Source organism: Plecotus auritus (genome assembly GCF_963455305.1).
Source record: "Plecotus auritus genome assembly, chromosome: 4".
NCBI lineage: Eukaryota > Metazoa > Chordata > Mammalia > Chiroptera > Vespertilionidae > Plecotus > Plecotus auritus.
Genome location: NC_137775.1, coordinates 148,907,872 through 148,979,960, shown reverse-complemented (window position 1 = coordinate 148,979,960; position 72,089 = coordinate 148,907,872).

The following is a 72,089-nucleotide window of genomic DNA, read 5'->3' as shown; positions in this document are numbered from 1 at the left end:
GGGCTCCTCCCAAGGCCCAGAGGCCCATCAAACTGTAGCGATGGCCAGCTCAATAACCTATCCTTGTGTTGGCTCTTCCTCCTTTCTCACTTTTGATTCCTCACGTCTACTCTTTGGGGTCTTTTCCCAAACAAAATACGTATACACAAGCCTTTATAGCCCCAGCTCTGCTTCCAGGGAACCGAGACTAAGATAATGAGATTCAATGACTTGTCAAATATCCAGAGCTTACATAGAAGACAAATTCAGTGACAGGTCTTCTGACTCTAAATTTCATGTGCTTTCCCCTCTGTCCTCCTTCCACGGAGAGAACTAATAGTCTGAGTGCTGAGAGACTTAGATATAGAAACAATTAACTACAAAAGAGAGGTGTCAATCAAAGGTAGAAGCAAATGAAGCAGAGAAAAGTGACTGAATCAATGTGGGCTGGTGAGGAAATGCTACACAGAGTGGGTAACCAGGAGGCCTCTCCTAACCACACTCTCCACAGTCAGTCCATTCTGGTATTTTCTCTTTTAACACAGTCATGTTCTTCTTAGAACTGATCACATTATGTAAATAAATACTTATTTCAGTTTGTTTAAGAGACAGATGTCTATTTGGTTCACCACAATATTCTCAGCACCCAGCACAATACCCGGGACATTATTGGTGATCAGCAAGTTGGCAAATCAAAAAATCAATCACAATTGGAAAACAAATCAATAAATTTGTTCCTGAATGAACAAATGGATGCATAAATAAATGGTATCACAGGCAACATGAACAGCTCCAAACAAAGGCATGGAAGAGTATGAGAATACAGCCTGTTCAGAGAATGTCTATGGTTGGTTATATAGGATGTATTTGTTTGGAAGAGTGGGGAGGCCAGGAGTAGCTGGGGAAAATATTTTTTTATGGTAATATTGAGGCTGTATAAGTATTCTAGCTACCTTCTTTGAATTGGAAGATAATATTGCCTCTGCCTGATAACTGGTTATGTAACTTGGGTTCTAAGTGTCTGCTATTGCCTGCAGTAGGTAAGTGTGCTTTCTTTGTTAGGCATTTGGGACAGGTGTCGGCAGGGCCTGACCTTGTTTGCAGGGGTGTGCTCTCATATCCCAGGAATGCCTAGGATTATCTGCTGCTATTGTCACCTGTTGCCCTTTGTGCAATTGTGTCCTGGTAATTCTCACCCACTGGCTGTCCTTCCAGTTCTGGCTAGCTCAGAGCATCTGTTTAGCAGTCTTGCTGCCTTCATTCTCTGCCTTGCTTTTCTCTCCTGAGCTCTTACGGCATTTAACACCAGCTTTCAGATCCCTAATCTATATCTATCTATATATAAAAGGCTAATATGCTAAGTGTCCGACCATTTGACTGGTAGCTATGACGCACACTGACCACCAGGGGGCAGACGCTCAATGCACAGGCATGGAAACATGGAACAGACTGATGAATCTCAGAGGGAAGGTGGGAGGGCGGGAAGAGATTAACCAAAGATCTTATATGCATACTAGAGGCCTGGTGCATGGATTTGTGCACCAGTGGGGTTCCTCAGCCTGGCCCCATTTGGGGATCGGGCTGAAACCAACTCTCTGACACCCCCTGAGGGGTCCTGGATTGTGAGAGCGAGCAGGCCAGGCCAAGGGACCCCACCAGTGCACGAGTCCATGCACCGGGCCTCTGGTAATAATATAAGGCAGTATAGGATACCTTTCTATTCATTTATTCAAACATGTACTAATGGCACACTGTGGGACAGACACTGTCAGGCTGGTTCCCGATTCTGTGCATGCCGCATTGTTCAGATGCCTGTTCACTGCCTGACGATTCAGAGATTCATCACAGTGTCCTCTCGGCCCTGGTTTGCTGTGGCGGATTCACCAAGCTTCAGTTCTGTTCCTGTGCATTGTGTGCCTAAGGAACTTGCTACAAAAAGATCAGATGATGGAAGAACTATTTCCTGTGGTCCTGCCTTTAGCACAACTGAAGAAAAAAATGAAGATATTCTAACTATTCAGCAACCCTCCAACAGTTTCTCTTCTCATTTGTAAAATCCCAGTTAGAAGTGAAAAGCCACCTGTGTCTTCCTCACTCCGTGAGAACTAAATTTACACGTTTGGTGCACTGATATTTTAGGAACCAATAAAATTCACCTTCACCACTGTTTATTTTTAGTTCCCTTGCATTTATATTTAGAAGAGAAGCTCTGAAAGACCTCCAGGAGCACCATTCCTGCAATTTTGCCGGAGCATGAGGCGGCCACGAGGAAGGAAAATGAGTCATGCGTGTAACTTTCCATTTATTTTCTGGAACCAGTGACACTGCACAGACACATGTACCAAAACAGATGAGGAGAGAGTGGGAGTCAGGGCTTACCTTCTGTTGCTCAGACCCGGCCATTCACCAAGCTTCCCAGCTGGCACAGGTCAGCTGCTTTACTTGGAGGGTTCCTGAAAGAAAAGGCAAGTCAAAATTGTGAGAATCAGGAGAGGTGCTCCCTACACACTGAAGTAACATCACTCCTAACCTGCAACTTGCCACATTTTTCTTTCTTTCCTTTTCAGTTTCTACAAAACATATCCCAGTGTGTTTTTTAAAGTTCTAAATAAGTATTATACTCATGTAGTATACAATTCAAAAGGAAGACTGTAACATATATATCATAGACAAAGGGTTACTATCTCTAATATTAAAAATACCTCTAGACACCCTTTAGACAACGGTCCAAAAACTTGATAGAAAAATGAGCAGAAGACATGAACAAACAATGATAGGGACATGTCGACAGGACACACTGGCCAAATTCAAGGAGCTCTTCCTAAATGTCAGTAAATTATAACACACACAATAAAATAAATATCCATGAGTCTGTACATAAATAATTACAAAAATAAGTAATTAAAGTGGAAGGGAAAGCTCTTTCTCACAACAGACATCCAGTTTATAAGTATAGGAGGAAAAAATGTGTAGAAGGAATGATGAAAATAGAACTTACTAATTGGTAAACACCATTAATTATTGTAGACAAGAATCACCAATAGATGCTGAAGTTATTAGGGTAAATATGTTGAGAAAAAGTAGGGGGTAACAATAACTTTTTAAAAAATTATCTTTATTTGTTGAGAGTATTATAGATGTCCCCCCTTTTTTCCCCTTCTTGCCCCCCGCCACCTGGCTCCCACCACACCCCAGGCCTTTACCTCACTATTGTCTGTGTCCATGAGCAATGCATATATGCATATAAGTTCTTTGGTTATAACTTTTTAAAGGAGAAACCTGACTTAACTATGTGTCAAAGTCAAGGTCACCAGTAACAAGACATACTGACATCACATGCCTCCTGATATGATGAGCTGACAAGAACACAACACTGATTCTGTGCTATTCTTGCCAAAAATGCATTACCTGAATTTCAACAGGAGGAAACATGAGACAAACTGAAATTAGTACCTTTTACACAGTAACTTGACAGTATTGGGCAAGGTCATGAAAGACAAATAAAATTAGGAACTGCCCTGGCTGGTTTGGCTCAGTTGATAGAACGTCGGCCTGCAGACTGAAGGGTCCCAGGTTCGATTCCTGTCAAGGGCATGTACCTTGGTTGTGGGCACATTCCCAGTAGGGGGCGTGCAGGAGGCAGCTGATTGATGCTTCTCTTTCATCGATGTTTCTAACTCTCTCTCCATCTCCCTTCCTCTCTGTAAAAAATCAATAAAAATATATTAAAAAAAATAAAATTAGGAACTATTTTTAAATTGGAGACAACATGAAAACTTGAATCTGGAACAGAAAAAGGACATCAGTAGCATAATTGATGAAATCTGAAGGTCTGTAAATAGTTAATAGTATATTAAGATTAATTTTCTATATGGTGGTTCTATAAGGTGTTAACATTCAAAAAGTATAACACAAGAATTCCTTGATATTTTTTGCAATGCTTTTCTAAGTCCGAACATTTTTCAAAATGAAAAATGAAAAAGTAAAAGTGAATAAAAATTTTAAAAAGGTATACAATGTTTCCATTAACCTATTCTCTATGAATCAATTTCTTCCCAGCAGCTACTATTAACAGCTGCTCATACCTTATCCTTCCAGAAATTTTGTATACAAATAAGTACATGTTTATTCATCATATGTATTTATACATATTTATATATTAGAAATCCTCCCCTACATGTTATTCTTTCAATGACTGCATAATATTACATAGGTAATATATATATTACTTTAATTACTGATGGTCATTGATGATATTTCTAATATTTGAACATTAGAAACAATACTGCAATAAATGTTTCACTTCCTATATAATAGTACTTATAGTATAAACTTCTAGAAGTGAAATTTCTGGTTCAAAGCATATTAGATTTTAATTTTTATTGATATGGCCGAATTGGCTTCATGGATATTTTGACAATTGTGTCTGGAAGATCTATCCATTTACCTACTGTGACTATATTGCCATGAATTTCATTTTTTATGTCCACCAAGATTTTCTTCATATAGTTAGGTGCTTCTATGTTGTGTGCATATATGTTGACAAGGATTATATCCTCTTGTTGGATTGATCCCTTTAGTATTAAGTAATGTCTCTTGTTATGGTCTTTGTTTTAAAGCCTATTTTTTCTAATCTAAGTATTATTATCCCAGATTTTTAAACAATTTTTATTTCCATTTGCATTGAATATCTTTTCCCATCCCTTCACTTTCAGTTTGTGTGTACCTTTTTTTTCTGAAGTGGGTCTCTTGTAGACAGCATGCATATATATGGGTCATGTTTTCTTATCCACTCAGCTACCCTATATCTTTTGATTGGAGCATGTAATGCATTTACATTTAAAGTTATTGGTAGGTACTTATTTATTGCCATTTTACTCTTTATATCTATGTTCCTCTTTCTCTCTATTTCTGTTTTTCTTTGTTTTTCTTAAAGAACACCCTTTAACATTTCTTGCAATACTAGTTTGGTGGTAATAAACTTTTTAATATATATATTTTTTGGTCTGGGATGCTCTTTATTTCACCATTAATTCTATCTAATAAAAGAGTAATATGCAAATTGACCATCACTCCAACACACAAGATGGCTGCCCCCATGTGATCAAAGATGGCTGCCCCCATGTGGACACAAGATGGCTGCCACAAGATGGCCAGCAGGGGAGGGCAGTTGGGAGGAACCAGGTCTGCAAGGGAGGGCAGTTGTGGGTGATCAGACCAGCATGGAAGGGCAGTTGGGAGGGACCAGGCCTGTAAGGGAGGGCAGTTGGGAGCGATCAAGCCTGCAGGGGAGGGCAGTTAGGGGTGACTAGGCCAGCAGAGGAGGGAAGTTGGGGGCAACCAGGCCTGCAGGGAAGGGCAGTTGGGGGGGACCCAGGCCTGCAGGGGAGAGCAGTTGGGGGGAACCAGGCCTGCAGGGGAGGGCAGTTAGGGGTGACCAGGCCTGCAGGGGAGGGCAGTAAGGGGCAAACAGGCTGGCAAGGGAGCAGTTAGGCATCAATCAGGCTGGCAGGGGAGTGGTTGGGGGTGATCAGGCTGGCAGGCAGAAGCGGTTAGGGGCAATCAGGAAGGCAGGCAGGCAAGCAGTTGGGAGCCAGCAGTCCTGGATTGTGAGAGGGATGTCCAACTGCCTGTTTAGGCCCGATCCTACTGGGATAGGGCCTAAACGGGCAGTTGGACATCCCTTGAGGGGTCCCAGATTGGAGAGGGTGCAGGCTGGGCTGAGGGACAACCCCTCCTCCTGCCCCCGTGCATGAATTTCGTGCACCAGGCCTCTAGTTTTAAATAATAGCCTTGCTGGGTAAAGTGGAATTGGTTATAGGTTCTTGCTTTTTATCACTTTGAATATTTCATGCCAATCCCTTCTAGCCTGAAATGTTTCTGTTATGAAATCAGCTGACAGCCTTATGGAAGCTCCCTTGCAGGTTTCTGTCTTCCTCTTGCTGCTTTTAAGATTCTTCCTTTGTCTTTAACCTTTGCCATTTTAATTATGATGTGTCTTGGTGTGGGCCTCTTTGGATTCATCTTGTCTGGGAAGTTTTCAGCCATTATCACTTCAAATAGGTTCTTGATCTCTTCTCATTTTGGTACCCCAATGATGAGAATGTTGTTATGCTTGATGTTGTCCCAGAGGTCCCTTAGACTTTCCTCATTTTTTAAAAATTCTTTTTTCTGTTTGCTGCTCTGTTTGGGTATTTTCTGTTATCTTGTTCTCTATATTGCTGATTCAATCCTCTGCGTCTCCTAACCTGCTGTTGATTCCTTTAGTGTATTTTTTTATTTCACATATTATCTTCTTGATTTCTGACTGGTTCTTTTTAATTGTTTCTATGTCCTTTCTCATGCTTGCTATGTCTTTAAGTTCTCATTGAGATCCATTCTTCCCCTAAGGTCCTTGAGCATCCTTACAACTACTATTTTGAGCTTGGCATGTGGTATCTTGGTTGCTTCCATTTCATTTAAAATTTTTTTCTGAGGATTTCTGTTGTTCTTTTATTTGGGGCATTTTTTTTTGTCTCCCCATTCTATCTACCTTTTTATGTTTGTCACAGTGTGTTAGGTAGATTTCTATGACTCCAAAACTTATTATGGTGGTTTTATGATAAAAGTCTCCTCTGGGGCTCAGTGGTGCAATCTTCTAGATCACCTGATCTAGGTGCTCCAGGAATGTCTCTTATATGGGTTGTGTACACTCTCCTATTGTAGTTGAGTTTTGAATGCTATTGGCACACGTGTGGGTGAGTTTATCCCTCAGGCTGACTGTAAGTATAGACCTCAATCACAGTGTATGAGCTCCTGTATGGGGGCTGTCCCCCAAGGTGAAGTTGTTTCCAGCAGAGTCTGGTGCCTGCCAGGATCTCCTTTTGGGTATGCCACTTGTGTGGTTAGTTGTGTTGAGCTCTGGTGTGTTCTGAAGCTCATCTCTAATTGTGTTTGTTCTGGGTCCACTTGGGTGGGGTGTCAGTGCAGTTTGATGTTAGATGCTGCCTGTAGCCAGTCTTGAGCTACCTGTCTGGAGCTACCACACAATTAGCTGTTGGTAGCTGCCTCTTGGGCCTGGATGTGTGGGAGGGGCCAAGTTGTATACAAGGGTCAGGTTCCTCCTGCTCTGAGCCAGGGGCAGATTATTAGTTCTAAGGCACCCTGAGGTCTGCCTCCTTCTGTCAGTCACAATGCCACCCCCTGAGGTTGCCTGGTCTTGTGTGACAGATTTCTGTTGAAAAACTGGAGAGTAGGGCTAGGCTGGCTTCAACCACAAGGTGTGAGCTCGACAGAACAGGGAGGGGGCTAGTAAATCTCCTGCTTGGGGGCAGCATGGTCAGGCACTCAATAGGGGGAAATAGACCCTACTCCAGAGCCATACCACTCAGGTTTTGCCAGTGTCTTCGGTCCTAGCTCCCCTAGAAGGAGCACACTGTAGGTTCAGGTTGAGTGAAGCCAGCTGGCCCCTCTGCAGGAGCAAGCACAGCAGGGCGAGATCTCTGGGACTTGGGAGGACAAATCAAAAGAGTCTCCTGGTGGGGTTGGTACCAGCTGAGCATGCAGAGGAGAAATGAATGTTTTTTCTCCCACCCCCCACCTCAACAGCACAACTCAGTGCCCATCTGATTCCTGGACAAGAGCCTCCCAGGTCTCAGCTCTGGGTAGCATTCTGATCCCCCTGTGGGCAGGGCACTGGGAGTGGAAAGACAGGCCAGATGATCCAATTGTGGGACAAGGCATTGAGGGTATGTGAGGTGAGAAAGAATGGCCTCCATTCCAAAGCTACACAGCTCAATTACTGTCTGAGTCTCTGCCAAGAGCTTCTGTAGAAAAAGAGTGCCCCAAAGGGCCTTGTTGGGTGCAACCAGCAGACCTTTCTGCAGGATTCAAGCTCAGCAGGGTGGTGTTTCCAGTAATTGTACTCCCCAGGCTGGTGCTATAGCAATAGGAATACTTGATCCAGGGAAGATGGCATCTGGGTCTCTAGCAGACTCCTTTCACTCCCAGGCAGACTGAATGCCCTTTGATTTTCACCTCCAGATGTTATATGTCTCCTCTTTCCAGCTCTGATGCTCTGGGTTAGGGATCCTAGTGTGAGGTTGAGACCACACACTCTTGGTGGGGGCACTTTTGCAGCCAAGATATCACTCTAGCTTCTCAGCTGCCACACTTGAGAACCAGGGCCAGCCTTTTCCATGTTTCCACCCTTCTCTATGTGGCTTCTTCTGTAAATCCTGTTATAACATTTCTTTTCAGCTAGCCTTCAGTTGGCTATTCAGGTTGATTGCTGTATAATTTAGCTGTAAATCTGGTTGGCTGCCAGTAGGAGGTGAGTGTAACCTTTACCTACTCTGCAGCCATCTTGGAACCCCTTAATTTACTTTTAAATATAGTATCATAGGCACTGTGTAACATATAGGTGGGGTGCATTAATTTTAATTCAAATTCAGTGGATAATTAATTATCATTTGAAGAGTCCTAATCAGAACTAAACACTTCAAAGGGATTAATTAGCACTTGTGGTCAGCTCTCCAAAGGAGATAGTTACTTCAATACTCCCCTTGTGATTAGGCATTAGGCCAGTGGTTCTCAACCTTTCTAATGCCGCGACCCTTTAATACAGTTCCTCATGTTGTGGTGACCCCAACCATAAAATTATTTTCGTTGCTACTTCATAACTGTAATTTTGCTACTGTTATGAATTGTAATGTAAATATCTGTGTTTTCCGATGGTCTTAGGTGACACTGCTAGCGGGTCTCAACCTGTATTAAAGCGTATTAAAGCGTCGCAGCATTAGAAAGGTTGAGAACCATTGCACTAGGCGGAGGGGTGGCTAACAAAAAAGGGAATTAAAAAACCTGTTCCACTGGTGAAACTTTAGTGCTTATGGATTGACTAGACATCCTTGCACTTGTGTGAATAGGAGTAAAAAGCTAATGAGGGCAGAAGCCCAGCTCTCTTCAGAGGGCATCCCAGGCTTAGGTTTCTAAAAAAAACACACACACACACAAAACACCCCAACACATAGCCCTCCTCCTATGAAGGGAAAAATCCAGTTCTTTCCTCCTGTGTGTCTCCTTTATTACTCACACCACACATTTCACTTCTGATTCCACTAGTCACCAAGTATGTGGAGGTTTTCCCCCACATCAAGCAATTCTCCACAACACCATGGAGTGCCCTACAACTTAACTCAATTGTGACACTGTCTACCTGGAGACAGTGTCATATCCCATGGGTTAAGGGCTCAGTCCCACAGACTGCCCCCATCACATTTCAAGTGCAAATCGCAAGTAGTAAGTCCAGATACCCACAGCTTCTATCCGACTTGGGTACAAATCAGTGATTCCCATGACATCCTTTCGCTTTGGGTTTGATCAATTTGATAGGATGACTCACAGAACTCAAGGAAACATTTACTTAGGTTCCCCAGTTTATTAAAGGATATGAAAAAGTATGCAGACAACAGCCAGGTGAAGACATACATAACATGAGATCAGGGAAGTCTGAGAGGGTCCTGAGTGTAGGAGCTTCTATTCCTGTGAAGTTAGGGTATGTCACCCTCCTGGTTTGGATGTGTTTGCCAACGTGGAAGCTCTCTGAACCCTGTACTATTTGGATTTTATGGAGGCTTCGTCACATAGGCAAAATTAATTATTAACTCAGTTTCCAACCTCTCTTCCCCTCTCTGGAGATGGGGGGTGGGGACCTGAAAATTCCAAGCTTCTGCTAATCATGACTTTGTCTTCCTGGTGACCAGCTCCCATCAAGGATCCCACCCAGAGTCATCTCAGTAGAACAAAAGATGTTCCTAGTGCTCTTATGACTTAGAAAAATAGAAGGGTTTCAGAAGCTCTGCGCCAGAAATAGGGGACAGAGATCAATAAATATTTTCTATTACCTTACAGTTTCCTTTTCAGTTTGTAGGCCATCACTTAGAAAATTGTCCTCTTATCCAACTAGATGTCTAGTGGATTCTCCTGACACTAAAATGCTGTTCACAATCTGTGTGGTTTTTTTAACCTTTACCCAAGGATACTTTTTAGAAATTGATTTGAGAGAGAGAGAGAGAGAGAGAGAGAGAGAGAGAGAGAGAGAGAGAAAGAAACATCAATATGACAGAAATATTAATTGGTTGCCTCTTGTATGTGCCCTGACTGGCCGGGGATAGAACCCACAACCCAGGCATGTGCCCTGACCAGGAATTGAACCCGCAACCTTTTGGTGTACAGGATGATGCTCCAACCAATGGATCCACCTGGCCAGTTAAACAAACTATTTTGAATAAATCTTTCCTGAAAAGCACTTGTCAAGTGCCCAAAGATCAGAGAGCTGGAAGTGAGTTTACTGGAAAAGATGTCACTATTGTTGCTTTGCCTGCTGGGACAGGCTTATCTGAGAGGCCAAATTCCACCTGCTTTCATGGTAGTCCAGCTCTAGGCAGTGACATTGAGGAAAAGACACAGAGTTTTCATTCACTTCTAATCATTCTATTCAATGTCTTAACCTAAGTCCAATTGCCTTAGATCAGTGAGCAACACTATTCCTTCCTTTCAAAACCTCTGCACTCCCAATACCGTTCCCTCCAATCTTTGCTCACACGATTGGTCCCCTGGCCAGTCTTTCCTGGGGCGGAGCTTTCTGGTTTTCTCAGGCCCCAGGCAATCCATCTCCACGTTATACTATCTTTCCCTCTCTGGGCATCTCACACCCTCTGAATGTCACAACTACCAGTTTAGCTGCTTATCTTTTTAAGATTATTCCACACGTGTTAATCTGCTCTCCCCAACTAGAAGACAAGCCCTTGGATCAGGATCCCCCTGTCCCTCCCTTCCATCCTTTCACATTTTAAATACTTATGGCCTGGCTGTACCCATGGCACCAGAATACACATAGTCCTGGTAAACAAGGCAGACAACTCTTACCAGTTTAGTGGGGGAGACAGACTAGAAAGTGGACAATTACAATAGACCATGATAAGGGCTAGCAGTTCATCCATTCATTTATTCACCTACTTAGCTACTGGGGGAGATTCATTTATTCATTCACTTAGCTACTGGGGGAGATACAGCCTGTCCTTATAAAGTCATAGTCCAGGAAAGAGGAAGTCCATGATAGGAGAGCTAAAGGCGGGTCAACATTGAGAAGGTGAGAGGGAGGTTGAGTACTAAAGGATGGGTAGTTGGAACTGAGGTTGATAATCACCATTTGGTTGGTGCTGAGCTATGCTTGAAGCTGCTGGGAATCCTTAGCTCTCCCTTCCCTCCACATATCTCCAATCCAGGCTTTCTCCCTGGAGAAAATAAAACCAAGAAATAAACTACACAGATTGCATATGTGCCGTGTTGCACAGTGAGGGCACCCTCCTCTCCAGGCTAGTGTCTCCCAGGAAGCAGCTTCTGGTGGTGGAAGTCTCCAGAGAACACGCTAGTTTGGGGAGCAGGATATTTGTATTTTCCATTGAACAGTTGGATGTTATTTTCCCCTGAAACCTGCTGAGAATCCCAAATTACATGGATAGTCAACCCATAGCAATCCCTTTCTCCTTGAGGTAAGTAATAGACTATTTGAAGAAACAGATTTCTCAATGGGAATAAACACAGCAAAATGTAACAAGACCAGTAGAGTCACCTTCAATTCTTTATCTCTGTTTCCAAATGGCTCCAAGCTCCTCTCCTTTCGCTAAGGTGGATGAGGGGGGCCTGAACAAAGCCTGCATGAGGCCACAGTTCTGGAGCTCTGCTCGGCCTTCTACCAAGCTCCTACTCTGTGTCACATAGCTTAGGTTTGTTCCCAGGCCCCCAGTAAGAATTCTGCTGTGTGAGGATGAGTTGGCAGAATTTTGCCGAAGCCTGGGGTGGGAGGTATGGGCTCTGTCACCTCTGCATCATGACTGGGGAGCTGCAGACTCATTTCTCCGCTTGGCTGGCTCTCAAGGTCCCAACAGCAGATGTCACTCAAGATGAGGGTGGGGCAAATTCCAAATCCCCAGAATGTGTTCTGTATCCCCAGCATGACCATGCAGACCTACTCATAAAATTATAGTCAGGAGAATGTGGAACCTCTCAACACCAAATAAACAAATAATACTAATTTACATTTCCTAAAGAATAAAATGCATTTTTAGAGGTGGTGAGATCTATTTAGAGGGGAAAGCCAGCCTGAGGATAGAGTGGAGTGGCCTAGTTTCACAAATGGTTTCTTCCTCTGTAGTGATCTTATATATCTTAACACAAAGGCTTTGTTCTTCCTTCAGTTTTAGAAATTTGCCTTTTGTTTTGCTTTACATTAAATACATTTGAAACAAGCCACTGATAATCCCAAAATCTCATTGGAGACAGTAATTTTAAACTTCTCTTATCAAGGTGAACTACCATGTACATATTTTGATTCCATCTCCTTTCACTTTTTTTAAAATTTCTCCTGGTGGTAATACTAACAAGCAAGGAAATTATTATTATTATTATTTTAAAAAAGGATACTTTGTAAAGCATTGAAAAACACACACACATTTCTCATTATGAGCCTCACAGCTTCTCTCTGTGGTGAGAAAGGCAGGTAGGTTTTACCGTCATTTTTCAGATGAGGAAACAGGCTTGGAGATTTCGTATGACTTAGCCAAAGTTGCACAAGTGGAAAGTGGCAGAGTCAGATCTGAAATATTTTTTTTTTGTACTCCACGTTTAAGATTTTTAAAAAAATATATATTTTATTGATTTTTTACAGAAAGGAATAGAGAGTTAGAAACATCAATGAGAGAGAAACATTGATCAGCTGCCTCCTGCACACCCCTCACTGGGGATGTGCCCGAAACCAAGGTACATGCCCTTGACTGGAACCGAACCCGGGACACTCCAGTCCGCAGGCCGACGCTCTATCCACTGAGCCAAACTGGTCAGGGCTCCATGTTTAAGATTTGTTTTGTTAAAATGAGCAACAAAAAGGAAAAACTAATGACCTGGATAATTCATAGTAGGATAACAGTCCACTAAATGGGCTAATGGTTTGTTAAATTTTTAGTTACTAATGTTCCCTTCTATTAAAATTGTGATGGGCATACAGCTAACCAAATTTCCCACTGACGATCATACTCGTATAGGATTACTGTACTAAGATGATTAGATGTTATTACAGAAATTTCTGAAAATACTACATGACAGTGTTAAAAGGGCCCAGAGAAGGATATGTTTTGATTTTTTAATGACTACTCAGCTTAACTCAGCATATTTGTCCAGGTTTTGCCCTCAGGCATTTCAAAATATTCTGCAATTAGCTCAAGTGACAATGAATAATAACTGTTAAAAACTCTCAGTGATTAAAGCCCTCAGGAAAAGCTTATCTAATTAAGATGAAAGATGCAGGCATGTATCCACTGAATCTTGGAGAAGACTAGGTAGGGCAGAGGGAGGGGAAGCAGGAGGGTTTGGAAAATGCAGGGAGGGGCATCATTGCTGTGGGACGGATTCAGTCTTCATATCTCCTTGTTGAGCAGAAAACAAGAAACTAGCTTCCATGGCTCTCCCCACTCCTGGGTTCTGGTGTCCTCTCTGGCTGCCTAGTAGCCTTTCTTCTCTCCCAGATTCCCCAGGGAGGCAGTGTTAGAGTAGGTAGCTAGATACTAATAAAGGAAGGGAGCAAAGGGAATTAGACATTTTTAAGCATAATCAACTAGGAACATAAGCCTGTTTAACCAGGAAGCTACAGCTTCCCAAACTCCAGGGGACAGCAGCATTGTCCCACCAAGGGGATTAATACCCCTCTCTTCCCCCATGTGGGGAGCAGCCTGCCCATGGGTACCTGGGGAGCAGGGGAAGGTAAGCACATTGGTAATTGCTTAGGGGGTTGGCTCATTGGAAGCCTGTGAAAGCTTGGAAAGTTGATTGGTTAGTTTGGAAAGAACTCCTGGTCCTTCCCAATCCTGAGATAATATAATCCCAGCTAACAAAGCCCCCCAGGCCCTCTCTCTCTCTCTCTCTCTCTCTCTCTCTCTCTCTCTCTCTCTCTCTCCCCCGCCCTCTCTCTCACCCAGCAACGCATGCTTGCCAGTTTATTCATGTTTGTGTGTTCTCTTGGTACCAACCATGTGGGTCTAATAGCCACCTGGGCCCGCTGCAGACTGTGTGGCCTCCAAAGGACTAAGCTTTACTATGACAGAAACTCTGGACACTGGTCTTTGTTTTGGCCTTGATGAAGACAAGATTGAACTTCTTCCGTGGTGGGATGGACAGAGATGGGCCATTGGAAATCCAGGGTCAACTTTCCATTTCCACCTGAATAAATCTTACCATACCACAATCCATGGATTGCTTTCCTGGTGATCCCGTGGAAAAAAAAACACAATTTCCACTGACAGCAGAAGGAATCCTATCTAATAAAAGAGTAATATGCAAATTGACCGTACCTCCACTACACCCACAAGCTACACCCACCAGCCAATCAGGAGGGAGTATGCAAATTAACCCAACCAAGATGGCTGCAGCCACAGAGCGAGCAGGAGGCTTGGGTTTCCCTGGCAATGGAGGAAGCCAAGCTTCCTGCACACCCTAGCCAGCCCTGGATTCCACTCAAGGCTACAAAGTTTCAATTATAGTAGATAAATAAATCCCAACAAAAATGGCGGCAGCCACAGAGCTGGAGAGAGCAGGAGGCTTGAGTTGCCCCCGGCAATGGAGGAAGCCAAGCTTCCTCAGCCCTGGCCTGCCTTGGCCTCCTCTCAAGGCTACAAAGTTTCAATTATAGAAGATAAATTAATCCCAACAAAAATGGCTGCGGCCACAGAGCGAGCAGGAGGCTTGGCTCCGCTCAAGGCTACAAAGTTTCAATTATAGAAGATAAATAAATCCCAGATACCAGGGCCTCTGCTTGGGTCACCAGGGGGGTGTGGCCAGCCTGCAAACCACCACAGGCCCCTCACCCAGGCCACCCCATGCCCCAAAGGAACCCCCACCCTGATCCAGGACACCCTTCAGGGCAAGCCAGCTGGCCTCCACCCATGCATCAGGCCTCTATCCTATCTAATAAAAGAGTAATATGCAAATTGACCATCACTCCAACACACAAGATGGCTGCCCCCATGTGGACAAAAGATGGCTGCCACAAGATGGCCAGCAGGGGAGGGGAGTTGGGAGGGACCAGGCCTGCAAGGGAGGGCAGTTGGGGGCGATCAAGCCTGCAGGGGAGGGCAGTTAGGGGCAATCAGGCTGGCAGGGGAGCAGTTAGGCATCAATCAGGCTGGCAGGGGAGTGGTTAGGGGGTGATCAGGAAGGCAGGCAGAAGTGGTTAGGGGCAATCAGGAAGGCAGGCAGGCAAACAGTTGGGAACCAGCAGTCCTGGATTGTGAGAGGGATGTCCGACTGCCCGTTTAGGCCTGATCCTAAACGGGCAGTCGGACATCCCTTGAGGGGTCCCAGATTGGAGAGGGTGCAGGCTGGACTGAGGGACACACCTTCCCCCCATGCACGAATTTCGTGCACTGGGCCTCTAGTCAGTAATATTTGTCCAACTGATGACTTTACACACCCAAAACCATTGTTTCCCATCCATCCCTCTGGAGCCTGTGGGTGACTGGCCTGTGAACCAGATAAGACACTGCAGCTCTTCCCTAGAAACTTATTTGGAAAAAAACTTCCTACTCACCACTCATTCCATTTCCTGCACAAAGGGATTACATTTAGTGGGAAAAACAGATGTAAAACACTATCATTTGTTTATCAGTGGGTAAGTTCAATTGGAGGAGGCTCCGCACAGGCAGGAACACCATAAGTCCATCTGAGAACATCAAGCAAGGCACACAGGACTGGTATTCACCAGACACAGGCAAGGAAGAGCATTATGGTAGAGGGAACAGTGTATGCAAACTCAGAGATGTGGGGAAAAGGCATGTTTGGCAGACAACAAAAATGTCTGTGTTGGAGAGAGAGAGAGAGAAAGAGAACGAGAGACAGAGAGAGACAGATAGCAGAGTGGTTGAGAACCAGGTCAAGTTGGAAAGACCTAATGTGCTTTGCCTTGGAGTCTGCATTTGACTCCACACCAGTGAGGTGGGCTGTTAAGCAGGAGAGGGACATGGTCAGCCGGGAGATTTAGAAAGGAGACCCTGGTTCTGTGGGTTAGAAGGGGAAGAGAATGGAGGCCAGGAGGCCAGGTAGGACCAGTTGTAGGACTCTCAGATATTACAGAGGACAGCAGGCCCAGCCAAGGTGGGCAGTGACTCCACAATGACAGTACTTATGGGCACTAAAAAGGAAGATACCACTGTAAATAATCCAACTGATTAATAAAAGAACTGAAAATTCCTGAATGACAGGAGTCATATCTGGGGCTTCCATGAGAGGCCTTTCCCATATAGAACTCAAGCAAGCTATGCATTCAGGAAGACTGTAATGAAATGGGCAGAGAGGTTTAGGTTATTTTATAAGTTTATTTATTTATTTTATTTCAAAGGAATAGTGAAAACACTTAGAAAGGCTTTAAAACCACTGTGTTTATTTTTTAAAAATCAAGTTTAACTTCTGATCAGACAGGTCTCTCACACAGAATTTATTGGTGGGGCAGGAAATTCTTTATTTCACTTTGGCTGAAGAAATTTCTCTATTGCTTCTGCACTAATTTGTTTCTCCTGCAATTAACCTGCCACCGTGTGGCCTAAGGAGAAATTTCAATTTTCATAGATTGGAGAGGGAGGATTGATGAAGTAGGAATCAATATTCTTTTGGCTAATATAGCATTGACACACTATTGACTGCCAAGAATACATCAATGCAAGATGCCTTCCTCTAACTTTATAATGCCCCTCTTACTATATAATGCTTCCTCTAACTATATAATGCTCCAAAGGGCATTCTGTAGTCTCCCAAGAACACATGGGATAATAAGGAAGTGCTTTTTACACCTGTATGCTCTTGACTCCATAAAATGAAAACTAGAGTTTGGCCTTTGTATTCTAATGGAAAGAGAAATTGCCCTAAAAGCTATAGAGCCTCATAAGAATAATTTCAACTTAAAAAATTTTCTTAAAACGAATAAATTGAATTTACAAACATAGACCAAACCTGGATTCTGAGCTCACACCCATTAAATGGAAATAACAAGTGTGAACACAAACTGATGAGTGGCATCTCTTCTTCGGGAGCATCATGAGAGTATGTAATAATTGATCTTCCTGAGGAACAGAAAAGGGCTGCTTCTGTGAGAGATGGGTGGTCCTTGATTCTACACAAAACAAATGAAAAATGACCCCACCTGGAAATATGCCCATTAGTCAGGAGTGCAGTGCAGTGCAGTGCAGTAGGGGGGTAAAAGGGGCCAGCCCAGAGTCTGATGGCCCTGCTGTGTAGACTTTTAACCTTTTAGTTGCTGGAAAATAGTGAGGCCAAGAAAAGAGTCCCAGAGAAGGGATTTGGGGGTGGGTGGGAGTGGAGAGAACTGAAGAGCCAGACTCTGCAGACTGGCTGAATTTCATCCTTGCTTTTACGTCAACCCATTCTCAACCTCAGAAATGCTGTCTTTATTTTTTTAATTGAAATGTAATTGACATGTAATGTTATATTACTTTCAGGTATACAACATAACGATTGGATATTTGTATATATTGCAAAATGATGAAAGATATATTTTAATAGTTATGTTCTTCTAATACAATATTTACAAAATAAAATGGTTATCACAGATGTGGCCAAAATTTCTTTTTGCCCTATTGTGAAGCAGGGGTATGCAAAGCCAATTAAAAAACATAAATAATTTTTTAAAATTTATTTATTGTCTAAAGTTTTACATGTCTCCTTTTTCCCCACTTGACCCTCCCCTGCCCCAAGCCATTCCCACCCTGGGCAAGCCCCCACCACCTCAGTGTCTATGTCCATTGGTTATGCTACATAAATAAAATTTTTAAAGAATGTTTAAACCACCTAGTGCTAGTGATTTCTCTAAATTTCCATTTCTGTATCTTTATTTTAATCTGACAATACAAATGTCATTAATTTTAAAAACTATTTCAGTCAATCCTCTTGTTTTCTAGATCTAAGCACATTGTTCACAAATGGTGATAATTAGTGTCTTCCTTCCTAATAGTTGTACTTTGAATTTGTTATATATCTTAAGGAATTGGCACACTGCATAAACGGCTTTGTGAATTTGATAATAGTTCGTTATCAATGAGTCTTAATTACTCTTTAATACATGAAATAATGCAGTTTTGGGACAATGTGTGCTTCTGATTTTTAAATTTTTTATTTTTTCACTGATTTAGAATACTGACTGCACCCTCAGTTCAGATGATGCTGATGCTGATGAAGACGACGATGATTTACTTTACTTGTGATATATTAAAGAATGTGAGAGCTGGAAGAAAATTGAAAGGTAATTGAGTCCACTTAACTACTGTTTGAGTTACTCCTTTGGTTTTATTCTGTTCTGTCATGCAAATTGATGGAGAGGAAAAGGCTACTGTGTATAGAATCATGGAGAATATTATGCAAATGATATGGAAACAAAAGTGATGATGCTTGGACCCTCCCAGAGAGAGAAGCCGAGGCAGGCAGCGGGCATGGCTGGAGTTGGGTCTCAGAGTATGACACAGAGGTAATTGTTAGTAACAGGGTGAGAACAGTGTACACCCAGGAGAGAGAGCTAAGGGTCACACAGTTTAGACTTGGGGAAGACATGAAGTAAGTACCAGGTGTACTGGTTAATAATGAGGATTTTGTAATCAAAGAAAACATGATAATTTCAAGAGAAACATCAAAAATTCTTTATTCAAAGTAATGTCCATCGCTAGCTACACATTCCCCCATCTTTCAGGTAATTTGTGGATGCCATCCCAATAGAACTTTTCTTGTTTTGAGGCAAACCATTCTGAGACCCAATTTTCCACTTCTTCGTATGTTTTGAAATGCTGCTCAGAAAGTGCGTGTGCCATTGATCAGAACAAGTGGTAATCTGAAGGAGCAAGGTCTGGTGAATACAGGGGGTGGGTTAATACTTTCCAGCCAAGATCTTTTAACGTGTCTTTAACTGGTTTTGAAGTGTGTAATGGTGCGTCATCATGAAGCAAAATTGCTGTGTCTTCTGGAACATTCTGGTTGTTTCATGATCAAAGCATGGTTCAAATTGATTATTTGTTGTCGGTCGTGATCAGTATTAATGGTTTCACCTAGTTTTAGAAGCTCATAATACAACACACCTTCCTGATCCCACCAAATGCAGAGCATTGTCTTCTTTCTGAAGTGACTTGGCCTTGCAGTCGATGTTGATGGTTGACCTGGGTCAACCCATGATTTTGTGCATTTGGGATTTTCAAAATAAATCCACTTTTCACTGCCAGTCACAATTCGATGCAAAAAAGATTTACTTTCATGCCGTTGAAGCAACATTTTCCTGATGACTTTTCGATTTTCCATTTGTCTTTCGTTCAGTTGATGTGGCACCCATTTTCCTTCCTTTAAAATCTTTCCCATTCCTTGTAAATGATCAGAAATTGTTTGCTGAACAACATTTAATCTTTCTGCAAGTTGTTTTTGAGTTTGACATGCATCATCATCCTATAATGCTTGTAATTGTTGGTCTTCAAACTTTTCAGTTGACCTGGACGTTCTTTGTCTTTCATATTGAAATCATCACTTTTAACGCGTTTAAACCAGTGTTCACAAGTATCTTGAGATGGAGCATGTTCACCATAAGCTTCCCAAAGTATTCAGCAGCACTTTTCTTCAAAATAAAGTAATGAATTATAAATTCCTGCAAATGCTCTTTTTTTTTGGCATGAAATTCGACATTTTTAAGTGTAAAAGTATCTATGATGTTAACACCTTTAGCAAATTTGACATATGAAGTTTTGAAGCTTGTTGTCAATACAACAAAATAGCATACATATCAAATCGCATATATATCAACATATGTATAACTCTATCTATTAACCCAGGGGTGGGCAAACTTTTTGACTCGAGGGCCACAATGGGTTCTTAAACTGGACCGGAGGGCCGGAACAAAAGCATGGATGGAGTGTTTGTGTGAACTAATATAAATTCAAAGTAAGCATCATTACATAAAAGGGTACGGTCTTTTTTTTATTTCAATAGTTTTATTCATTTCAAACATTTTAACAAGAAGAATGTAAACACTAATTATTATAATTTGAAACTTCAAAAAATGGAGGAATCATAGCACAATAACATACCTTATATTGAAGATGGCAAAGGCAAAATAAAATTGCCTAACAAAGGGAAGGTACAAAAGCCTTTCAAATTAAACTTAAATATAATAAAATAATTTAAAACTAAAACAAATAGAAAAGAACAAAATGTGTAAACAGTAAATTAAACATTTTCTTTAGTGCAACTTCCAAATTATGCCCGGGACGTAGATGTAGATGGCAATGGAGACTGGGTTGAAAGGTTTTTGGTCTTTAAAACATCAACTTCAGTGGGAACAGTGTTGTTGGTCTTCTTTTTAGCTAATGCTCTGATACTGTGCTCTCCAGGGGCGTGTCTCCCTACATCACCACGATAACGTGTCTACGCATTCCCAGAGTGATGTCGGGGAACGCGTCCGCGGGCATTACAAGGAGCCTCTGGAAGATTGAGAGGTTGTTCCTTCTACTGAATGGGCGGATATAAATCCGCCCACTCAGAAGAAGGAGCTGCGGCCGTGTTTCCCGATGTTGCCATGTTAACACTGCTGCTGGTGAAGGAGCGGAGGGGAGAGCAATGCTCTTTGGACTCCGCGGGCTGGATAGAACAGCCGAACAGGCCGGATCCGGCCCGCGGGCCGTAGTTTGCCCACGGCTGTATTAACCGGTAGACCTAGTACATGGATCAATCACTTCTCTTCGAGTTTGTAGCCTGTTGGAAGGAATGCAGAGGAAAGAGTGGAAGTTGCACAGATTCTACTCTCAACAGAGTGCAATGAAATAGAAAACTGGGTGGTGACCTGGAGAGTGGTGTAGATCAGTAGTTCTCACCCTAGTTGCACATGAGAGTTACCTGGAGAGCTTTGAAAAATCCTAATGCCCAGGTCCTCCACCCCACTTTGGGAGTGAGACCCAGATATCATATTTCTTAAAGCTCTTCAGGTGATTCCGGTGTGTAGCCAAGGTTGAGAAGCACCAGTATATAAAACATTCTTATGAGATTTCTACCTCCCAGCAGGTAAAAAGGCTATGTGATCTTAGAAGATTAGAGGCCACATAGCTGTTGGCCTGCCTTTCCCAGACCCCTGAAAAGAGGTACTCTAATCTGTAACCTCAGCTGTAAGAAGCACTTGATTTTATTCTGACCAGGGCTTGGATTGTATTAGCTCGGTTGTCATCAGTTGGTGGGAGAGCTGGATTTAATTTTGCAACCCTGATCTAATTCATTCCCAGGCACCTCATTCTCAGAGAGTGTCCTCCTCTCCCAGTTCCTCCTGACTGATGTTTCTGGGTTTCATTCCTGTGCCTACTAGAACTAGAACCATGCTCAACACACCAGCCAACTTTACTGGGATTCCCTTCTCCCTAGAGTTAGATTGTGACCCTTTGTCAACAGCTGCTAGTTGAAGGCTGATGGATCTTACCATTGGCTCACCAAGTTGGACATCTCTGGTGTCAATTCTAGCATGGAAAGAGCTGAGGTTCTAGAATCCTCTGGGACATGGGATCTGTATTGCCAGCTCCTCCGTGGAGGCTATCCCATGTCTGGGTAATTTTCTGGAGACTGAACATCCCAGTTCTCAGTTGCCTCCCTTGTCCACTGGCCCACTGCTGCTTTACTATTGTGCCAAATGGTTAGAACTCAACATCATGCCACCCAGATGGTGGAAGGGTAAAGCCCGAGCACTCCTCAGGCAGTTCCAATGTTTTGGTGACTGTGAAGTCTGTGGAAGGTGCTTAAAGAACACACACAGTATTCCTCCATGAACTCATCACCCAAAGTCACCATAAAGGCTTCTGAAGGAAAGAAAGGGATGAGGCAAATGAGATATGAGTAATGGGTAACAGAATTGGAAAGGTAAGGGGCACCCTGCTTAGAAAGTTGTCTAAAGCAAAAGTGTGCAATCAAGGCACTGATGGACCTTCCCATATCCATAACAGACAAAACTCACTGATTTCAACATTCTCTCCCCATCTCCTCCCTCCTTTCCACTCTTTCTAAAAATCAATGGAAAAAATATCCTCACTCCTTGGATGAGAATTAAAAACAACAACAACAACAACAACAATCAGGATACCAGAGTGGGAGCCAGTGCTATGGTGAAGCAAACTAGTTTTTAAAGGTCTTGTAATATTAGAATTTAATACTTTCTCTATGTAATCATGGCCAATTTACACAATTCTTTTTTTTTCTAATTTCCTTTTTACACCTAATGCCATTTCCTCTCAGCACAGTTTCTCCCATAATCCCATCACCCTCTTTTTTCTCTCTAAATCCGTGTGCTGTGGAACTGAAAAAGGAATATGGCTGCCTTGAAATCCCTCCTGACCCTCAGGCAGCCTGCCAATGTGAGGCAGTGCACAGAAAGGAACCCAGGAGCAGTCATGAGATCCAGAAGTGCCTCTCCATGCTGAGTGGCCATTCATTCCTATTGGCATCTAATTTGTGATCCTTTTCCCACCCTTGCCAGTGTTCCCTGAGCATGTCCTTTTTCTCCAAGTCAAACAAAAACACAAGAAAAGAACATGCAGTCCAATGGAAGGGAAAGAAAAAACACAGAAGCTGAAAGATTGCTTTCAATGTGGTTTGGGGTGGGGGTGAGGGTGGAGGGCTAGATGAAATTTAAGGCTGTTACCATTCCTTTAGACTCTACCAACTACAGACTGGCAGCCATTCATGATTAAAGCTGTTTTCATACCTCCAACTGTTGGCAAAATGTATCCACTTGGATGTCCCACTGTCAACTATGAATGTTATCATCATTATCCTAGTCCCTCCAAACTGAAACCTCAGAATCATCATTGATGCTCCTTTCTTTTTAATTTCTAGCATCTAACGGCATCAGATTCTCCTCTGAGAATGTATACTCCTTTCTCTACCTGTGACTGCCACCTGTCCTTGTCCTCATGGCTTCTTCCTTGAATTATTGCAGCCACTTGGTCTCACCTGCCTTCCAGCTTCAACCCTTTCACTACCAGACCAGTATTTCCAAACTCAAATTCCATCTTTCTACTACCCTCCTCAATAATCTCCAATGGATTCCCATGCTGACATTCAAATCCTAAAACTCTCTGGCTGCGCTGAAAATCCTCCTCAATACAGTAGTCTCCTCTTATATTTTGGGGATACATTCTAAGACTCCCCAATGGGTGCCTTAAACTGTGGTTAATACCAAAATCTGCACATACTATGATTTTTGTCTACCTATATACTTGTGATAAACTCTAATTTATAACTCAGGCACAGGAAGAGATGAACAATAATAAGTAATAACAAAAGAGAACAATTATAACAATATACTTTAATAAAAGTTATGTAGATGACACTGGGGCTTTTATTAGGTAAAATAAGGGTTACTTGAACACAAGCACATGGATATCTCCACAGTCAGTCAGATAATGGAGATGGCTACTAAGTGATTAACGGGCAGGGAACATATATAGTTGGATACAGCGGACAAGGGGATGATTCACATCCCTGTGGAGCAGGACAGTGCAAGATTTCATCACGCTACTCAGAATGGTGTGCAATTTAAAATGTATGAGTTACATATTTCTATAATTTTCCATTTCAGACCAAGGTTTACCAGAGGTAACTGAAACCATGGAAAGTGAAATAGCATATAAGGAGGGTACTATGTAATTGGTCACCACATTTCTTATCTACATCATTTCTAATTATCTCCTAATGGCTGCATGTGTGCTTCAAAAAACATGTTTTCATACACACAGTAAGCCCCGTGCTTTTGTACAAGTAGCCTTCCACTTGCCTTTTAGCATTAATGTGTTCCAAGCAAGACCTCCCACCCAACCTCACCACTACCTTCGAGGCTAATTTTATTCTGCCTTTTAGCATTGTGTTTGTCTCTTTGAAAATCTCAGGTCTCCCTGTTCATCTCCATCTCTGGGACTCTACTCACATTCCCTTTTCTCACCCCACCTCCCACTGTTCCTTACTTCCTGAAAGAATTTCCATATGACTTTTGGGACTTACTGCCCGTCAGCAGCACACCTTCTTATATGCTCAACTTCTCCTCTGAATAGAGAAGATGAATCTCCTTCTTCCTCTTTCTCTCACTGAAAGTTGACTCTCTCCTGAAGATACAGCTTAGATAAAGCTGCTCCTACAGCATTCTCAAATAGGGGCTGCTTTCTCTTCCACATCTCTCAGGTCAAGGGGTCTAGGGGAGGGACAGGATGGGAGGAGGTTGGTGTTTTTCCTTGTTGCTATTTGTTACTTCTAGATCATTCTCCTTCCTCTCTAAAATCATCCAGCTTTTACATTATGCCATTATATTATAATAGAGGTCCAGCGCATGAAATCCTGTGCGAGTAGGATCAGGGCCATGTCCGATGCTCCACAATGCCCCGTGACGCCCCATGACCCTCGCTGCCCCACGACGCTCTGCGATGCTCGCTGCCACCACCCCTCTGCGCTGCCCTGCGACACTCGCTGCCCTGCAACGCTCCATGATGCTCCATGATGCTTGCCGCAGCAGCCCCACGATGCTCGCCACTGCTTGCCACTGGACGCTCACCGCCGCTCAGTGCCCGCTGCTGCTCAACAGTCCCCAGTGCCACCCTGCTGCCACCTCCCCCCACAACCCCCCCCCCCGCCACTCCCCGCCACCCCCTGCCACCCATTCACCATGCTGCAATAGGAGCCTGCAGAGCCGGGGGTGGGGGTGGGGGCGTGGCGGGGGAGGGACCGAGAGGTGGTCAATGCACCTCATGGCGACTGGTTGAGCAGTCGTTCTGGTTGTTAAACTTATGGTACTGGCCTTTTATTATATAGGATTGCCTACTGCTCTTTTTGTGACAGTCACCTATCAATTCACTGGTTATATTCCATTATTCCATGAAGATTTCAACTCCTGACTTATTGTCACCTTCTCCAATATACTCCTGTTATGATTACTGATGATGTCAATATAATTGATCCTCCAAATAATTGACTCCTCAGTTCCTTGACATCATCGCCTCCAAAAGTTATATTATAGATTTTAGATCTACCAATAACTATAATCTTCCATATTATACATTTTCAATCATCACTAACTATCTTTAGCTTACTTCCTCTAGTGCCTGGCTTCCAAGAATCTTCAACCACATCAAAACGTGTGACGTATTGTTTTCTCCACCTTTTCACTAACCTTGCTCCCCTCTTATCCTCATTTACCTATTTTCCAAGAGTAAGTTCTATGATCAATAATTATATTTACTTGCTTGCATTCAGCCTGAGTTCCCTTGCCTCTCTTTAATTTTGTTGTACTCCCTTGTTTTAAAGAATAACGTTTAAAAATTTAAAAACTGGACTCTTGCAAATATTAAATGAATAGAGATCAAATATTTTATTCAACTAATTAATGAGGGAATTAGTAATAAGTTATGATTAGTTCAAAAAGCATTTAAGAAGTTAAGTATAAGATTGCTAATGATATACAAACCTGGGTAACATTCAATAAGGGTCATTAACTATGAGTTCCATGAGGCAGAGATTATTTGCATCTCTAATAGACAAGAAAACTACGACTTAATATGCAACTTCACATATTACCTTGGACCTTTAATTCATAGTTAACAGTGAGTTTAACTAAGTTCATTCCACTAGATAATCCATGGGTGGCCTCGTTACCATGTGACAAAGAAGGGCATTGAACTCACAGTTCTGCCTTACTCTCAAGTGTCAGAAAATTTTTCTGAGAAGTGGTAAAATCCAAAATGTGGTTAAACTCAACTATTCTGTACTCATACTACACACTTAACGATGTCTGGAAAAAATAAAACCAATGATCTGGCTTGAAACTCATGAAGAACATGTTCTATTACACAATGATCATGCTCTGTTTACATGGCCCATGCTCTCCCACTCTCCTAGATAATTATGTCACATTTTCTCTCCCCCTCCCCACCTCCCTGGCGATTTTCAACTGGTGTGCTGCAAGAATTTTTAAAACATGCAATACCTACCTGAGTGTTAGTCAGGGGCACTGACCTTTTTTCCCTTAGATTGTCAAATTAAAAAATGTCAGCAGCCAACACAACTATAGCTATCTGGTGTGAATGAATCAAAATTATACATTTTTTGGACAGATCAGCAAAAAAAAAAACCACACAAAAAACAACAACATATATTTTTGGTCTGGGGAAGAATTCTAGTAATTAGTTTATGTGTGCCATGAGATGAAAAAGTTGAGAATTGCTACTCTAAGCCAATGATTTTGCAACTATTTCACTGACAAAATAGAAGCAATAAAAAATAAAAATCCTAAACTGTCTTCACCACGTTTATCTTCTTTGTGCATCTGTAACCATATATTTTACATTCTCTTGTATTACTGGCTGTAGTGTCCCTACTCCAGAAAAGGTCAAGGACTCAAATTTAGGAGTCTGGCCTTAATTGGGTAAGAGACCTACACTTAACCTTTTACCTTAAACAACACGAACATGAGACAAAATATATGAAAGAGCAGAATTCAGGTATCTGACAACACGCAGCACAGGATAGTGAACTTTAGGAGAAGGGAAACAAATGAGATGAGGCCTGCTATTGCACCAGCTTACTGTCCAGAGGAGTTTCAGACTACAGTGCCAGGCGGAGAAGCCAACTAAAACCTAGCAGTCTTACTGAGTTGAGGAGACATATACTGGAGTTTGGGCATATCAACATATCTATAAAAATAATAGGAGGCAGAAGTCGTCTTGAGTCTTGGACTAAGTACTAGTCTAGATATTTGTATGGGAAAACCATCCAAAGCTGGAAAAACCCCACAGGAATAGAGTAGGTAGAAAAATCGATAGGGGTCACACAGAACTGATTATAATTTGTTTGCAACAAACTAGAGTAGAAAGATCTCCTAATATGTAGGACATCTGGCGATATCCCCAGGAGTGGGGTTGAATTAGCACTGAAGTAAAGCCTTGAAAAGATCAAACTAACTCCAAGTAATTCACAATGCCCCAGACAAAGCCCCAAGATATTAAAAGTGATACATTAAATCTTGCACCCAGTAATATAAAAGTCACAATGTCTGGCCTCCAATTTTAAAAAATAGGAATACAAAGAAGCAGGAAAACATGACCTATATAGCCAAGAGGAAAAAAAGCTGTCAATAGAAACAGACTCCGAAATGACACATAGAATAGAATTAGCTAACAACAAAATTAAAACAGCTATCATAAATATACTCCATATGCTGAAGAACAAAAGTAAAACAAAGATATTTCAAAAGATCCAGTTTGAAATTCTAGAAACAAAAAATATTTGAAATGAAAAATACACTGGAAAGCAGTAATAGCATATTACACACTGTAATAAGAAAATTTGAATATGTAACATTAGAAACTCCCCAAATTAAATACAGAAAGAAAAAAAAGGCAGCATCAGTGGCCTGTGGGGCAATGCTGAGCAGTCTAATATACACATGTAATTGGAGTCCCAGAGGAGAGGAGGTAGAAACAGAAAAATATTTGAAAAATTAATAGCCCAAAATTTTCCAAACTTGATACAAGCTAATAACCCACAGTTCCAAGAAGCTTAATAAATCCCAAACATGAGGAAAAATCACACAAGGCACATTACAATTAAATTGCAAAAACCCAATGAGAAAGAGAAAAAATTTTAAATCAACCAAAGGGGGGAAAAAAAGACACATTACCCATAAAGGAACAAAGATAAGAACTACAGCAGACTTGCCTCAGATTTGTAAGCCAGATGGTATCTGTAAGGTACCAATGGACAAAAGCTGTCAACCTAAAATTCTGCATTGGCCAAATTAAGGCAAACCCCAAGAGCAATGACATGCACACAAAGGCTCAGAGCAGTTTTATTTGGAATAGCTGAAACCTGACAACAACCTGTATGTCCATTAGCAGGAAATGGCTGAACAAATTGTGGCATATGAACTATCAATACATGTGACAACATGAGTGAAACTCAAATAATTATGCTAAGTGAAAGGCTCTAAATACAAATGAATCTACACTGCATGGTTCTATTTACATAAACTTCTAAAAAAATTCAAACAAATCTGTACTCACAGCAAGTCAGTCAGAGGCAGAGGCTCAAAGTTGAAAGGAATTAAAAAAGGAAATGAGGAAACTTTTGGGGGTGATGGATATGTTCATTATTTTGATAGTAGTGATGGTAGATACATATGCCAAAGCTTATCAAATTGTACAATTAATTTTTTTGTATTTTTTTTCCAATTACATTTGACATTCAATATTATATTAGTTTCAAGTGTACAGCATAGTGGTCAGACATTTCTATAACTTACAAAGTGATCCCCCGATAAATCTAGTACTCATCTGGCATCATACGTACTTATTATAGTACTAGTAGCCCTGTGCACAAATCCATGTGGCAGTAGGTCACTGCTGCCCTCCTGTAGCTCTCCGCCCACTGCCCCGCCCTCCTGTAACTCCCCCCGCCCCCCATAGCTTGCTGCCCTGCCCCCTCCTGTAGCTCTCTGCTGCCTGCTTGTAGTTTGCTGCCCCACCCTCTTGCATATCCATGATCCAGTCGTTATGCGGTCGGTTGTTATGCCTCATGGCGTAATGGATAATTAGCATATTCCTCTCCTATTATATAGGACTAGAGGCCTGGTGCACGAAACTAGTGCATGGGGGTCGGGGGTGTCCCTCAGCCCAGCCTGCACCCTCTCCAATCTGGAACCCCTCTAGGATGTCCGACTGCCCGTTTAGGCCCGATCCCTAAATGGGCCAGTTGGACATCCCTCTCACAATCCAGGACTGTTGGCTCCCAACCGCTCACCTGCCTGCCTGCCTGATTGCCCCTAACTACTTCTGCCTGTCAGCCTGATCACCCCCTAACCACTCCCCTGCCAGCATGATCGACACCTAACTGCTCCCCTGCTGGCCCGGTTGCCTCTAACTGCCCTCCCCTACAGGCCTGGTCACCCCCAACTGCCATCCCCTGTAGGCCTGGTCACCCCTAACTGCTCTTCCCTGCTGGCCTGGTTGTCCCCAACTGCCCTCCCCTGCAGGCCTGGTTCCCCCCAACTGCCCTCCCCTGCAGGCCTGTTTGCCTCCAACTGCCCTCCCCTGCTAGCCCAGTCACCCCTAACTGCCCTCCCCTGCCAGCCTGGTTGCCCGTAACTGCTCTCCCCTGCTGGCCTGGCCCTGCCCAACTGCCTTCCCCTGCAGGCCTGGTCCCCCCCAACTGCCCTCCCCTGCAGGCCTGGGTCCCCCCCCCCAACTGCCCTCCCCTGCAGGCCTGGGTCCCCCCCTCAACTGTCCTTCCCTGCAGGCCCGATCTCTCCCAACTGCCCTCCCTTGCAGGCCTGGTCCCTCCCAACTGCCCTCCTCTGCCAGCCATCTTGTGGTGGCCATCTTGTGTCCACATGGGGGTGACCATCTTGTGTGTTGGAGTGATGGTCAATTTACATATTACTCTTTTATTAGATAGGATTATTAACTATATTCCCTATACTGAACTTTACACCCTCACGACTATTCCGTAATTGCCAATTTTACATCCTAATCCCTTCATCTTTTTACCCAGTCCCCTAACCCAGCTCCCATCTTGCAACCATTAGTTTGCTCTCTGTATCTATGAATCTCTTTGTTTTGTTTGTTCATTTATTTTGTTTTTTAGATTTCACATATAAGTGAAATCATATGGCATTTGTCTCTCTTGACTTATTTCACTTAGCATGACACTCTCTAGGTCCAGCCATGTTGTCACAAATGGTAAGATTTTTTTAAGGCTCAGTAATATTCCATAGTATATATGTACCACATCATCTGCATCCAATTGTCTATTGATGAGCTTTCCTGTCTTGGCTATTATAAAGTAATGCTTCAATGAACATAGGGGTGCATACATCTTTTCAAATCAGTGTTTTGAATTTATTCAGATAAATAGCCAGAAATGAAATTGGTGGTCATAAGGTAGTTCTATTTCTAATTTTTTTTTAGGAACCTCCATAGAGTTTTTTATATCTGCAACAATTTTCAGTCCCATCAACAATGTATGAGGGTTTCCTTTTCTCCACATCCTCACCAACACTTGTTGTTTTGATGATAGCCATTTTGACAGGTGTGGGGTGATATATTGTGTTTTAATTTGAATTTTTCTGATGATTAGTGACTGAGCATCTTTTCATATGTCTACTGGCTATCTGTTTATTTTCTTTGGAGAAATATCTATTCAAGTCCTCTGCCCATTTTCTAATTGTATTGTTTGTTTGTTTTTGGTATTAAGTTGTATGAGTTCTTTATAAATTTTGGATATTAACCCCTTATCAGATGTATCCTTGGTGAATATCTTCTTCCATTTAGTAGGTTGCCTTTTGGTGTTGTTGATGATTTCCTTTTATGTGTGGACACTTTTTAGCTTTATGTAGTCCCATTTGTTTATTTTTTGTTTTTTCCCTTGTTTGAGGAAATATATCCAAAAATATATTTTTTCTAGGAGTTTTATGGCTTCAGGTCTTACATTTAAGTCTTTAATCCATTTTGAGTTTATTCATGTATATGGTATAAGAAAGTGCTCTAGTTTCTCCCTTTCTTCCCTTCCCCTTGCCCTACCTTCCTCCCTCCCTCCCTCCCTCCCTCCCTCCCTCCCTCCCTCCCTCCCTCCCTCTCTTCTTTCCTTCCTTCCTTCCTTCCTCCCTCCCTCCCTCCTTCTCTCTCTCTCTCGCTTTCCATGTATCTGTTCACTTTTCCCAGTATAATTCATGGAAGAAATTGTCTTTACTTCATTGTATATTCTTCCCTCCTTTGTCATAGATTGACAATACAAATATGTGCTTATTGCTGGGCTCGCTGTTCTGTGTATAAGTTTTATGCCAATACCATGCTGTTTTGATTACTATAGCCTGTAGTATACTACCAGTAGTAGTTTCATATCAGTTAGCATAATATCTCCAACTTTGTTCTTTCTCAAGATTGCTGTGGCGATTCAAGGTCTTTTGTAGTTCCATATAAATTTTAGGATTATTTGTTCTAATTCTGTGAAAATGCCATTGGCATTTTGATAAGGATTGACTTAATCAATACATTGCCCTGGGTAGTATTGATATTTTAATTATTCCTATCCATGAGCATGGTTTATGCTTCCACTCATTTTTCTCTTTTTCAATTGCTTTCTTCAATGCCTTATAGTTTTCTGAATATAAGCTTTTTACCTCCTTGGTTAAATTTATTCATAATTATTTTACTTTTTGATGCAATTGTAAACAGGATTGTTTTCTTAACTTCTCATTCTGATAGTTTGTTACTGGTGTGTAAAATGCAGCCGATTTCTGAATATTAATTTCTAACTTGCTACTTAACTGAATTCATTGATCAGTTCTAACAGCTTTTTTGTGTGAAATCTCTAGAGTTCTCTGTTTGTAGTATCATATCATCTGCAAATAATAATATACTTTTTCCATTCCAATTTGGATACCTGTTATTACTTTTTCTTGTCTGACTGCTGTAATACTATGCTGAATAAAAATGATGAAAATGGACATTCTCGTTTTGTTCCATTTCTTCAGAAAAAGGAAAAGGCTTTTAACTTTTCACCAGTGAGTATGATGTTAGCTGTGGGTTTGTCATATATGGCCTTTATTGTGTTGAAGTATTTTCCCTCTATTAACAGTTTGCTAAGAATTTTTATCATAAATAGATGATGGATTTTGTTAAATGCTTTTTCTACATCTATTGATATGATCTTATTATTTTTTATCCTTCACTTGTTTATGTGGTGTATCACCTTAATCAATTTATAGATATTGAACCAACTTGTATCCTAGGAATAAATCCCACTTGATCATGGTATATGATCTTTTTAATGTATTGCCGAATTCAGTTTGCTAATATTTTGTTTGACGATTTTTGCATCTTATGTGTATCAGGTATATTGGCCTATAATTTTCTGTTTTTGTAATATCTTTGGTATTTGAATTAGGGTAATTCTGGCTTTGTAAAATTAGCTTGGGAGCCTTCCCTCCTCTTAAATTTTTTGGAATAGTTTGAGAAGGATAGATCTTACTTCTTTGAATGTTAGGTAAAATTCACCTGTGAAGCCATTGGTCCAGGACTTTAGTTTACTGGGAGTTTTTTTTTTTATTACTGATTTGATTTTGTTAGTAGTAATCAGTCTGTTCAGATTTTCTGTTCCTTCTTGATTCAGGCTTGGAAGACTATTTTCTAAGAATTTATAAGTTTCTTCCAGATTGTCCAGTTAGTTGGCACATAGTTGTTTGTAGAATTTTCTTATAACCCATTGTATTTCTGTGGTGTCCAGCGTCACTTTTCCTTGTCCATTTCTGATTTTGTTTATTTGGGTCCTCTCTCTTTTTTTGATGAGTCTAGTTAAAAGTTTATCAATTTTGTTTATCTTTTCAAGTAACCAGTTCTTTGTTTAATTGATCTTTTTGCATTTTTTTAGAATCTATTTCATTTATTTCACTCTGATATTTACTATTTCCTTTCCTTTACTCATTTTGGGCTTGTTTTTTTTTTTTCTTTTTCTAGTTTCTTTAGGTTAGATTGTTTGAGATTTTTCTTCCTTCTTGAGGTAGGCCTATATTCCTATGCATGTCCCTCTTAGTGCTGCTTTTGCTATGTCTCATAGATTTTATGTCATTGTGTTTTCATTTTCATTTGTTTCAAGTATATTTTAATCTCCCTTGTTCTCACTATTAACCCACTCACTGTTTAGTAGCTTGTTATTTAGCCTCCTTGTTTGTTTCTCAGTATTTTTTATTGTAATTAATTTATTTCATACTATTGTGGTTAGAGAAAATGCTTAATATGATTTTAATTTTCTTAAATTTATTGAGAGTTGTTTTGTGGCCTAACATGTGGTCTATCCTGGAGAATGTTACATGTGCCCTTGAAAAGAATGTATATTCTGATGCTTTGGTGTGAACTGCTGTAAAAATACCAATTAAATCCATCTGATTTAATGTGCCATTTAAACCATTGTTTCCTTATTGATATTTGTCTGGAAGATCTATCCATTGCTATCAATGGAGTGGTAAAGAACCCTATCATAACTGTATTATTGTCAATCTCTCTTTTTATGTTGGTAAATATTTGCTGTATATATTTAGGTGTTCCTACATTGGATGCATAAATGTTTACATAAATCCTCTTGTTGGATTGACCCCTTTATCTATTGATATGATCTTATGAGATCAGTATCATTTCCTTTCTGGTTTATTCCTGACTCTGTAATATCCTCTTCTCTTTTATATCTACATTCATTTCCTTGGTGATTTCACTGAGTCTTGCAGCTTTAAATGTTCCATATATGTTTGGTAATAACTTGTAAATTTATATCTCTAACCTAAATTTCTCATTTATTAAAGGGACTTAAATATTTAATTACTTATTTATCATCACTAACCAGATATTTAATGAGAATCTCAAACTTAACATGTCAAAAATGGAAAAAAATCTACTCCCTTCCAGTCTTCTTCGTGTCACTAGTGATACTTCTGTTCTTTCTAATGCTTTTCCCTAAACCTTGATGTCCTCCTTTAAGTCACTTTCTGTTACATATTACAGCCAATCTGGCAGCGAATTCTGTCAGTTCTGCTTCCAAAATATATCTAGAAGCCAACCATGTCTTACCATCTTCACCTGTTATCACTTGGTCCAAGTCACAATTATCTCTCACCTAGATTATCACAATAATCTAGGTGATTATCAGTTAGAGAGATAATCTAACTGATCTCACTGAGCTCACCCCTGACTAGCTTCCATCTATTTTCAACATCAGCAGCTAAAATGGTTCTTTTAAAATATAAGTTATTTTATTTCCATTTACCCAAACTCACTACTAGATCCCCATATCACTTAGAGTAAAGTGACTGAATCTGCAGGCCAGGGAGAGACCCCCCCTTGAGTGTTAGGGCCTTGTGTGAGAAAACAAAAGAAAGGCTGTGAGCCCTGGGCCTGGTACATTGCAGAATCCAGAGAAGGCATACAAGTTTAAAAATTCTGCCACAAGAGGGGGCAAGTGTAGTCAAAGAAGGTCTGAGAAAGCCTCAGAATCGCTAGCAGGCTGATGGAAGGTATCTCTCTCCCAAATGGAGTTAGAAAAGATTGCAGGAGGTGACTAAGAAGACATAGATACAGAACTTCAAGGAACATGAAAAATTAAAGCAACGTAGCATCAATAAAAAATGACAATAATCTCCTGATAACTGAACCCAAAGACAAGGAGATCTATAATTTACCTGATAAAAATTTCAAAATAGCCAAAACCGGTTTGGCTCAGTGGATAGAGCGTCAGCCTGCGGACTGAAGGGTCCCAGGTTCGATTCTGGTCAAGGGCACGTAACTTGGTTGCGGGCACATCCCCAGTGGGAGGTGTGCAAGAGGCAGCTGATCGATGTTTCTCTCTCATCGATGTTTCTAACTCTCTATCCCTCTTCCTTCCTCTCTGTAAAAAATCAATAAAATATATTTTAAAAAAAATTCAAAATAGCTGTTTTTAAAAAACTCAATGAGCTACAAGAAAACACAGAAAAACAATTCAACAGCAAATCAGGAAAACAATACAGGAACATATGAGAAGTTTAACAAAGAGATAGAAATCACAAAAGAGAACCAAGAAATTGTGGAGATCAAAATTTCTTCTCAAACTCTTCCAAAAAATTGAAGAGAAAATACTCCCAAATTTACTTTATGGGGCCAGCACTACCCTAATACTAAAGTCACATAAGAACAGTTCAAGAACACTAAATTCTAATATCCATGATAAATATAGATATACAAATTTTTAACAATATATTACCAAAACAAATTCAACAATACACTGAAAGGATCATACACCATGATTGAGCAGGATTAATTCCAGAGATGCAAGGATTTTCAACATATACAAATTAATAAGTGATATATCACATTTATAGAATAAAAGATAAAAATTTTATTATTGAGATACATGCAGAAAACACACTTCACAAAAATACAACATCCTTCCATGATAAAAACATTCAACAAATGGATATAAAAGGAACATACCTCATCATAATAAAGGTCATATATGAAAAGTCAACAGTTAACATCATATGCAATGATGAAAGGTTGAAAGCTTTTTATTTCACATCAGAAACAAGACAAAGGTACCCACTCTCCCCACTCTCAATTCTAGATAATACTGGAGGTCCTAGTCAGAGCAATGGGTAGAAAACAAAATAAAAGGTATCCAAATTGAAAAGAAAACTGTAAAATTGTCTTTGTTTGCTGATATAATATTTATTTTATATAGAAAATCCTAAAGATTTCATCAAAAACTCTTAGAACTAATCAACAAGTTCAGCAAAGTTGCAGGATACAAAATCAATTGCATTTCTTTACAGTAACAATGAAATATCTAAAAAGGTATTTTTTTCTGCTTCTCTCTTTCTCCTCCTTCTAGGATTCCAAATACATATGTTGTCCCACAGATGTCTGAAGCACTGTTCTTTTTTCCTTCAATCATTTTTCTCTCCATTCTTCAGGTTAAATAATTTCTATTGATGTATCTTCAAGTTTAGTTTCTTATTTCCACTATCTCAAATTTACTGTTGAGATCATTTAGTGACTATTTTATTTTGGTTATTATAATTTTGGATTCTAGAATTATCATTTGGTTCTCTTCTTATAGTCTCAATTTTTTTATTGAGATTTCCTATTTGTGAGTCATATCATATTTTCCTTTTAAAATTATTTAAGCATGGGTTCATTTAATTCTTTTAATATATTTATAAGGGCAGCATTGAAGTCTTTGCTAAGTTCAACATCAGAGTCAATTTCTACTAATGGTTTTCCCTCTGGCTATGATCGCATTTCCTGGTTGTTTCATTCCATGTCTCAGAATTTTGTGTTGGAAATTAGAATTTTAAATAAAATATTGTAGCAAGCCTGGGTTCTAATATATTGATACTAGAGGCCCAGTGCACAGATTTGTGCACCAGTGGAGTCCCACAGCCTGGCGTGTGCCCTCTCGCAATCCAGGATCCCTTGGGGGATGTTGGACTGCTGGTTTCGGACTGATCCCTGGGCCAAAACTGGCACTCTGATATTCCCCGAGGGATGCAGTAGTGTGCAAAGTGGCAGGTGTCCAGGGAGGAGCCTGAGCCCGGGCCAGGCACTGCGCTGCTCCCGCTCATCCCAGCCCCGCTGCGCTTGCCATGGAGGTGGGAGAGGCTCAGGAGTCGCAGCTGTACTCGCCAGCCCTGAACCCAGCGTCTGTTGGTCAGCTGAGCAGCGCTTCCGCTGTGGGAGTACACTGACCACCAGGGGAAGCTCCTGCATTGAGCGTTTCCCCCTGGTGGTCAGTGCACGTCATAGTGATCAATCAAACAGTTGACCAGTTGCTTAGGGTTTTATATGTAGTTACTAGAGGCCCGGGGCACAAAATTTGTGCACTGGGGGGAGGGGTCTCTCAGCCCAGCCTGCCCTCTCTCAGTCTGGGAGCCCTCAGGGGATGTCCTACTGATGGCTTAGGCCCACTCCCGGGGAGCGGGCCTAAGCCGCAGTCTGGCCTCCCTCTGCGGGAGGCAAGCAGGCTGATAAGGGGAAGGTGCCACCCCCATCACTCTGCTGCTGCTGCCACTGCCGGCCACTGCAGCCGCCAAGGTGTTTTCATCAACACGGACTCCAGTCCCTTCACCATGAAAAAATGACAACTTTCTTTAGGCATTTTCAAGATGTCTCTTTCATAGGATATGCCATTTCTTTCTTTCTTTCTTTTTTTTTTTTAATCCTCACCTGAGGATATTTTTCCATTGATTTTTAGAGCGTGGAAGAGAGAGGGAAAGACAGAGAGAAACATCAATGTGAGAGGCACACTTTCATTGGTTGCCTCCTGCATGAGCCCTGACCTGGGCCCCGGACAGGGAGGAACCTGCAACCTAGGTATATGCCCTTAATCAGAATTGAACCTGGACCCTGCAGTCCACAGGCTAAGGCTCTATCTACTGAGCCAAACCGGCTAGGGAAGGATATGACATTTCTTAGCCCCTCCAGCAGTGGACCTTCATTTTTTCCTCCAGGAGTGAAGTGGAAAAACCCTAGATCACCTTCTTGGATTCTTATTACCCAAGTTACCAAGAACACTGCAAGTGGCGTACGGGGAGCTTAGCCAATGAGTGGTCAAAAAAGGTGTTTCCTCTGTAGCTCATATGCAGAGGCTGTCTCCTAGCAGGAATGGGCACCCCTGTGTGCTGTGTTTCTACTCCGGGCCTGCCCCCAGCCCCAGCCGCGCCGCGGCCACTGGGGCTGAGGGCGGCACGCAGTCCCCTCCCGCCCATCTGTGCGCGCAGCCTCCTCCTGAGCCAGTCGTGACTGTTACAGCATCCTGGCTAATTTGCATATTACCTCTTTATATATATAGATAGACAGGTTGGTGTTGTTTTAAGAATTTGTAATGTGTAGCTGCTAATGTCCCTGCTCAGTCTTTGTTTCTTTGGTGTGGTTTTTTTTGTTTGTTTGTTTAACTCTTTTGTTTTTATTTTATTCAGACTCCCTGGGAATCACACCTCTTTGTGCATCCTTAGTGGTTAGCCAGCAATTGGTCCTAGTTTGTGTTCAAACACTTCTGGCCATAAAGCTTCCAATCTCTGTCAGTGGAGCTGAGTGTGGATTGGACAATACATACAAAACTCAGGCATTTCCAAGTCTGCTTCAACTTTTACTTTCTAGTGGACTCTTTTGAGCTTCACACACACAGGCTCACCTCATCTCAGTCCACCTGGATGTATAGAGTATAGAGAGTTTGTCTAATACGTCTTTGGTGCTCTAATTTCCAGTCTCTCTCTATACGTTTTTGGCTCATTTGCCACTCACTCTGACCAGACCACACCTTAGTCTTAAAGAGCTATGGATTTTTCCTGTTTGTTTCCTACCAAGTTTGCTACTTATATTGACAATGACTCTGGGCATGGACTTTTGCTCTCTTATCCCAATCAAATCAGTCCCCTCCAGCTGTGAAGCTGCTGGTTTTTACAGTGAGCTCTATTCTGGAAAACTACATTTCTCACCCACTGAGCTGGAGGGCATGGGAGCAGCCACAGGCAAGAAGGCTGCAAACTCCCACTGTTCTTACTCAGAGTGCTAGCAGTGTTTCAAGAATACAAGCTTCTTAATTTTGTGTTTGCTTTTGGTTAATTTCCAAAGCCCTTAAGTGATTGTTATTTTTTGACAATGTTGTTCAGTTTTATATTTGTTTTTGTACAGAAAAGTTTTTAATTTCTTCACTCCACCATGGTTGAAAGCCCTGCCTCAAAAAAATATTTTCACTACAATTTTTGGTTAAATCAATATTCATCATATACATATTATAAATACATAAATGATTTTTATCTCTGAAGTAGATAGTAAACTATACTTATTTTATTGTTCACTTTAGTTTTTTCTGAAGTTAAAAATAGTTCATTATTTCATTTGCTTAGATTAACTCTTCCCAGGCCATCATCTCAACAGAGTTTTACTATAATCAAACATATCAGATAAACTATCACCTTTTTTTCTCTGAAGATATTCTTCTTAGAGTCCTTCATTCTTCTATTCCAATCTTGACTATTTTTCTGTGGGTCTATTGTACAGTTATTATTATTTCCTTTGTCTCTTCTGAGAACTTTCTTTGTCTCTTTTGACTGGGTTAGGCACATTATTTTCTTGGTAAAATATCCTTGACTTAGAGGCCATGTAAAATAGTGACCTAAAACATGGCTCCGGAGTTAAACTTCCTGATATCAGATTCCAACTTTACATATTCGTGTTGCTACCTTGGAGACAATGCCTATATTTACTTCAATATTTCCATCTATAAAATGGTGGTGAAAATACATTCAGTTGTCCTGAAGATCAAATGAGCAAATATATAAATATTAACTACTATCAACTTGGAGGTTTTGGTGGAGCATGTGGAGTTTTTGGAGAAATGTGTAGGAGTATAATTTTTGAGACTTTGCATAGCTAATAATTCTATTAACACTTGGTTATCTGATTGAGTATAGAATTCTAGGTTGAAAATTATGTGTCCTTCAGAATGTTAAAGTCATTGTGCTTTGTAGCTTTGAGCATTGCTGTTGCTAAGTCTGATACATTCTGATTGTCATCCTTTTGTGTTATTTGGGGGTTTTTAGGGAAGTTTTTAGAATATCTTATTCTTGGTGTTTCAAAATTTTATCTGATGTGCCTTGGAATATTACTTCTTTTATTAATTGTGCTAGCTACTCCATTGACCCATTACTCCAAGATTTTATTTGTGTGTGTGTGTGTGTGTGTGTGTGTGTGTGTGTGTGTCTGTGTTCTTTGATAATTGCCTCCTCATTTCTCTTTTTCTGTTCAGGCTTCCTGCAACTCATATTAATTACACATTCAAGCCAGGGATTGAGCCCCTAGTCAGATTACCTTTTTACTCCTATTGTCTTACTGAAAAACAAATTTATCATTCTGGAAGAGTTCTCTTCTAATCTTTCTATTGAATTATTCTTTGATTTCTACTATCATGTTTTTCATCTACAAAAGCTCTTTTTAAATTTTATTATTTTTATTTTATACAACTTTCTATTTTGTTTCATGGATGTAATAATCTCTTATCTTTCTAATGATGTAAATACTTTTATTTTCTCCTGCTCCATGACTTATCTGTGTCTTATTCTCAAGTTTTCCTTCTTTTTTTTGTGTGTTTTTTGTTAGTTTTGTTGTTGGCTTTGTACTTGGCCTCTCAAAGTGAAGGCTTTCTCAACTATTTGGTGATACTTAGCTCTTTTTTTTTCATACAACAGTGAGGCACAAACATTTCAAAGAAGATAAGACTTGCTGAGTGAATAGCAAGAAGACTTTTTTATCATGTGATCCCCAAATAGCAACATAGGTCTTTGTTTTTGAGGCTGGTCAGTGTCACAATAGTTAGCTTAACTAAGATATGTTAGGTTAGCTGAAGTAATAAGTAAACTTTTTTAAAAATCTCAATGGCTTAACACAATAAATGTTTACCATTCCTCCTATGTGTCCAATGATATTTGGTGATGAGCTTGGCTCCAGGTATAAAATTAGTCCAAATCATCTTATGACAACACTATTTAGTCATAATACTTCAAGTGTTTGTCACAGTAGGGAAAAAGAAAGCATGGAAATTTTTGAATTGCCCATTGATTGCTTCCATCCAGAAGTAATACATATGACTTCTTCTCATATGTCATTGACTAAAGCAAATCACATGTTCACTAACCTCAAGAATGGGACAGTCCTCCCAATTGTCCAGAAGGAGAGAGAATCAGCAATACTTAAGAACAGCATTAATGTTTATCACAGTAACTGTGTCGCTCCCTTAACAATCTTATTCTCGGTTTTCTCATTCCTCCTTAGCAGATTACTCAGAAATTAAATATCCACTTACCTAAGTATTGGGAAGTAAGTTGCTTCCTTTTTTTCTGAGGAATAAAATATGTTGATTAAATTAAACAGAACTCAAGAAAAGGTAGATGTAAGAAACAACAACAGAAAAAGCATTCTTTTGCTTACTAAACTTCCTACAGAAGTTAGAAAGCAACAAAAGCCTTTGTTTTTTTCTTTTTCCATTATCTTGTGTCTTCCTGAAGTCATTCTTGATCTTCTCATATCAACAGTTAAGAGATGAAACCAGGTGGAATTGAAGGTAGCAACAAATAAGTTGTAGTTTGGCCAGCTTCCAAGTGACTCCTTTTGCAATTTATCATTAAATTTTCACAGCTGCACATGAAAAGGAGGGAAGCTGACAAGAAAGGCTCTCTGATAGAAAATTCTTCTAGAACCCACAGTCACGAACAACAATGTGACAATTTATCTGCAGTGATGGTAGAAATTCAGGTTTTCAGGGCAGAAACAATTTAGATTCTTCAGTGATAGAGGCATATATCACTTTCAAACCCTGGAGAGTGAATATATCCCAAACATTACTGTTTTGGGATACGAGACACAATAGTGATTGCAAACCAGGCAAAATTGTCTCCACAAGTCCATGAGAAAAATTTAAAACCAATCTGATTCTCTGCCTCTGGTTCCAAATACAGTAGGTCCTCGGGTTACATTGGAGATCTGTGCCTATGGCGATGTAATGCGATTTTCACCGTTAAGTCGAAACCCACCTACGTAAGCAAATACATCACTCACATGGAGCACATACACAACAGTAATGAAGTGAAACAGTAAAAAATTTTAAAAGAAAAATAACAATTCCTACAATTCCTGACCTTTACTTGTGGTAAATAAATAACAAAAAACATAAAGCACATATGTACATACGTCAAAATGACGAACTTTGTTTTTTTAAAATAAATAAATGGGAGATGGCGACGTAACCATGAAACTAATTGCTCAGGTTGCACATAAATAATTTCTAGCTCACTGTCATTTTTTAAAAAATGCTATTGGATGCTAAAATAATAATAAACAACCACATATATTCACTAAGCAAATACATGAAGCTTAAATTAGCATCTTTGTCTTAAAATATTTATTTGTTCCAAAATTTTGACCTAGATTGGCCAACAAATAAAAGAATGCCCTAGCTTTGTCTCCCTACTAGGCCCTCTGAGCACAGGCCACCCCAGACTCATCGCCAATATGGATAGAAAGTAATAAAAAAAAACCTCCTGGAAATCAATGGAAAAAATACCCTCAGGTGAAGGTTAACAATACCATAAAAACAACAAAAAAGAAGTAAAACTGTCAGTATTTGCAGGTATTATATATAAAAAATCTCTGAAGACCCCACAAAAAGACTGTTAGAATTAATAATGACTGAATTCTATAAAGTTTCAGGACACAAAATCAACATACGAAACTCAGTTGTGTTTTTAATAACAAACTACCAGAAAAAAAAATTGAGGGAACAATCCCATTTACAATTACTTAAAAAAGAATAAAATACTTAGGGATATGTTTAACCAAAGATATGAATGACCTGTACACTATAAGACATTGCTGAGCCAAAACCGGTTTGGCTCAGTGGATAGAGCGTCGGCCTGCGGACTGAAGGGTCCGGAGTTTGATTCCGGTCAAGGGCATGTACCTTGGTTGCGGGCACATCCCCAGTGGGAGGTGTGCAGGAGGCAGCTGATCGATGTTTCTAGCTCTCTATCCCTCTCCCTTCCTCTCTGTAAAATATCAATAAAATATATTTTTAAAAAAAGACATTGCTGAAAGAAAATGAAGACAACACAAATAAATAGAAAGATATTGCATACTCATGGAGAGAAGAATTAATATTGTGAAAGGTCCATACTACTCAAAACAATCTACACATTGAATACAATCCCTGTGAAAATTCCAATGATATTTGAAAGCTCTGGTAAATAGTCACTCAGCTTATGACTGTGAAGACAACTGTTTCTGTCCTGTAATGATGCCTTCTGCTCTGATATGGAGAGTCCCAGTACATGGCAGGCTCAGTAACACTGGTTAGGCTAAGTGGCCTGGTATTGCTGTGCTGCTAGAGGGCTTGAGTCTTTTTTTAAAAAGTTACACATTCTGTCTTCTCCTTCCTATTAGCTCTCACAGTTGATTGTGCTCATCACAGTATGTTGGGGAAGAAGTACGTTGCAGCTGTAAAATGGATTATGTAAGAGATTCTGGACCCCAGAGAGCAGGGGAGCTGGGGAAAATGTCAAGAACCAGAGGAATTGAATTCCTATTCAGCTTTGGTTTTTTTCATGCCCACAGAAGACTGCAGTACAAAAGCACAAAGTCAGCAGGACCGACTATCAAGAGGCCAGGACACTCTGTTCTATAAACATCTGTCCTGAGACCAAAATAGCCCATGTCTTTAGTGGCCAAATTTTAACAGCTATAAACTGCCTCCTGCTTTCAGTATAGAATCACTAACGAAATTCTCATTTTTCAGGTTCCACTGTTTCAAAACATTAAAAATATAAACACCACAAATGTATTCTAGGAAATACAAATATGCATAAAGAAGAAATTAGCCAAAACCGGTTTGGCTCGGTGGATAGAGCGTCGGCCTGCGGACTCAGGGGTCCCGGGTTCGATTCCGGTCAAGGGCATGTACCTTGGTTGCGGGCACATCCCCAGTGGGGGGCGTGCAGGAGGCAGCTGATCGATGTTTCTCTCTCATTGATGTTTCTAACTCTCTATCCCTCCTCTCCCTTCCGCTCTGTAAAAAAATCAATAAAATATATTAAAAAAAAAAAAAAAGAAGAAATTAAAAGTCACCTATAATTTCATTACCCAATGAAAACCACTAGTAACATGTTATGACATCCTTTTATATATTTTTCTTATATTTTGCAGTTTTATACTCTATACTATTTTGCAACCTTTTTCTTACCAATACTTTGTGTCTACACAAAGATAATAAGATAATATAATTTTACATTATTTTTGTTAATTACATAACACTAGAGGCCCAGTGCACAAATTCGTGCACCAGTGGGTTCCCTCGGCCGGGCCTGCAAGATTGGGCTGAAACTGGCTCTTCAACATCCCACGAGTAGTCCTGGATTGTGAGAGGGTGCAGGCCAGGCCGAGGGACCCCACTGGTGCACGATTGGGGACAGGAAGGGACGTGGGAGTTTGGCCAGCCGGAGAGGGACTGCGGGAGGGCTCCAAGGCATGTCTGGCCTGTCTCACTCAGTCCTGATCGGCTGGATCCCAGCAGCAAGCTAACCTACCGGTTGGAGCATCTGCCCCCTAGTGGTCAGTGCACGTCATAGCAACTGGTCGACCGGTCGACTGTCTGGCCCCTGGTAGTCAGTGCACGTCATAGTGAGTGATTGAGCAGCCTTAGCATATCATTAGGATACTACGCTTTGATTGGTTGAATGGACAACTGGATGACCAGACACTTAGCATATTAGGCTTTTATTATATAGGATTCTCTTGTATGAATGTTAAAAGGCATTATTTTAACTGGATTGCATTCATCTATACTTTTCTCACCCTCTTAGTCCTCCAGGTGAGTTCTGTGCTTTCATTTGCCCAGGTCAATACGTTTTCTCCATGAACCAGTGCTTCCCTCACATTAGGAAAACCCAGTCTCACATTGACCCTGTGATGCTCCCCTTGCCACTTGGCCCACTTCCCAAGACTCTCTTCATTTCTGTCCACAGAACAGGTTCATGTTTAGTCAACTAGTTCTTACAAAAAGAGGAACATTGCTAATGAGATCATGGTGTCCTGTTCATGTGAGCCTCAAGAAAGAGGAAAACCTTCCTTTCCCAGGTCTAATCTTTTTTTTTTAAAATATATTTTATTGATTTTTTTAAAGAGAGGAAGGGAGAGGAATAGAGAGTCAGAAACATCGATGAGAGAGACATCGATCAGCTGCCTCCTGCACACTCCCCACTGGGGATGTGCCCGCAACCAAGGTACATGCCTTTGACCGGAATCGAACCTGGAACCTTTCAGTCCGCAGGCCAACGCTCTATCCACTGAGCCAAACCGGTCAGGGCTCCCAGGTCTAACCTTTTCCAATCATGTCACCAATATATGTTTCTAGAGAAAGAGAGGAGGTAAAAGGAGAAGGGGGTGAGGAAGACAGAATGGCCGACTAATTGTAAATCTATTGCCACTTGGAAATAGAACATAAAGACCATGGCTGACTGGTGCTCAATCTGCAATATCACATTTATACTAAATTAACCTCTCCCTTTAGTATCAAGTCTTTAATTTTGGGAAAATGGAGAGCATAAAAGCACGGTAATGTTAGGTGTTGCTGACAGTTGGCAATTCAATGATATGTCAGGATCGATACCCGTGGGTAAAGGGAGGCTCTAAAGAAGAAGGGTACCCAACATCTCAAAGTGGTGGAACAGACAGATAAGGAAAACTGTATAATCTTGGCTGAGTTAATTATAACTCCTCTACACATAAATTGCTGGATCTATAAAATGAAGTGGTATATAGGAAGTGCTCAACACCATTTCCCTCCCCCCACACATACATCTCTTCTATCTCTACTTCCAAGCTCTTAAACCAGCTTCTATCCTACCTTTAGCAAAAATCTCCCATAATAGAACTTATTGGCTATTCAGGAAAGGTAAAAATTACTGGCTATTCAGGAAAGGTAAAAATTTGCATGTAGGATAAATCATGCTGTCATAATGTCATGCTAGTTATTGGAATAGAACTTAAAAATCATAAACCCTCACCCACACCCAACTCACCCCTTTCCCCAATGATTTCCAAGGAAACTGTAGACTCTGAAATTTAATGATCTCATATTTATATTTTTACCTACAGTGACCTTGGGTAATATAACATAATTATATATTTATGTGTAGGGAATGTGGAGGGAGGGGACAAGAAGGAAAGGGCCACTGAGAGGGGCTACTTTTAGGTATGAGTAGAGAATAAGGGAAGAATAAAGAAGTCTGGAAACTATGTATCCCTTTATTATGTTCAAAAACTAACACAACAAAAAAGACTAAAAATAATTTTTAAAATTGTTTTTGTTGACAGGCTATGCATTTTTACCCTAAAGTAGTTCTAAACTGAAAAATATGGTTCAAAGCTTTGTAAGCATTGCATTATAGAAGTGTTAGAAAGATATATGCAATAAGATAAGCAGTTTTGTGTAAAGCCCTATACAGACTTCAGGAGACCGAGGTATAAAAAGAACAAAATGATGATAATAATGAAATGATGATAATAGCCACAATTTACTAAGTGCCAGAGACTATGCTCAGATGTACATAATTTCATTTAATCCAAATTACCTTCTTTTACAGATGAAGGAACTAAAGCTTAGAGAGATTTAGTAAACTGTCCAAGATCTCATAGCTGGTAAGAGCTGATGCAAGAATTGTAACATACATTTATCTTCTCCAAAAAAAACCTCATGACTTTCTTCATCATAAATGTCTGTGTTTGCATCTCTGCTTGGCTACTTCCTGGCTTTTACCTGCAGCAAGGAACTCAAACTCTTCTTACTTGTGAAATGACCAAGCTATTAGTATATACTTCTTAAGATTATTGAGAAGATTAAATTAACAAGTGTATTTAAAGTAGTTAAAATATGACTCTGTTGCAATACGTTAGCTGTTACCCATGTTGATGGCACTAGCTTCCTGTGTGGGTAGAATAACCACTGAAACTTTATCAGCATCATTTTTTCCTCCTGGGTAAAATGAAGAAGTTGGGCTATGTGAAGGCTCTGACCACCTATGATCATTTTTCCCTGAAAAAAAACAACTGTAGGTAGCTAGGAACAACTCTAGCAGCAGCTGTAATGAGGGATGAAGGAGAACTAGGCAAAGCATGCCTGCCAGCTGACTCCTGCCTCTGGAGTGTGGGTCAGATTTGAACACTAGGACTCAGATTCATGGAGATTACCCTTAGCACCCAGGGCAAATTCTACAAGTGGTAAAGGACACCTTTGTCATCATTTATATTTAATTTCATCTTCACGCTGGTTTGAGGGCTATTCTTAGTCCTTTTTTAGAGTTATAAACCACAAAGACTTTCTTACTTAATTCTTTATCTCCTTGCTCTTGATCTTGAAAAAAAAAAAGATACTAATAGTTTTACATTTATTGTAGCTAACTCCACAAGAATATATATCCTGCAAGTAGATTGATTTATCCCATTTGAATGTTAGCTCTGGATATGTGGAGTTAAACTGTTTATATGATTTGCTTTATTTTACATGGTTTATATGTTTCTCCAGCCATAATAATACATTTTACAAAGCTGTTATTATGTCACCATGACAATTTAATGTCAAAGAAAATTAATGGGAAGAAAAAGGAATCCATTTAATGTGGTGAGAGTTGACCTACCAGCTTTGCCATTTGAACCATATTATTATAGCAAATTGTGCTGACATATTTTGACAATTCAGAACAAAGATTTACTCAGTAGCTATCACCCTTTTATCAACAAGGCTTTTGTAAAACTACTTTTAATCAGCAACATCAGAATTTATAAATTGCCTTGAATAGTTTGAGAAGGCAACCAGGAAGAAAAGTGGAAAGATGCATTCAGCTGAGGGTCACAGGTGGAATGGCCAATGCCGAGGCAATTCATTTCAGATCTCAGTCCAAGTAGCAGCTCCTCAGGAAAGCTTTTCCCCAACGCCCACCCCCAACGCTGGTCTGCCTCAGGTTCCTTTATTATACACTTTCAGAGCATGGTACACATCTTTCTCCATGCACTTAACCTCGGTTTGTGATTATTCATTTAGTATAATTATTTGATTAACATCTGCCTCCCCCCAACTAAACTTTGACAGAAATGGTGCCTACCATTGTGTCCTCCTATCTAAATTAGTGCCTGACTCTAGGTAGGAGCTCAAACGATATTTGTTAAGAGGATAAACGAATCAGTACCTCTTTATTCTATTTTAATGAAGTCTGCTTTTCAATGTACACAAACATTGTCAATACTTTGTGTAAATCTATTCTAAATATTATTTCCTCTCAACTCAAAACTTTAATTTTAATATTTTTCATCCAACATGAATAGTATTTCAATCCATTGCGGGTTAAACTACCTTTGTATCATGCTTCTATATCACCTGGGGGCTTTATTTGAAAACATAGGTCCACTGACCCTTTGCAGAGCTACTGAATCCACACATCTCTGGGTGGGGTCAGGGTTCTTTCTTTTTTAACAAGCACCACTATATGATTCTTCTATTTTTAGTAAAGTTTGAGAACAAATGCTGTAGTAGTTTAGCCTAGAAATCAAGGAGAAAATGTACTGAGCCCTGAACAACTTCTATACAGACTTCTAGAATAAAGCCTGCTTCTAAGTGGGAGAATGACTTGACTATGTTCCACAAAAAGGTCACATTTTTTGCTTCTATAAATAAGTAGGAACAAAAACCCAAAATATTTTTGGCTTTCCATAGGCTTGATCCCCAAATCATATGGAACAATAAGCCAAAGGAATTCCAACATGACATATGAGACAATGAGCAAAGGATTTGGCCTGAAGTAACTCCTGAATATAAATTTGCATTAAAAAGGCAAGCTAATTCAACTTTTTTTTTCAATTTAGTGTTCAAAATTTGCTTTTCCACCAGCTTAAAAAGACTGATAAGTGTAGTTTCTAGTATATTTTTCAGCCTCCTTATGACAAAAGACACAATTTAAACACCGTCTCAGGAAGAGCCTGATCCACTGTTGCATGCCTTGGTCCTATATTTTTTAAGTTTTCTGCAAAAGGATTTAATTTTGTGCCGATAGCTATACTTTCTAATTTTATTTAAAACATTAAAAAATTTTTTATTAAGGAAAATTTGGGATAATATGAAATGTTGGAGTAGAACAGCATCTGCATCATAGGGTACCAGAAGGAGAAGAATGCAAGCCAGGAATAGAGAACCTGCTTGAAGAAATAGTAAATAGAAATAGTAAATAGTAAATAGAAACAGGAAACTTCCTTAATCTCGTAAAGGAAAGACACACAGATTCGTGAAACACAGAGTCCCAAACAAGATAAACATGAAGAGACCCCACACCAAGATATGTTAAAGGGACTGCTTTAAAAAGGATAGGGAGAGAGGAACATAGCATAAAAAATGGCAATAAAGCCCATCGTGCGTGGCTCAGTGGTTGAGCATCAACCTATGAACCAGGAGGTCCTGGTTGGATTCCTGGTCAGGGCACATGCCGGGGTTGTGGGCCTCACTCCTCTCAAGGTGAAGGCCCTCACAGTCAAGATATCCTGCCACACCCTCGGCCTGCTGCCTCTGGGAGCAGGGCCAGCCTGTCTTGCAACCCCACCCTTCCTACCAGTCTCACAGTGATTTTTGCCCTTCCTTATTTAAAAGTCTCCTCTTCAGCTAGTCTTTAGTTGGCAATTCAGGGTGAATGTTCCCCAAATTAGTTTTATTTCCAGTTTGTTTCTGGGAGGAGGTGCGAGAAAGATCCTACTCCGCTACCATCTTGAAAACCCCCCAACCGAGCTGTATCTTATGTGAGATTGACATTTGTTCTTTGAGGCTGTAGCTCCTTAGTGAACTTCAAAGTGAAAAATGTAAAGAAGCTGAGCATTCCTGGGTCCCATGGTTGTCATCTGACTATCGTGAAACCTCACTGACCAGCCGTGGGCAAACTACGGCCCGCGGGCCGGATCCGGCCCGTTCGGCTGTTCTATTCGTCCCGCAGAGCCGAAAGACCGTACCCTTTTATGTAATGATGTTTACTTTGAATTTATATTAGTTCACACAAACACTCCATCCATGCTTTTGTTCCGGCCCTCCGGTCCAGTTTAAGAACCCATTGTGGCCCTCGAGTCAAAAAGTTTGCCCACCTCTGCTCACTGACATTCTTTACTGTTTTAATTATATCATGCTATTTGTGGATGTTTTCCCACAGACTACAGAAAAATGCTGGGGTTTAAGGATGAGGGTGTATGGTTCACAGTGGGAATGAAAAAAAATAAAGGAAGAGAGAATGAAAGAACTCTAATCCAGAAGCCAAAAAGCCCAAAGTTAGGATCTGGGAGAGCTTCAGGAAGTGTCAGATAAAATTTTAGAAGCTCGGCAGGAAGAGGCAGAGCTTGCAGGCCTCACAAGTTTGTAAGGCAATTATCATAAAAAAAAAAAAAAAATGCCTCGAGCAAGAAGAATTCTTTTTGAGACAAGAAACAATTATTCTCAATCACATGATTTCTGCTCTTGAAGTTTTCTTACCCTTTTCGACCTGGAGAGGCATGGAAGGCTTGGGCAGACCTTTTGAAATACTAGAGCTCAAAATATAAGTCAAGTCATTATAATGCATTGCCTGGCAGACAACACACATTCATTTATGATTAGTTTAACATTAATTTATCCTGGATGAATGGTGCTCCTCCTCACAGGGACACCATCCAGAGAGAATACCACGGAAACAGGATCCCCTGGAGTTGTGCAATGTAGAAGCATGGTGCTGTTCTGGGCCCCAGGAATAGAACACTAAAACAGACAGCTAAAGGCCCTGCCCTCAGGAGACTGATCTTCTAGTGGGACAACAACAGTAAGCAAACAGATCATCAGTTCAAGACAGGGAGAGTCCAATGAGGAAAACAAAGCAGGATATGGAATAGAGTGTGCCGAGGGAAGAAATGTGGACTCTCTTTCATGGAGAAGTCAGGGATGAGACTTGTTTGAAGGATGTGAGCAAGCTGTGTGAATCTCTGAAGGAAAAGCATTCAAGGCAGAAACAATAACAAGTGCACAGTTCCTAAAGAAGAACTGTTCTTGGTGTGTCTGAGGACACAGCAGGAAGGCCAATGTGCTAGAGAGGATTGGGCCACGGGAGGAACGTTTAGGAGGTGAGATCTGAGAGAGGCAGAGGAGTTTGGATGTTAGTCTTAGAGTGGGGGGAGGAGTAAATTATCAGAATTCTGTTTTTTAAAGATCACTCTGGCTACAGTGTGGAGAATCATTGACTGTGGGACGTGAGAGAGGAAGTGGTAGTGTGCTGGAGCCATTAAGAGTGACTGCTAAATTTTCAGGAATTTTGTAAACCAGTTGTTACACACAACCATTACTTAAAAATCAAATTACGTAAACTCATAATTAAATTGTAGTAAAAACAAAGCTCATAAATAATGAAAACTCATTGCTACCTTTTTTTTTTTTTACTACATTTATCATTATCTATGCTCTTGAGGGTATTTATATATTTTTATCTGTATGGTGGAAACAGTGTATAATGGGTGCTACTGTGCCTCTCTTTCCAACTCCACATTCAGTGAGGTCATGTTGGTAGCTCGAAATTGGCTATGCTGGGAGTACTTACACCACAGAAATTGGCAAAAGGCTACAGAGTCACAGCAGGGCTTCCCCCTCTACCCTCCAGAAAGGCAGCTGCTAAACATTTACCAGTGCACCACAGCAGTAGGAAGCCCAGAAGCCCATGTGGGAGGTGATGGTGACTTGAATGAGGGTGGCAGGGGAGGTAGTGTCAGTAGGGTGTTCCACACAGGTGTAAAGGTGAAATTAGCAGAACTTGCTGATGTATTGAATATGAAAAGTGAAGACAGGAATAAATAATAATGACCTCTAAGATTTTGAACATGAGTGTCAATATAGATTTTAAAATTTGAGAACAGAAAACTCTTGTGATAATGTAGTAATAATAAAAATTTCCTGTAAAATTTCTTCTTTTAGGGCTTTTTGTCACAGCTTCTAAGATAGCTATCCTTTATATAAGACTGCAATATTCATTTTTATTTATTTATTTATTTGTGTGTGTGTGTGTGTGTGTGACATTCGTTTTTTTTAAATTTAATAAATCTTTATTGTTCAGATTATTACAATTGTTCCTCTTTTTTTCCCCCAGAGCTCCCCTCTACCCGGTTCCCACCACACCCTCTGCTCTTACCACCCGCACCCCCATCCTCATCCATAGGTGTACGAAATTTGTCCAGTCTCTTCCCGGACCCCTCACACCCCTTTCCCCCCAAGAATTGTCAGTCCACTCCCTTTCTATGCCCCTGATTCTATTATATTCACCAGTTTATTCTGTTCATCAGATTTTTTTTATTCACTTGATTTTTAGATTCACTTGTTGATAGATATGTATTTGTTGTTCATAATTTTTATCCCTACCTTTTTCTTCTTCTTCCTCTTCTTAAAGAATACCTTTCAGCATTTCATATAATACTGGTTTAGTGGTGATGAACTCCTTTAGCTTTTTCTTATCTGTGAAGCTCTTTATCTGCCCTTCAATTCTGAATGATAGCTTTGCTGGGTAGAATAATCTTGGTTGTAGGTTCTTGCTATTCATCACTTTGAATATTTCTTGCCACTCCCATCTGGTCTGCATAGTTTCTGTTGAGAAATCCACTGACAGTTGCATGGGTGCTCCCTTGTAGGTAACTAACTGTTTTCTTCTTGCTGCTTTTAATATTCTCTCTTTGTCTGTTGCTCTTGGCATTTTAATTATGATGTGTCTTGGTGTGGTCCTCTTTGTTTTTTTTTTAAATAAATCTTTATTGTTCAGATTATTACATATGTTCCTCTTTTTTCCCCCATAGCTCCCCTCCACCTGATTCCCCACCCCACCCCATGCCCTTACCCACCACCACTGTCTTCATCAATACGTGTAAGATTTTTGTCCAATCTCTTCTGCACCCCTCACACCCCCTTTCCCCCGAGAATTGTCAGTCCACTCCCTTTCTATGCCCCTGATTCTATTATATTCATCAGTTTATTCTGTTCATCAGATATTTTATTCACTTGATTTTTAGATTCACTTGTTGATAGGTATGTATTTGTTGTCATTTTGTTGTTCATAATTTTTATCTTTACCTTTTTCTTCTTCTTCCTCTTCTTTAAGAATACCTTTCAGCATTTCATATAATCCTGGTTTGGTGGCGATGAACTCCTTTAGTTTTTTCTTGTCTGTGAAGGTCTTTATCTGACCTTCAACTCTGAATGATAGCTTTGCTGGGTAATCTTAGTTGTAGGTTCTTGCTGTTCATCACTTTGAATATTTCTTGCCACTCCCTTCTGGCCTGCATAGTTTTTGTTAAGAAATCAGCTGACAGTCGTATGGGTACTCCCTTGTAGCTAACTGTTTTTCTCTTGCTGCTTTTAAGATTCTCTCTTTGTCTTTTGCCCTTGGCATTTTAATTATGATGTGTCTTGGTGTGGTCCTCTTTGGATTCCTCTTGTTTGGGGTTCTCTGCACTTCCTGGACTTGTAAGTCTATTTCTTTCTCCAGATAGGGAAAATTTTCTGTCATTATTTCTTCTAATAGGTTTTCAATATTTTGCTCTCTTCTTCTGGCACCCCAATAATTTGGATGTTGGTATGCTTAAAGTTGTCCCAGAGGCTCCTTACACTATCTTCATATTTTTGGATTCTTTTTTCTTTTTGTTTTTCTGGTTGGGTGTTTTTTGTTTCCTCATGTTTCACATCTTTGGTTTGATTCTTGGGGTCCTTTGATCTACTGTTGAATTTCTATATATTCTTTATTTCAGACAGTGTATGCTTAATTTCTGACTGGTCCTTTTCCATTTTTTTGGCATTCTCATTAAGATCTTTAAAGGTCTCACTAAGTTCCTCAGAGGTTTTTAGCAGATTCTTGAATAACCTTATAAATGTGGTTTTGAACTCTATGTCCAGTAGTCTGCTTTCCTCCATTTCTTTCATTCATGACATGTTTCTTTGTCTCCGCATTCTGGCTGCTTCCCTGTGTTGATGGAGTGGCTTTGTGTGGTAGGTGACCTATAGGGCCCAGTGATTCAGCCTCCCCAATCACCTGAGGTGGATACTCTTGATGCACCCCTTTGTAGGCTGAGTGCACAGTCTTGTTGTAGTTAAGTCTTGATTGCTGTCGGTATACTGAGAGGCATTTACCTCCAGGCCAATTGGCTGTGAGGACCCACTGTGTGTATAATGGAAGAACTGCTGTGCTGGAGACACCCTTATGGTGCAGGACTTGTTTCTGTGGGGCTTTGGTGCTCACTGAGTCTGCCTCTTGAATATGTCACTTATGGATGTGAGAAGTTGAAATCTGGTGTCGTCTCACACTGACCACTAGGTACACTGGCTTCTGGATCTCCAATGGTGTGCAGGTCAGCTACTGTCTGAGACCACCCAGCAGGAGCTACAGTGAGGTCTGCAGATTTCTCCTGGTCTGACCAGAGCTGCAGTTTGTTAGGGTAAGCTGTGATAGGGCAGGCCATTTATATGCAAAAGCTGCTGTGCACAGTTTGGGTGGGTTTGTAGATTGGATGGGGAGGGGTCTCAGGGAGTAACTAGGGCATGGCAAACAGTGATGGCTGCCAGTCAGCCGTCTTTGCATCTCCGCATTTCCAAGTCCCAGCATCCCGCGCCCCAGCGCAGTAAACAATGATTCCTGCGTGCAGCTCTACAAGAAAGCCACCCTCACTTTCTGACCCAATGGCAGACAGTCCAGCTTCTCCCCGTAGGGGTCTGGGTCTCCAGAGTCTCGCTGGAAACTGGAGTTCAGAGTAATGGGGAGCTGTGTCTTTCTTCGGGTTGAAAGAAACAGCGCACCCAGTTGCCAACCGCCAGCCAATTCCTGCGCCTGCGTACCTCAGCTTTTCCACACTTGTGCACGTCTCAATGCTCTTTTCTCTTTCCTTCTAGTTGTAGAACTTCTACTCGGCCAGCTTTCCCATGGTTCTGGGTAATAGGCGTTTTGTCTTTTAGTTGTAGTTTTGGTGTGGTTGTGAGATGCAGCACGTACAGGTGTATACTTTATGCCGCCATCTTGGTTTCGGTGTGGTCCTCTTTGCATTCCTTTTGTTTGGGGTTCTCTGCATTTCTTGGACTTGTAAGTCTATTTCTTTCACCAGATGGGGGAAATTTTCAGTCATTATTTTTTCAAATAGGTTTTCAGTATCTTGCTCTCTCTCTTCTTCTGGCACCCCCATAATTCTGATGTTGGTACGCTTGAAGTTGTCCCAGAGGCTCCTTACACTATCTTCATATTTTTGGATTCTTTTTTCTTTTTGCTTTTCTGGTTGAGTGTTTTTTGCTTCTTTGTATTTTAAATCTTTGACTTGATTCTTGCGATCCTCTAGTCTGCTTTTGGATCTCTGTATATTATTTATTTCAGTCAGTGTATGCTTTATTTCTAGTTGGTCCTTTTTCATATCCTCGAGGATCTCGCTATATTTATCTGCCTTTTCTAGAAAATTCTTGAAAAACCTTATAACCATGGTTTTGAACTCTATATCCAGTCATTTGCTTTCCTCCATTTCTTTCATTTGTGATCTGTTTCTTTGTCTCCGCATTTTGGCTGCTTCCCTGAATTGATAGAGTGGCTTTGTGTGCTAGGTGTCCTATAAGGCCCAGTGGCTCAGCCTCCCCAGTTACCTGAGGTGGACACTCTTGGTGCACCCCTTTGTGGGCTGTGTGCACAGTCTTGTTATAGTTAAGCCTTGATTGTTGTTGGTATCACTGGGAGGAATTGACCTCCAGGCCAATTGGCTGTGAGGATCAGCTGTGTCTGTGCTGGGAGAACTTCAGTGCTGGAGACACCCTTATGAGACAAGACTTGCAAAAGCCTCTGTGCTCAGCTTGGATGGGGTGGAGTTTCAGGGAGGAGCAGACAGCATTGGTTTCCTATCAGCCCTGCCCCTAATAGGCCCCTCTGTCTCAGTGTCCCATGGTAATTGCTGCAAGCACCTCTGAGAGAAAGCCGCCCTCAAGCTTCGCCCGCTGCCAGACAGTCCAGTTTCTCCCCGAATGAGTCTGGATCCCCAGAGTCTCACCCGGAACTGGAGTTCAGTGCAGTCTGGAGCTTTTGTTTCCCTCCCGCTTGAGAAAGCCAGCCGCGTACTCAGTTGCCTGCCCTCTCCGTGCATGCCCCTTGGTACCTCTGCCTTCTGCAGTTCCTCTGAGTCTCAGTGTGCTTTTCTCTTTCCTGACAGTCCAGTTTCACCCCATATGAGTCTGGGTCCCCAGAGTCTTGCTCAGAACTGGAGTTCAGCACAGTTGGGAGCTTTTGTCTCCCTCCTGCTTGAGAAAACCAGCCATGCACTCAGTTGCCAGTCCTCTCCATGCGCATCTCAGTACCTCTGCCTCCTGCAGCTCCTCTAAGTCTCAGTGTGCTTTTCTCTTTCCTTCTAGTTGTAGAATTTCCACTCAGCCAGCCTTCCTGTGGTTCTGGATGATGTCCGTGTTGTCTTTTAGTTGTAGTTTTGAAATTGTTGTGTGAGGCAGCAGTTTAGGTGTTTACCTATGCCGCCATCTTGTTTCTCCCTCAAGACTGCAATATTCATACTAGAGGTTGATTAAAACTTTGAATGTGGTAACTACATAAAGTCAGGACTTGTCTTTACTTTCCCAGGTCTTAGTGCAGTGCCTGCTACATAGTAGGTGATCAGTGTCCAAGGCAGTCAGTCATATCCCTGGAATAAAATGATCCTTTATAGTCAGGGCTTTGCATGTATTTGGGGACCTATAAGAAAAGCTATAGTCATTTCGTCTGAATCTAGTTATTACATCAATTTATTTGAAAGCTGTAGCTAAAATTTTTTTAAGCTGTCACTTTGTAACACAGGGCTCTCTAACTACTAGTACTGCATACCCGGTGGGCTATATTTATTGATACTAAAGATTGCCTTTTGAGAGATTATGTACTATAGCAGAGGCACTTTATTCTAAAGAAAATCAGGCCAAGATTTGTTTGTGAATTAGCATTCCCATTATAATGCCACTTTTGGTAGGAATGAGAACAGATTTATTTCTTAACGTAAAATTCAAGTTTAACTTTAAATATCCACTAGTTGCCTTCCAAAGTTGATGTCTCCTCCATATGCAGTTTACTTCACTGCACAACTCAGTGTTTTTCTTTGAAACACTTATCGCACTTTTAATTAGCTTCATTGTTTAAAGATTTAATTGGTAATTGCCTGCCTCCTCTATTTGGTTGTAAAAATAATGGACAAAGCCCAGCTGGCATGGCTCAGTAATTGAGCATCGACCTATGAACCTGGAGGTCATGGTTCGATTCCTAGTCAGGGCACATGCCCTGGTTGTGGGCTCTATCCCCAAAGTGAGGCATGCAGGAGGCAGCTGATCAATGATTCTATCATTGATGTTTCAAAGATTCTCTCTCTCTATCTCTGAAATCAATAAAAATATATATTTTTTAAAAGGACAAAGACTTTGTATTAAGCATTGCTGTAGCAAGATCTCAAAATATTTACTGAAAAAAAAAAGGATTATTTAACTAATGAGCATAGAAAGGGTATAAAGGCACTTTATCAAGTGAGCAATACCTCACATTTTATCCAGTAAACATTTCCCCTATTGAGATCTACTAAACAGATCTTTGTGAAACACACACACACACACACCACCACCACCAACAACAAAAAACATAAACAGCTCCTATTTGACATGCTGAATAAAATCTTTTTTAAGAGGTAGGGGCAGTATGCTTCTGTAAAATTTTGGAAAGTCTTTCTATTTGTTGCAAATAGCAGAATCCATTCTAGTTATTTTAATGAAAAAAAATGAATTTATTAATAGATACTAGTAAGCTCATAGAATCTACAGTAGAGCTGGAGAATCAGGCTGACAGCTACCCAGCTAGACACAACACCCAGAACATAGCAAAGGATAACTCCCTAAAATCCACCTTCCCTGTGGCAGCACACAAGGAAAGCAGCTTGCACCAATGACCCTGTGCACAGGATGCTCTACACTCAGCTGATGCTGAACCCCTAAAGCAGGACACAGGCACGGCCACCACCTCCAAAGCATGACTCTAGGTGGTGACTGCTTTTTTTTATACCACTTTCCTCTAAAACCAAGTCTTAGTTTTATTTGGGTGTTAGAACTGGGGTCATGTGTAGATCTCAAGGCTGGACTCATAATGTGGAAAACTACCCAAATAGGAATGATGGACAAATAAGCTGGGTAGATGAAGCATCACATATGTCCACACAGTCCTGTCATTCTTCCATATTATAACTATACTGCCACCACTAACAACAAAATGACATGTCAACATAACCCAACTCTCCATTGTACAAACAAAAGTGTACTTATCCTCCCCTCAAAAGCAGAGAAGAGAAAGCCTTAACAATTACTGCAGCCAGCTAAGGTCCAGGATCTCCAGGTGATATACTCTCCTCTAATCCTGTCATGAGTATATCTGTATATTCTGAATCTAATATACTAAAACAAAAATTTAATCAATACACTCTATGTGAAAAAAATAGAACAGGAGAGTGAAAAATAGAAAGTTATCTAAAAGATATATATTTAAATGATATTTAAGAAAAAATGGGTAGGCTCCATAATCCTCATTTCTGGTTATATTGATGACTTCTACCCTCCATTATTCAGCCCATGTTCTTTTTGTCCTCAGTAAGTACCTCAGGTATTTGGAGTTCTCCTAGTCAGTTGCCTTATATCATCTTTCCTAAATTATTAAGTCCCGGATAATCCTGGTTATGTGAGATTGCTTCAGTCTTCCAATAACTTTTATTACAAGATATACTGCACTAAAGAGACTCAACTCCTGATCCTGTTATATATTAAGTACACTATTTTTCCATAGAAATCATGAGCAATCTCCCCAGCCAATCCATTTTTATTTTTTGCCTGATTATCCAATGGTACTTGCCTGCTTATCCAAAATGTCTGGGCTGCTGTCTCAGCTCCAATTCAATGGAACTGTTGGATGCCCTAGTGCAGTGGTTCTCAACCTTCCTAATGCCGTGATCCTTTAATACAGTTCCTTATGTTGTGGTGACCCCCAACCATAAAATTATTTTCGTTGCTACTTCATAACTGTAATTTTGCTACTGTTAATTAATCGTAATGTAAATATCTGTGTTTTCTGATGGCCTTAGGCTCTACAGCAGCGGTTCTCAACCTGTGGGTCGCGACCCACAGGTTGAGAACCACTAGCAGGGTCACCTAAGACCATCGGAAAACACAGATATTTACATTACGATTAATTAACAGTAGCAAAATTACAGTTATGAAGTAGCAACGAAAATAATTTTATGGTTGGGGGTCACCACAACATGAGGAACTGTATTAAAGGGTCGTGCATTATAAAGGTTGAGAACCACTGCCCTAATGGAAGCATTCCTTCCTTGGGTACTCACTCAGGCCTCTAAACTAGCAGAGGCCAGTGTCATCGGCCAGGAAGCAAATATTTTGTGAGCCTATCATTAGGAGTAATAATGAAAGTTGCTATTCCCACTTCCACCCTTGGTTCCTAGACACATGCTTTGGCCAAGGTAGAAACTGGTTGACTTTGTATAGAAGCAGAAGAGACCTTTGTCAAATTTGTTGTTGTAATGTCTTACCAACTGGTTATTGTTTATAAAGTCACAGTAAATGCTCAAACATTATTAATTATCAAAGGTAAATACTTTCCCAAATGAATTTGTGTTACCTTTGGGATTTTTCAATAAACAACTATCTAGAATTCCAAGGCATCATATTTCAATGATATCGTAATAATGGAAACAGCAGAGAATAAATCCATGAAAACAGTAAAAGAGAATGAATCCATGGAAATAATAATACTGCTAGTGAAGAAGTAAAAGTAGACAATTAGAACTTTCATTCCTACCATTTTAGAATAATGCTCTGCATAAGTCGGCTCCTTGATGGAGAACAAGCAGTCTCCAAATCTCAAAAGCTTACAAGAAATTATTTTTTATCATATTACATGTTAGCTTCAGTTTAGCTGTGATGCTGCTCTACATCTTCAAGCCAGGACCAAGCTGGGGCAGCAGATCTGCACATCTTGGAATGTGAAACTCCCGTGGCAGAGGAAAACAGAAATGAGAAATGGCAGAACTTCAGGAAAGCTCTTCATATTTTGCTCAAAAATGCCATGTGTCAGTTTCACTTGCATTGGCCAAAGCAAATCAGATGGCCTGATGTGGGGACAGGAGCATCTTGATGTCAAAGGGCAGGGGGTAAATTCCTGGAAAATAGCATAATCTACCACATGGCCTAATATTAGTATTTACTCCAGTCAAGGCAGAATAATGCAATTTAAACTGAAAGTACTTTTGAAAAGGAGTTTTAAGCTTTTAATTTGATTGGACTAAAATGGATTTTAAATAGCAATCAAATATTTGCTTGGAGCTATTCAATTTCTTGATATTTTTCTTCATAAAAGACATAATCAATAAGTTCTTTTGTCATCTTTTTTGACTGGTATTAGAATTTCAGTACAAAAGTGCTCTCTAGAGCATCAAGAAAATGTTGACTTTTGTCTCTATTGATACAATGTAAAGAAGCCCAGAATTTAGGCAAAGGAGTTATTGCACTAATGTCCTGAGAGGGTAAGTAAATTTCCTAAGGTCATGGTCATGGTCATATCAAATGGTGTATGCTGGGTTCAAATCAAAGAAATAAATATTTACTATACTCACTATTCTTTCTATTTCATAATAATAAAGAAATCCTTATTATTTCTATACTCTGTGAGTAAAGAAGCTCTATGATTTCTCTTTGCCTTTAATGATCTTAAACCTCCTTTGGCACTCTATATAAGGATAAGCCTATGTCCTTAATTATGTCACCAGGAATGTTGCCCTGCTGTATTCTGCCTCATGATTGTGATTGCACGTTTGACTACACACTTGGAAGAGAAAGACCTACTGTGATGCTTGAACCAGCTGCTACTACAGATACCAGAATTGTATTGTTTCCATCAGAAATTTTGATATATTTCATTGATTTACTGCTCTGGGTTGATCAAAAATATTTTAAGATTTCATAGATCTATATTTATTGAATGTGTATGAAAGGGATGATCAGCAAGAAAAATGCTCAAATAAATAAAATTGTTCTCCAGCTATCAACATGAATGATCTTCCTATAAGAACACATATTATAAGGGAATTTTTTTTAAAAGTTCAGCAGGCAGTTGATAATTTACCTTAGCCATATTACATAAAGCAGAGTGGGAAATTGTTTGCATGAAGGCATTGACTAGAAGTTGCACCTGGAATTGATTTTTATACTTTAAAATACTTTAAAGGAATGTCTTTTATAGGCTTTACTACTCAACATAATTCACCAAAGGAATTTTTTTCTCCATGAGGAATAACCAAGAATCTTAGTTTAACATATATATTGAATTTATACAATTACTTTAGCAAAAAAACAAACAAACACATCTGCAGTAGATGCTTTGTCAATAGGATTAAAGTAGCTTGTGCATCCAACCCCAGGTTTGTTTTGTCTTTAAAATAAATATGAGAAGGATGGAGAACTTGAAAAAAATTAATTTAGATGCCATTTTGAAATACATATATAGAATGACCTGGAAAGATAGAGGGTTGAGCAAAGGGGGAAGGAAATAAGACTTGCCAGCCAACTAGTAAAACATACTATAAAGTTACAGAAATTAAAAATCAGTACTGAGCCAAAAATACAGAGACAGATAAGTGGATCAGAATGGAATACTGAAATAGTCCCATGATAATACGTGAATTAGTATATAACAAAGATGCCACCTCAAATCCGTGGAGGAAATGTGGTTCATTTAATAAATGACAGTGTGACAACTGACCAGTGTTTTAGGTGAAGACATCTGGATTTCTACATCACTCCTGGACCTTTGACTTTTCTTAATTTGACATTAAGATGTATATTTCAGAAGAGATCAGGCACGTTCATAGTGGTATGGCCATAGACTATATATAGTTCATCTAGGTAAGAACTATCTTTACTTCAGTCTCTACTGTATCCCTAATACCTAGCATAGTATCAGGCATACTCATAAAATAGCCGTCAAATAAATTAAAGAATTATCACTTATGCTTGTTAGATACTATTGTTTCTTAGAGTGGGACTGCATATTTATTTGTTCTGTATAAGACACTTATAGCTAGGAAGGTATTTAGAGATGGACCCTCATCACTTGTGGGCAAAAGAAAGGTCAATGAAAAAAACTAAATATATCCTGGGGAGGATTGTTGGGGCAAACAAGACTTAGGAAAGCCTCTCACCTCTCAGCCAGTTACTCTGCTGAATTATTTAAGTGTTGACATACTGCGATTTTGCCTTTTCCATCCCATGAGATGAACTGATGACTTATAAGACAAACAAGAAATCATTTTAGATGCTGATATATGTACAGTATATCTGAGCATCACACTTGTTTTTTAGCTACAATATTGGTCTCTGCAAGGTACTGTAGCCCAGAATTCCCACCATTCCCCTATCAAAGGAGATCTATATCTATGTTTTAGATAGCCTATCATGAGATTGTCCAATATGGCATTCTCTTGTTGATAATCAACTGTCATGGAGTTCATTCAATATGATGGAGCACAACATATTGATGATGATGATCATTATTATTGGCTGAACTTCCTCAACACATGCTAGAACCACAAGTGGAGAAAGCAGCCAGTTCCTCTCATGCCAAAACTGCTAAAGCAGAGTCACCTGGTGTTTCAGTATCATTAGGTGTAGTGGGTAGAGCATGAGTTTTAGATCAAGACATATCCAGTTTCAAACCCTGATTTAAGTATATACTAGAGCCACTATGGGGTTTTCTCCTATCTGAAAGACTCTATTGAAGATTTTGTCCCTCCTGGCTAGTTCATTGCTAACCCAAGACACCAAGAACCGGAGACATCATGAGACCACCTCCTTCTGTGGTCTCCACCCACTTGTGCAGAGCCCTCTTCCCTTGAGCCAGACATTGGTGGAGGTAAGCAGAGTTAAGAATGATGGCAATAAAATCATAAATGCTCTTAAGCCCATTCAGGAACAAACCAAATAATCTAAAGGAGTACAAAATAATCTAAAGGAGGAGGACTCATATAGGAAAACGATTAACCAGAGGTAAAGGGGTAGAGAGTTGGTCAGAGAGAGAGAAAAGAACATAAGCAAAAGCTGAATGGTCAAGTGGTTCAAGATCTAGACCTGGAATCAAGTGGGAGAACAAGTAAACCTAAAAAAATTGTAATGTGGTCACGGTGACTTGTAAAAAGCAATTGAGCCAGCTTCTGCAATTAGAGGAAAAGAGAGGAAAATATCCCAGGAAGTGCATTTATAGACAGAAAAGAGCGGTATAAAGGAAAAAAATTTCTAGAGCCCAGAATAGGAGAGAGAAAAGGGAAGAGAAGATGGAAATTAGATAAGGCATTTTGAAGAAAGAAAGAATTTATTTCTTCTTGGAATCATTTCTTTTGTGTAAGCTCTTAGTGGGAATTGCCCAGTGGGGGGTGTTTTACTTACTTGCACAGTGCTCCAGACACATCCCCTGATAACAGACACTTCCCATTCTTCTTGGCTGACTCCTTCAATATCAGTTTCCTGAACTCAGACAACTCACCCTGAGTTGCAATCAAGGCTACATAATGCCATTTTTTTTTCAAGGCCTATAAGTCCCTTAAGATTAAGGCTGAATGTTGGGCAGTTTTTTTTTTTTTTTAAAATATATTTTATTGATTTTTTACAGAGAGGAAGAGAGAGGGATAGAGAGTTAGAAACATTGATGAGAGAGAGACATCGATCAGCTGCCTCCTGCACGCCCCCTACTGGGGATGTGCCCGCAACCCAGGTATATGCCCTTGACCGGAATCAAAGCTGGGACCCTTCAGTCCGCAGGCCGACGCGCTATCCACTGAGCAAACCGGTTAGGGCTGTTGGGCAGTTTTTGATAGATTATAAAGTCAGCCATGCCCCTTTTCACTTAATTTATTCCATCAGCCATAGGAGTAGACACTTTAGTGTCACTGAAAGGGAGAGAAAAATAAAGTAGACCTTTGACTCAAGATCAACTTTGCCTACATCTGAACCTCTATGAGGTCCCACTCAGTATGTAATTTGAGAATTTTTAAAGTCAAGCCAGATCCCCTAAACCCTGCCTACTCAGGAATTGCTACCTATCTCTCTTCCCTGAGCCATTTAAATTGATATAAGGGCAAAACCAAATTTGGAGACAATTAGAAAATGAAAACTTAGTGGATCCCAGGCCCATGGTTGTCATCTGGCTCCCTTAGGATGTCATTATATGTTAACAATTTTATTAAGCTCTTATAGTAAACTAGAAAAGAAGTTTTAGGGATCACACTCACATACACACACACACACACACACACACACACACGCACATACATTTAAAATTCAGAAATTGATGGAAGTCAGTCCTATATGGGATGAATCTCAAATCTCTTTACAGAAAGAAAAAAATATAATCAGAGAAGCTGCCAGGGCCACTGCTCACTCCTCACAGAGGCCCAGATAGGCACAGGTGTCAAGCTTCTCAGAGTAGGTACCCTGGAAAGAAATGTGGAGCTGGGGAGAGAGGAAACCCATGCTCTAAGACAGGCAATAGCCAACAAAAACATAATGCAAAACACATATGAAGATTTAAACTTTCTAGTTCTCACATTTATAAAGTAAAGAAACTGTGTAAGTATTTAACCAACATTTCAAAAGATGTGGCCATTTCAACAGCTAATTTAAATATAACTAAAATGTAAGATGAATGAACCATTTTACATTCCCTCTTTATTTTTTTTTTACTAAGTCTTTAAAATCCAGTGTGTAAAATTCAGGCTAATCACATTTCAAGTGCTCAATAGCCACATGTGGCCAGTGGCTACCATATTAGACCTCAGAGAACTCTCATCTATTCCTGTGGGAGGCTATTTTTAGGGAATAAAGGCAGCATGAGGCTCAGGCTCAGGTTTCAGAGTCTGTGACAAGCAAGCGTGGCTTTTCCAGGTCCGCCAGTGGTTCTCACCTATTTTGGAGGTGACACACTCATGTATTATAATCAGTTCTAAGATATGCTGTTAGTTACTTGTTACCAATGGTTCAAAGTATCAACAATTGCAAACAATTTATAGAGGAATCCCAAGATTACCTGTCCCATCTACTTGCATTTTGACATTCTTTCTTAAGTGAGGAAGAAAATGGTGTACTGATGGCCATGGTAGCAGAAATTGTGTATAACCCTTGCATATGTCCATGGGTGTATGTCCCCCACGTAAACACCATCACCTCTGTCTTGTTGCAGGAAAAAATAAACAAGTACAAAAATCTTCTAGTGAGTCTACTACTTATCATAATGCCTCATTCAAAGCAATCTTGATAAATACGAGGTAAACCTAAAAGACCCCCACCCTCAGATGATCCCTAGCTGGCTGTCTCTACCCATTTTACTACGTTCTGCGATGAAATCATAAGGTGCATTGAGTCTGATTCACAAGGTTACTTAACATTATAGGATTCTTTGTGTTCTTGTGGGTCCAGGGGGTTCTAGAGAGCAAAGGCAGTATCAGATGGCATTTCGGATACTTCATGGACAATAAGGAAATTCCTAGGCATATTCAAATTAAGAAGCGATGCCTTAATCATACCTCATGCGTGCTCACCTGAGGTGACTGCGCTTAGGGCTGGCCTTTCCCTATTGCTTATCAGAGTAATGATCCTGTTTTAGCTGTTTCTTTTAGAAATTTATAGTTTTCACAGTATGCAACAGTAAGAATAGATAAACTCGGAAACCATCCCCAGGCCAGGGACTGGCTGGTTCTCTCAAATCTTCCCAAGTCTGAGGGAGCACCTCCAACCAGGTCTCAGGATTTGGTGGGGACGGCCATCATTTACCACCTCCCTGCTTTGGCTACTGTGGAACAGACCCTGAAGCACCTGGAGAGAAATCCAAGCGTCCTCCCACCCTAAGCCAGCAGTCTTTTTTTTTTTTTTTTTTTTTTTTTTAATGTTTTTACTGATTTCAGAGAGAGGAAGGGAGAGACAGAAACATCATCGATGACAGAGAATCATTGATCGGCTGTCTCCTGCACGCCCTCTACTGGGGATCCAGTCCTCAACCCAGTGCCCTGACTGGGAATCAAACTGTGACCTCTTGGTTCATGGGTCAATGCTCAACCAGCTGGGTTGCCTGCAGCTTTCCATGTTCTCTCCTGACTTGCTGACCTCCCTGCAGGTTCTGCTGCATCCTTTATTGCATCCAAATTCCTAACTGAACTTAGGACCCTGAGACTGTTCCAGTTCATACGACACATAGCCAGATACTGGGCTGCTGAGGCCACGAAAAATGTGACAATTTCTTATCTTAAATCCAGTCGTTATTACCTGGAGCGCTCATGGTAGACATGAGCACAAACTCACTCATTTTAGGTAGGACTTGTGTGATAAGTACAGCTGCTGAAGTGACACAGATCAATAAAGTAATACAGACTTCAAATCATCACCTGAGGTGCTTAAAAGAGGCTGTAGAAAGTATAAAGTCTTTCTTCCAGAATGATGGACATAGGAAATCACCAATAGACAAAGCACAATAATAATTGTTGTAGACAAAAGCTGTCTGTGAATACTAAAATTAGTGGCAAAGTATACTAAGAAACATTTTTACATAGATTCAATGTATTTTTGCACAAGACACTTAATAATTACAAAGAGAAAAATAGCAATTTGACAGTGGAGACACTGAGCAGACATAATCTTTTTTAAAATATATATTTTTATTGATTTCAGAGAGGAAGGGAGAGGGAGAGAGAAATAGAAACATCAATGGTAGCTTTTCAGTGGTAAGAATTTAGGTAACAATTATTCTTCATTTTGCTTAGCTGTATATTCAGACTTTCCCTGTAATGCGCATATTATTTACTGGAGTAACTAAAGTAAACAAAATAAATAAAGGGGGGAAAACAGTAAACACAACTAGTTTCATCATTCATAGTGTCCTAGGACAAACACAAACGCAACCAGGAGAGGCACTGCTTTTCTCCCTGGGGAGCGGGATTAACACACATAACAGGGCTGTTCCCAGGAGACCCTGGCAAACCTCTTTAAGGTCAGTTTGCCTGAGGTGGGGACGGATTCCGTTTTGGGACATCAGTTCATTCAGCTCCTCATTATGCAAGAGGTTGTGAAGCAGAGATTGCAAGTGTAATTGGTAGGCAACACGTGTTCAAGTGCAATGAGTTTAATTGATTGGAAGAGCAGTTTGCTCTGAGCTGATGCAATAACTGCTAGGGCTGAGAGCTGTTTGAATGTGTGAAATGATGCAATAATTGCCTGCCTTCAACAGCAGCTGAATTACTGGCAGGAACTTATGTGCTTAAAACAGTACTTTGAATTGGTGATTAGAGAGCACATTCAAATTAGGTATAAGCAACCAGGTCCCCATAACCCAGGGGCACAGCTTCTGTCTCTAAGTGATAAGGGTCAGTTAAAGCCCTAACGACTCCTTAAAACGGACCTGTGGTGCTAGAACCTCTGCAGCACATGTGCTGAGTCTCAGTTGTCTGTGGAATACCTAAAATAATGATGGCTGCTGAGGACCCCTCCCAGTGAACATAACCACCGGCTGCATAGCCCAAGATAACCTAGACAGGCTCCCAAGCTCTCCACCTGGCACATGACCCTAGGGGAAACCAAAGTGTGAGGGGCAGGCCAAAACCTTCTACAGGTCCCTGCAAAGCTTGGTACTGGGGGTGGGGGGGGGGGGGGGCAGTGTGAAAATAAACTTGCATACAGGAATTGGAGTTCAAGCAGGAGCAACCCTAAAACAGTCATGAATTCTTGCTCCAAATTCGCTTGTAATAAGTGCAGCACCACGTTTCCTGGCACTGCTTCTTCCACCGCCCCTCAGTGTATGCACATGGCAGAATGCCAAAGCCAGGCTCAGTAAAGCTAGTGGGAAGGCAGAACTTAGTGATCCAGGTAGGCTGTTCTCGAAGGGTCTGCTAACCCAAGGATACATGTTAGTGTCGAGAGTGCATCTCCTTGAGGCAGTCCTCCTTAAAACAACATTTCTCACAACGGAGTCCTTGACAATTATTGACCCTCCTGAAATATCTTTGAAATAGGACTATTCTATGACAATGGAGGAATACAAAACTATAACTTTGGCAGTCAGCCACAATTGCAGAAGGTAACATTAAGGACCCATCAATTGTAGTCTTCTTATGACCAAACAAATCTTAAGGCTTTACCATGATCATAATAATTTCAGTCTTGAACATTTTAAAGGTGGAATTCACATACATCCACCTTGGCTACTAACCAAACAATAAAAATCTCAATAAAGCCCCCCTAGATCTTTTGACTTAGACTAGTGGTCGGCAAACTCATTAGTCAGCAGAGCCAAATATTAACAGTACAACGATTGAAATTTCTTTTGAGAGCCAAATTTTTTAAACTTAAACTTCTTCTAACGCCACTTCTTCAAAACAGACTCGCCCAGGCCGTGGTATTTTGTGGAAGAGCCACACTCAAGGGGCCAAAGAGCCGCATGTGGCTCGCGAGCCGCAGTTTGCCGACCACTGACTTAGACAAACTGGCTAGGAGATAAGTGCCTCATTAAATATTGAGATGACTTTCAAAAATTGCAACTTTGGTTTTGGAATCATTTTTATCAAATCCAGTATTTATCTTGGAAATGGATAAGACCAAAAGGGCTTTAAGTTGATTTCTAAGTGGCTGCTTCTGAATTATTTCTACTTCCAATCACTCAAAGAGGCCGGCCAGGTTTTTCACTTGTTATTGTTTGGTTTTTGCTTTTTACTATATTTTACCCTCTGTCGTGGTTGTTTACTTGTTACTAGACAGTCCTTATCAAGTTTGGCACTTGAAGCTTGAGTCCCAGATATGCCAGACCACAGTGCAGATAAAACTAGCTTTAAATTATTAATCTTGATAGCAGGTGAGAACACAGAGTTCCTCTTCAAAACACACAAAGTGTACATGTGTAAAGTTCAAATGTGACAGCAGGGCGCTGAGGAAGTTTGTAACCTCAGGGTCCCTAATGTCCTATGATCACAGCCTGTCCTCAAAGTGGGAACTCAGTGTCTTGCAAGGTAGACCTTCCAACTTCAGGAAAATTTGGATATTCCTGGCGTAATGGGGCAAGGCAATGGATAGGTGCCAGCTTTCTCAGTTCCCCACCCCCACCCCACAAGCAGACTTACCCTGTTCCCTCCACACTCCTACCGGTCAGACCGGTTCTCTGGTTTTGTGTAAGAACACAGGGTGGAAAGACAGAAGAGGAGGAAAGGGAGCCTGTAAATTGGGCAGCAAGGTGTCCAGGGTGACTGTGGCATGTGAGAGAAGGAACTGGATAAATAACAGGGAACTTAAAGAAAGCAGTTGAAGATTTCTGCCTGGCCCTCATGTGGAACTAGAAAAACAAGGACTTCATTGGTCTACAGGCAGCATCTGTCTTTTCACCTGTTTATCACCACATTCCCTCTTCTTCCATTAAGCAGCCTGATCTTCTTTGTGGGGGGTCACATCACCCTCATAATGGGAAGTTTGGTTGGGGAGCTTCTGATCCCTACTTCCCCACCCCAGTTTAGGGGCAGCATGTGACTCCAGCTCAGCTAGTCAGCACCATTCTCCCAGACATGGAGTTTGGTTCACTGAAAGTCAATCCTTGGGGTGTGCTAGAGCCACTGTAAATGAGACTGTGTCTAAGCAGGTGGCTAGACTGTGGGCTGTAAACTGGGACTCTCAGGCTCATCCCACTCCCTGGTGAGGCCCTGGGTGGGGTGGGAGGGGCAGGGATAGAGAGACAGATTTCTAACAACAGATGGGAATGCAGGGGTGACTGGAGTCACTCTATCAAGGCTGGCTTCTTCAGTCATTATTAAGTGCCCCCTTAATTGTCTTAATTAGCTGGTTTGTGCTGGGTTCTGTTCCTTGCAACTCAGAGTTTGCTAATTTGGTGCTGTTTTGATGACATGCTTTGGGGACTGAGTCACCTCATGCAGCTTCCTCTCATTGACTATTCCCTGAAACAAACAAAATAAATCTCTCCCCTCAGACAGGTGACTTCTGTTAGTTTTTCTTTCTAGCATTCTCTTCTTCAATCTAACACTCCCAGTTCCTTTATACTTTTATGGTATCTATACTAATAAAAGGGTAATATGCAAATTGGTCAGGATGCCCTCACAGTAACAACTGAACAGCAGACTGCATGGGGCGACAAAGCCGGCAGGGAGTTTAGTGAGGGGCAACCAAACGACCAAACAGCAGGCTGCGTGGGGCAACCAGACCAGCAAGGGGGGCAGTTGGGGGTGACCAGGCTGGCAGTGGGGCAGTTGGGGGTGATCAGGCTGGCAGGGGGGGCAGTTAAGGGTGATAAGGCTGGCAGGCGGAGGCAGTTAGGGGCGATCAGGCAGGCAGGCAGGATTGGGCCTAAACTGGCCATCAGATATTCTCCAAGAGGTCCCAGATTGGAGAAGGTGCAGGCTGGGCTGAGGGGGAACCACCCCCCTCCCCCCGCACGAATTTCATACACCGGGCCTCTAGTTTACTCATATAACAACAAGGTGAAAGATCAGATGTCAAGTTCTCTCCTCAAAAGGTGGTGGGGTTCCTTGTCTCTGAGTTGCCTTATCTTTGGAAAAATGAAGACTAGTTGAAACTCCTCAGTGTTCACTTAAAAGTGTTTTTAAAGGGCATTTCAAGCAAGCAGGGCCACATGAGCCACTCATTAGAGGTTACTACCTACAAGTCATATCAGCATGACCCAAGTCATTTATTACTTATATTTAAGTTTGCAAATAGTGTGCTGTTAAAAAAATAATTTTCTATAACTTAGAAAATAAAGTTTTCTCTTGAGTAATATTGCTCTCACCCACTGGCCTTCTGCTCTTCTTACAAGAGGAGAAGAAAAGGACTAGAGCCAGCAGGACAACAATGAGTGAACAATCCTCCATCATTTGTGCTATGGCATAACAGGTGTAGGGACCACTGTGCTGGACTCGAAGCCTATCCAGAGGGGATAGGGGCTCGTTTGCCCTTGTGTTTTCAGAGCCTGGCAATGGTAGGTTCTCAATATATGAGTAATGAATGAATGGTGAACAAACAGATAAAACAAGTCACACATTCTTGGGGCAATAAGGAGAGTAACTTGATGAGAGCAAGATCAACTTGAGTCAGAGAAGGTGGCGGTGGAGTCAGATAATGAAGGGCCCTAAATGTCAGGCAAGAGCATTGTAGAGAAGAGCCTCAACAGTGGCAGGAAAACAGAGCCGAGGCATTAGGATACCAGAACCCTAATCACAGTTCAAGCACTAATGCTCTGAGTCCCTTCCCCTTGAAAGGTTTTAGTTTCCTCCTAGATGAGTAACTCATAACATGGCTTTTTCCCCATTAAAATTGTGACCTAAGACTTGTAGGCATCTAGAATGACATGGAGAGCCATTGGCAGCACCACAGCCCCCATGCAAGATGGCACTTTCCTATACACTTTTTGGCACATGTTGCCCCATGTCATTCTCCAGCCTGACCATCCTCAAAGTTGAAGACTACCATATTTCTTATGTGCCTCCATAATGCCTAGCATAACAATAAATTGGGGATCATAAATTGGTAACCCATGGACTCTATCCAGCTGCAAAGACATTTAGGTTGGCTATTTTTATGAAAGATATAGCAGGGAGATTAATGGCCACCCAAAGTTGTTCACATCCTAATCCTCAGAATCTGTAATATAATACATTGTAAGGCAAAGAGAATTTTGCAAATGTGATTAAATTTTTTTTAATAGCAAGAATTACTTGGGCAGGCCAAATGTAATAAAGATCCTTAGGAAATAGAAGAGAAAGGTAGAAGAGTCAGAACCAGAGGGATGGCATTATGAGAAAGACTCGATTGGCCATTGCTGGCTTTGAAGACGGAGAAAGGGGGCCATGAGCCAAGGAAATGCACGTGACCTCTGGAATCTGAAAACAAATTCTCCCCTAGAGCCTCCAGAACGAACAAACCCTGCCAAAACCTGGATGTTAGCCCTGTGAGACCCATTTCAGTCTTCCGAACTTCAGAAGTGTAAGATAATGTGTGCTGTTTTAAGCCACTAAATTCATAGTAATTTGTTATAGCAGCAATAAGAAACTAATATAGGAGGTAAATCTGAATGCCTTAGTCAGTGCAGGCACTTCCCATGTCAGGCCTACTACTTCTGATTGTTCACCACTAGGCTTGATTTTGCTATATTTGTGACCTCTGGTTAAGCCATTGTCATGACTCAAGTTGCTAATTGGATTTTAAGAACATAGGGCTAAGAATCAGGGGAAGATTGTGCCCCAAAACCAGTGACAGGACTGTGGACCTGTTGGTTGATCTCACTTGGTCTCCCTTCCCTGGATTGTAAAATCAAGGGGCTATACTAGACTATCTCTAAGGACTCCTACTCTAGAGTATTATGGTTCTGTGTCTGATTAGTAATGGTTGCTACCTTATCACTATCATATAATTTGGGTTTCTATGCTGCAGTGGCTATTACTGCCCGGTGATTGGGATACAAGTAGTTCCCAGCATCTTCTCTGGCCATGCTTGGTGGCAGCCCTCAGCAAACATTCACCAAATGCCTGCCTCAGGCTGGATACGCATTACCTGAGAAGAATGAGGACTCAGACTTTGGTCCCTGAAGTTGCTATTCAGATGCAGTAATAGAAAAGACCAATGACCAGATCTAGATTCTCGCAGCACCAGAGACATAATATTTGTTAAAGACAGCTGAGCCCGAGTTAGTTTTGCTCAGAGAGCATCAGCCCACAAGGGCACGTACCTTGGCTCAATCTCCGGCCCTGACAAGGATGCATACGGGAGGAAATCAACTGATGTGTCTCTCTCACATCGATGTTTCT